The 71,845-nt window shown below is 41.5% G+C and overlaps 3 protein-coding genes and 1 long non-coding RNA gene across 4 annotated transcripts; 3 read left to right on the top strand and 1 right to left on the bottom strand.

The window, feature by feature from the left end:
- The first annotated feature begins 30,282 nt into the window (after positions 1–30,282).
- On the top strand, positions 30,283–32,588 carry ccdc28a (coiled-coil domain containing 28A). The gene is made up of 5 exons (XM_072379289.1): positions 30,283–30,820; positions 30,891–31,084; positions 31,264–31,418; positions 31,703–31,725; positions 31,898–32,588. Exons 1-5 carry the CDS (start codon positions 30,657–30,659, stop codon positions 31,950–31,952), a joined length of 591 nt encoding a protein of 196 aa, XP_072235390.1. The 5' UTR covers positions 30,283–30,656; the 3' UTR covers positions 31,953–32,588.
- A 3,827-nt stretch (positions 32,589–36,415) lies between these two features.
- Positions 36,416–52,916, top strand: LOC140289792 (epithelial cell-transforming sequence 2 oncogene-like). The gene is made up of 21 exons (XM_072379301.1): positions 36,416–36,565; positions 39,904–40,016; positions 40,121–40,283; positions 40,364–40,619; positions 41,330–41,547; positions 42,100–42,252; positions 42,360–42,525; positions 44,186–44,314; positions 44,430–44,522; positions 44,743–44,949; positions 45,074–45,180; positions 45,317–45,472; positions 45,554–45,640; positions 46,495–46,604; positions 47,690–47,837; positions 49,568–49,641; positions 49,773–49,929; positions 50,058–50,123; positions 50,207–50,295; positions 50,622–50,794; positions 51,835–52,916. The coding sequence occupies exons 1-21, from the start codon at positions 36,416–36,418 to the stop codon at positions 51,966–51,968; spliced, it is 2,949 nt and encodes a 982-aa protein (XP_072235402.1). The 3' UTR covers positions 51,969–52,916.
- Positions 52,917–53,705: 789 nt separating this feature from the next.
- Positions 53,706–66,548, bottom strand: LOC140289166 (NLR family CARD domain-containing protein 3-like). Its single transcript, XM_072379248.1, has 7 exons — positions 66,414–66,548; positions 66,044–66,251; positions 64,042–65,896; positions 63,269–63,442; positions 62,753–62,926; positions 54,786–54,832; positions 53,706–54,659 (listed from the first exon to the last, which is right to left on the bottom strand). Exons 1-7 carry the CDS (start codon positions 66,414–66,416, stop codon positions 54,127–54,129), a joined length of 2,994 nt encoding a protein of 997 aa, XP_072235349.1. The 5' UTR covers positions 66,417–66,548; the 3' UTR covers positions 53,706–54,126.
- Positions 66,549–70,166: 3,618 nt separating this feature from the next.
- On the top strand, positions 70,167–70,664 carry LOC140289950 (uncharacterized). The gene is made up of 3 exons (XR_011912311.1): positions 70,167–70,240; positions 70,369–70,434; positions 70,518–70,664. It is a non-coding gene; the product is annotated as an uncharacterized lncRNA (long non-coding RNA).
- The last annotated feature ends 1,181 nt before the right edge of the window (positions 70,665–71,845 follow it).

The following is a 71,845-nucleotide window of genomic DNA, read 5'->3' as shown; positions in this document are numbered from 1 at the left end:
CACACCTCTGTGCTGACATTGCACAAAAAGCCATCGATACACAAAGCATTTTAGCTGCGGAGCTAAAACTAAACCAAAACATTGATTTGAAACCCTGTACAAGCTCCCATCCCTGTCCTTAAATAAGGTCTGTGTTGTTACTTTTAATCAGTGTTTTTGATTGATGCTAAGGTCCCCAGCGAATACAGATATATTGTGCATTATGGATGTGAAATCGGCCCTGTCTTCAGATCATTCGATCGTGGCCACTGTCGATACGTGATACAATCGCCTGAGAGGGCGGGCGCAGTTACGTCAGCTAAAAAAATAGAATGAAAAAATAAAAAAGCCTGGTCTGGTGCTGACCTGGCCGACAGCAATTTAGTGCCAAATAGGAATGCTAAATCGGCCATTTGGGCGTATTTCAGGTTTTACCCGAAGGTCAACGGTGAGCCTAAAGACCAAACGCCACCTATTTGCACAGTATGTGAAAAATGTGTGCCTGGGAAGGATAAACAATTTATTAGGGCACATGAGTTCAACCACCGCTGTGAGATCAGGTGCTGTGGCCGGATTAAGCACAAATGCATCTCGACAACCTACAATATCAGCTTATTATTAACATTTTATGGCATTAAATCAATTCAAGATTGCCTTAAAGATCACCATTTGAAAAAAGATCACGATCCTCCCTTCAATTGCCAATAGATGATCCGATCGAAAATCCCTCCATCCCTATTGTACATTAGTTTGTTTGTATTAGACTTGTATTTAGTTAAATCTGGGCTATTCATAATGGAACAGCAATGGGGTCGCTACCTGAAATGTTTTGTTGAGTTGGAAAGCCATATAGAATGACATTGCATTGATTGAATTCACACACCAATCTATGACAATGCACAGCGTTATCAAAGTAATAAATATGTGGGTCTCATTCACTGTATGGAAAATTAAAACCAAACATATAGTGTCACAGTGGAAAAGAGAGGACCCAGATGCAGATTTTAAATAAAAACTTGATTTATTCAAACAATTTAAACAAAATGCGCGGCAAAACCTAAACTGACTAAACAAAACCCTATGAACAGACAAAAACTCTGACAATGAAAAAAAATAACTTGACTTGAATGATGACAAAACCTGACATGAACAGTGCTGGTAACATCAATAAACCTGATTTAACAACATATGTGACGGGGGAGGATCTGACAATGAGTGAACGACAACCGGGAGACGAAACACCGTGGAGGGTGATTGGTGAGTGAGTGCAGCTGATGATAATGAACACAGTTGAAGGGAGTGGAACTGATGACCAGACCAGAGGGAACCGAGGAAAAAGGTGAGGACGTGGCAGACGTGGAGAAAGGACAGCGCTATTCTTTTTTTCTTGATTCTCTTCTCAAATCAGAGGACCTGCTGGAATAATGTGACCTTTAAAAAAAGAAAAGAAAAAAAGTGTAAAGGAAGTAAAACAACTCCAACATTCAACACAATCATACATTCAATTAGGGCATTGAGATCTGGGTAGAGTGGGTCGTCCAATAACCGGAAGGTGCCAGTTATTCCCAGTCTCGCCACTCAAAAAGACTGGTGAAAACGACAGCTGGAGGGGTGGCAGTTCACCTCCTTCTCACGGCCGAGGTGCCTTTGAGCAAGGCACCGTACCCCTATGCTCCCTGGGCACTGTGAATGGCTGCCCACAGTGTATACGGCATCTGTCTCTATGAGTGTGTGACCCTGTGCATGTGCATGTGTCTGTTCAACAGGTGCTAACCTGGATGGGTTAAAAGCAGAGGACAAATTTCGTGTGTATGCATGACAATAAATCTGATCTTAATCTATAAAAACACTGACAGCAAAAAAAAAAATCAGGGTTACAAAGAAAAGACATGCTTCAAACATCTTACTCTTCTTCTTGACTTTTGCAGGAAATATACATTTTGTATGTGGGGGCAGCTTCTTACAAACCATTAAGTACAGTATAGCGTACTCTATTCACATTTACTTTTTATTGGCCACACAGCTAAGTCTGCATCTCTGAGTCATGCTCATCGGCCATCCTTTGTGACACGAACTTGACATGAACATCGGATGACTTTTGTTTGGTTTGAGCTGAAATCATACATTTGATTTACGTTTCCACTATGCGTGTTTCTTTTGGTGGTGGTCAGATTCAAATTTTCCGGATCTGTTTTGAAGCACTGACCAAAAAAACACAATTGTTTTTAGCTTTTTTCTGAGGGAATGTGGTGAACCGAACAATGGAAGTCAATTGTTGGTACTGTAGTCCCAGTGAGACAAAATATGAAACAGAGGCAAATCAATGGCAAATAATGTCATCTTAGAAGGTCATACCTGGACCTTTTGGCTTTGTCAATACAATCACATGCCAGTGCCCACACACACACTATAATTACAACAAAATAATAAAATGCACGAAAACCATCTGACGCCTTTATAACATTTCTAATGATAAAATGACACGCACACACAAAAACTGCAATAACAAACTTGCACTTTGTCTCACTGTGCCTCCCTAACATGTAAGCTCTGCAGGCTACTAAGCGGTATTAAACCTCCCTGCCTGGACACGCAGTGGTTTCCCTGACGCTAAGTGTCCCTTTCTCCTCCCTGCCCGGGGTGAGCGAAGGAGAAAATAAACAACTAAAGAGACAAACAGCAAGAGCCACTTAGAGCCACTTAAAGCCAAGGCTCCTTCCCACAGCGAAGCACTTCCCTAGGGCTACTGATGTCCTCCTGCCACGGTGGGAGATAGAAGGAGCCAAGAGACCAAGAGAGATACAACAGGAGTCTGAGTGAGAAATCAAAGATGGAGGAAAGAGGAGAAAGGGAGTCAAGAAAAGTTTCAGAGCAAAAGGAGATGAAAATTGGGAATAGAGAACTCAAAGGATAGTGCTCAATCTGGAACCTCTGTACTCTTTAAAAAAAAAAAAACAGCCTCCTGAAAGGCAAAAACTCAACCTTATAAGCAGTGGCAGTTACCTGTGGTGAGGAGACACCCATCTGAATGAAGCCTTAATGATGAGTCAAGACATACAGCTATTCCCGCTGTGTGGTTCAAAAAGACTTGCCAAACCCTCAGCTTTTTAATCAATGTGAATAATGGGATTTTATCGTTAAAGACACCCCTTCGGCTCTTTGCTTTAAGCTACACACGTCTTTCACATTCCAGATAATGTGATTAAGTTTCTGAGTCAAGAAGGTTTTTCTGTTTTCTTTCCATTTACTCTCAAAATGGAACCTTTCGTTAATTATTCTGTGACCGTGGGTGAAAACTTGGACTAATGCTGAGCGTTACGTTTTTATGTTGACAAGTTCAGTTGACTTTGATTAAGAGCTGTGCAAACTGGCAGAACTGGTGAATTTCTCTCATTTTAAGGGTTTCTTCAGAACATGCCAACGTTTTTATTTTTTTTTTAATTCACGAAAATATTTCCAAACTTTTTAATATTTTATTCTAATATTTTACAGTTGTTAATCAGAAAAGAATGAAGGCCGACGGCAGGATAGAGTTGAATTAGAAAATTCTAATTGCTCGGAGAGCCTCAGCTGTAGCAATCTGAGATATATAGAAACCAAGATTACAAATATTTGAAGAAGCTTTCATTCAATTTAGAAAATTGACATGTGTGTTTTTCATTTGCAGTTGCTATTGTACTTTTTGGGTCTCCTTCCTCTCCTCGATCTTTTCTATCTTCCCAGTCAGCTTCTGTTGTCTTCCTCACATTTCACATCTACTTTTCCTTCTTCTACTCTCTGCACTCAGCCTTGTTTTCTCTATTTGGCGTCCCCCTCTCCTTCCCCCTCCCTTCCCTATTTTGTCCCCCTGACTGCGATCCCAAAGGTCGCCTCTCCCCTGAGAGCCCTGTTTACCTGAACTGCTCCCCACTTTTTGACATTCATCTACTTGGAGATGGAGAGAAGAACAAATTGTGCTATTCCTGTCTTGGAGCTCAGTTGCTCTACAAAATGAAATGTCAGTTTTCTGCCAAAAGCTTGAATCATTGCTGCATGACAAGTGCACAGAATCTTAAAATCCCTTTCTGTGTGGCCTAATCTTTCATTCTTCCAGAGTTCAACATATGAACAAGTAGAAATATATTTGGTCTAAGCCTTAGATGAAATAATGTACAAGTAAAAGTCAACCACAGATCCTAACTAAAAATATCAATCATCCAAAGCGAGGAAAACATCTTTGTGCATCAAATATATTCTCAGGCAATACATTCACACCATCATGACTGAAACCCTTTATCATGTTAAAAAGCTTCAGAATTTTAAGAGACATACCATAGAAAAAAAAGAAGCAATTTTATAAAAGCCATGGATAAAGGCCTGCATATCTACCATATCTACCGTAAGATATGCTTTTTAGAAATTGGCTTTTTCAATCCTAATTTCCTTGAACACAGCATATACCTACAAGGTAAATGCTGTGTTGAAAAACACAACAACTAAGTTATCTGAAATGGACATTTTCAGATAACTGCTTAGAAAATAAAATAAAAATTGCTGTTCCTTAATCATCTCAGTAGCTTTTGCAGCCTTCCAGCGTGTGCAATGTGAGCATGCATGACTCCACTGCCACTTTCACGGCTAACAGTGTGTGTTTATGTTGAGTGTTATGCATGCTGATGGTGACCCAGACCCCCACAGGGCCTCCCACCCCTCAGGCCCTCCCCTCCCAGGGTTAGGGCAGCAGGATGGGGTCAAATAGACAAATCTACACCCCTGCTCCACGGAGGCCTGCCCACAGCCATCAGTATCCATTACCCAGAGGTATAGACATGCCATGGCTTGGGGAGCTTGTTTTGACATGTAGAGACATACACACATTGTTAAGCATTACAGCATATTAACAATAAGACAAGCATTATAAATAATCTACACACAGGAAAAATTAACCAGTCAAATATTCATAATCATAAATAATCATGTAGGCAGACACACATTCGCATACAGAATAACACACCTGACAGTGAATCAGGCCTCCAGCAGCTTGCGACAGAGGTCCTTACTTCGAACAGACATTCTCAGGGGGGATGACCTTCTGGGAGTCCATGGGTGTGCATGCCTGTTTATCTTTGAGATGTTTGCATGTGTGTACAAACAAAACTTCTCAAAATTATCGGCACTCTAAACTGTAAGCACAAAATGTAGAACATCGTCAGAAATAAATGCAAGTCACCCAAATTTGCAGAATCAGAGTATTTACCACGCAATGTACTGGCACCACTCAGTAACAGCTGGCTTCAGAAGTTTTAGCAACAATAACAGCTTGTTAATGTTATGATCCATGGGTTTTGTTCCATGTTCCGGTTTTTCTAATTGGTCTTTCAATACTTCCTGTTTTACTTTGTAGAGTTACTTCCTCCCCTGTGTCACACCTGGTTTTCATTACTGATTGTCTCACCTACTGTTTATTTGTGTTTTTTTCTTTCAGAATATTTACTCCCGGGTTTCAGTTGCGTTCGAATCCCAGCTGGGGCCTTTCTGCGTGGAGTTTGCATGTTCTCTCAGTGTATGCATGGATTCTCTCCACATTCTCCGGCTTCATCCCACCGTCCAAAAACATGCATGTTAGGTTGATTGTTGACTCTAAATTGCCCCTAGGAGTGAGGTGCATAGTTGTATGTCTCGTTTGTCTCTATGTGGCCCTGTGATGGACTGGCAACCCATTCAGGATGTACCCCACCTATTGCCCAATGACAGCTGGGGTAGGCTCCAGCCCCCCGTGACCCTAAATTGGATCAAGGTATAGAAAATGGATAGATGATTTCAGTTGTTGGACCATTCCATGTATGTATGTAGTGTTTTTCCCAGTGCCTTCTATCCATTTTCTATTTCTATCAATTTTCTATACTCGCTTAATCCAACACAGAGTTGCGGGGGACTGGAGCCTATACCAGCTATCATTGGGCGAGAATTTGAATTTGATCAATGTGTCTTTGTTGACAGGCTATGAACCACAGAGTTTAAGGTCTTGATCCAGGAGTGCTTGCTACCTATCACCCAATATCCAATCTCACTAAAATCCTTGAGAAACTTGTTGCAGCTCAACTTTGTTATCACTTACACAGAAAAAATAAGTTTCAAGAGTTTCAGTCTGGATTCAGAGCACAAGATAGCACAGAAACATGCTCCTCTCTTGTGGAACCAGCTGCCAGTATATGTCTGGGAAGCAGACGCCCTCTCTAACTTTAAGATTAGGCTTCAAACTTTCCTTTTAGACAAAGATAATAGTTAGGGATGGCTCAGGTGACCCTAAAACATCCCATCCCTTCTGGCAGACTTCCCATGATACACTTCTCCTCACTGTTCTCTTTTTTCTCTATGTACATACAAAATTTTTGCTATCATTGCCATGTGTTTCTCTCTCTCAGCAGGTATCCCTGGCCTGGTGTTACGATGTTTGTTGTCCCCTCTTTCCTGTCCTCTCAAACCCCCGGCTGGTCAAGGCAGATGGCCACCCTGCCTGAGTCTGGTTCTGCCAGAGGTTTCTTCCTCTTAAAAGGGAGTCATTCCTCTCCACAGTCACCTCATGCATGCTCAGGACGGGAGATTGGACTGAAGTGAAGTTTCTGTGCAATCTGTTGGTTTCCTTAGCTAGGTTACTTTCTTTTGATAGGCTATGTATGTATGAATTGAACTCATTTGGAATGTAATGAATTGAATTTGATTGGATTATGATTGTATTACAGTCAATTGAATTCTAATTAGCTTGAATTGGATTGTAACTCTGAGATTACATTTTGTTGTAATTTGGCGCTATATAAATAAAACTGAATTGAATTTGTATCTTTCAATTGGTAGTTTCTGCCACCTTTACTTTGACTCTGTGTTCAAGCTTTAAGTTTTCTGAAATTGCAAATTTAAAGTCTTTCTTGGGATTATCAGTAGGGTTTTGGTCGTGGAACATTGTCAGCCTTTTACTTTTGTGACGATGGGTCCAACACTGGGTTCAAAATGCTTTGGTTATTCTCTAATTTCATAATTACACTGATATATTCAGTACTTCCAGTATCAGATACAGCAACGAAGCCCCACAGTATGGTCGATCTTTCACCGTGTTTCATTTTTGGTATGGTATTGTTTTAATTTTGGGCTTTATTGTGTCTGCATCAAGACCGAAACTCCCACTTCAGATTGCTCCATATGATTTTCCACAGTTCAAACCATCCTTCAAACACTTCTCTCTTTGGGTTTTTTCCTCATGCCACACCTTGGAGCCAGCCTCACGGTTTTATAAATGTGTAACCTTTTCATAACATAGATGCTCTCTTGCTTGCAACATTCGCAGAAAGAGACTAGAAACAATCAGCTTTCATTAGAAGGGGTGCTGATAATGTTCTAGCAGTACATTGTTAATTGCAATATTTTTTTCAGAAAATGAAAACCCTGCTTTGTTTTAATGCTGTAAGTTTGCACACATTATTTATTAAATAGCTCTAATTAAGTGTCTGAAATTCAGGGGTTCCACAATTATGCTTTGATTTGTGTGGGGGAGTGTTGATATTAGAGTGATGAAGGTATAAGTTAGCAGCAGTACAATCAACTCCTTCTAATATGTCACAGTCACACCTTAACAATGTACACACAGCTCGTTACCAAACAGATGCAAGCGAAATGGTTATGGATGGTCTTCTGGACGAGCCAACACAGATTTTTACAGCCGGTAATGTTGTTTTAATAGAAACATCGGGAGCAGCAGGCCGACCCATCTGTCAGAGAGAGACACAGAAGAAATGGAGAAAATGTGAAAGAGGCATGAGAGAGGGATCAAATGCCAGGGAAGAAATATAGATAGAGCCAGAGGAAAAAAAGATTGAGTCATCACTGTATCCTTGGTCACTCTACTCAGTTCTTGGCTTTTTTGCCACGAGTGCATCTGAATGTCAGATGTGGCTGGCTAACAAGCTTCACCCTCAGCAGCTTATTATCTAGAACATGGCAACTGGCCCATACCTGCAAGGTGTGTGTGTGTGTGATTCAGAGCGTGGCAGCTGTGTCATACCTGCAAGCATCTTCGGGACACTCTCTTCATCTGTAATGAAGCAGAAGAGGGATATTGTGGGGCAGATGAAGGAGAAAACTGATATCTTGTGTCTCCCTCATGTCTTTTTTTTTCTCCCCCATTTCCTTCCCACATGCGATGAAGGGCAGCTTGGACATTTTCTGTCGTTTCCTTAGAGGACAGAGAGGAGACAGGATGCCAGAGGCCACACACACACATGAATTTTACACACTTACATGTACAGTCAGACAATACGGGTATGGTTGCATGCAGGCATGAATGAACATATGAACATATGTTCAGTTGGTTTGCGCAATAATGTCAAGGACATCTCTGATCCACCAGCTCTTCATGATGCTCTATTAAAAAAAAAAAGACTAATCAATAACAGGATGACAGGAAAATGATGGAAAAAGTTCAAATTAATAATGTATTTAAAGATCGTTATCAATTATTTATTTTTTCCATCAAATTCTATTAGAGTTTTCATTCTGCATAGTTCGATTAGAGTTGAATAACTAAATTGTTTCCTATTTTTTAATACCCTTTATATGCAATTTTAACTTAAAATATCATTTGAACAATGCACCCATAAAGCTGGTGTGTCTTTGGACCAGGAGAGACAGTTTTAAACCCAATTACCAGCCAAAATTGCTGCATTTTGCTGACTTAGCTAGTAGTAAGCTAGGACTAACATTAGCTAGTCCTCTTTCATCCATCCATCTTTCAACTAAAGTCACTGTTGGCCGAACAAAATTAAGATGGAGAGAGTCAAATTTCACACTAAAGGCTTCATTATAATTGTCCACAAACCAAAGGGTGATGCCATAGTTGCTGCTTCTATCTGTTATATAAAGTTCATGTTGTGAACTCATACTCGTCCATGGGTTTTTTCTACTCGTTTTCTACTCGTTTTTTCTACTGAATGTCTGACTCTGTGGTCACTCAAAATTTGTCCTCTACACCTATAGAAATACTGTTATGAGATATACCAATACGATGTTCCATTCTGTTCTTTATTGTTGTAAGTGTAAATGTGTTTTTTGATTAGCACGTTCTTGATCTTAATAAACTGCAGGCGGATTACTTGTGAACTGCAGACTACCATCAATACATTAAACACAGTTGGAAAGAGCTAATAAATGGTGAATGATTTGGGACTCACTCTCATTAACATCTAAAGTGGTTGGATAAGACACCACTGTGGAGAAAATCAGAGTGGACAGCTTCATCAGCATTTTCTTGTCTTCTTCTCTCTCTCCGTGACCAGAAGAAGTTCTTCTGCACTGGTGCTCATGCATCCATCCTTCCAAGCAGAAAACCTGCACACTCACACAGACGGACACTCTTCCCACCTACCCACACACACCTATCTACTACCCTCCAGTCACATGCATACGCACACACACACACACACCACCAGCGACGCTAGCGGAGGCCTTAGGGCTCTGCCATCTGCTGCCCACTCAGCCCATTTCCCCCCTTCTGCAGTACCCACTTTCCCAACATATGCAGCCCTTGCCCTGGGTAAGGTGGCAGGGGCACTGGCCTTGGTCCTGGCCAAGAGAAGGGTGAAGGAAGACATATGTAGCCCAGACAGTATGTGTGAAAGAGAGAAAGGAGGGGGGAGAAAAAACACTTAGATAAATCAAGGACTAAATAGCTCTCTCCTTCAGTCTCTACATTTATTGGTCGCTCTGTCTCACCCATATGGACTGTTTCTTGTAGGTTCACACCAACTTGGTGGCCACCAAGGTCGCACCCAGCAAAGGGCTAGTGAGGCCTCAAGCTAAGCAGCTGAGAACGGAGCAGAGAGGGAGACATGCAGGGAACGGGGGGGATGAAGGTGGGGGTTGGCATTGTAACTGACGCACCTCCTTTTTTTTGCGCCCCTTTTTTCTATCCTTCATTTCCTATGTCTATCTCTTCTCTCTGTTAAATCTTGCCTTAGGGCATTCTCCACAACAAAAGGCAGAAAAAATTAGTGTTGCACTTTCATCCTCCCATCATCCCTTCCATCTATCTACCCAACCCTCTGTCTTCTCCAAATTGGACGTGTGCTTGTGTGTGTGTGTGCAAGACAAGTGATATGACAGCAGCGGTGGACGTTTTGTTTCAACGCTAACATTAATTACATTGACTATTCCAAAGTCGTCTATATTTCATGAGTGTTCTTTTACATGCACAGGCAGTGCACCACTTTCCTATTCTCTTTAGTCTTCCAGTGTCTCTTTTTACATGTTCCAGGAAACCCAGTGCTCGTGTCAATACCAGGTAGAGTTAGAAATCCAACGGGAACTTTGGCCAAAAATACCTTGGCAAGTTGACAAAATGCAGTTGTGGTAACAGTAGGTAGTGACAGTCAGTTTCTGCAGTTGTCAAAACAAGTTCCGCTGCATATTCTGGCATTTTCAAAAGAGTGTAGAAGTGAACGGAGTTTCAACACAGAGAAGTGTAACATTGACCTTGATTGTAATATTCATAACATGTCAAGCATATGTCCTCTTATATATGCCCTCTTTCATATCCTTTCATATCTGTTGTAATTCCCGCCATTCTTCTCCGTGTCTGCGCAGTGTTGTGGGTGTAGTGACATGCCGATATGAAAGGGAGAGCACCGCGCTGTGCAGCATGGGTCCGTGTAGTTCAAGACAGAAAAAGCACTAGATATAAACTTACAGGATAGCTTTACCGTTTCTCAACTGGTTTCTGAGGTGAAAGGTAGTTGAAGTGAGTAAATGAACCGGTGTTTCAGTTTTCTGCCGACTTTAAAGAGTACTGTTGGAGCTACTTTGCTAGCCTTGTTAGCTCTTTGCGGTTGGTTTCCTGAAAAGCTCATCTCGTTCTACATTTAACTGAAAGGTAATAATTAAAACAATATATATTTACTTTACTCAGTGAAATTTCATATTACTGAGATTAAAGCACAAAAAACATGCCTTGTTACATTATATAGTGGCCTGCGTGTTCTGACCAAGAGCCACCATACTGTTGTCTCCATTGTGTCACATTGAGATCGGTGAGCATATTCTATGCTTTTCAGTTAGGTTTTCAGTCTGTTTTGCATATTGTTGTTGAATAATTGTGTTTAATTGAAGTGTTTAACTGTTAAATCAAAACCTTTACTGAAATAAAAATGTAATGTTTTCATATTGTCTTTGGAAAAATTATTGTTTTGCAATTTACACAAAGTGAATGGATGATACACAAAAATAATGCACTGTTGCATTCGAAAAAATGTTTTATTCTTGCAAATTTGAGTAATTTGATGTTAAATTGATGTCAAATGTGTCTTGAGAAACCTAAATTGTGGATTATAGCTAGAACAGCTTGAAAAAACTTTATTAGTCCTTTGAGCTTGTCTGTTGGCAGGTAAGGTTTTTTTATGCTGGATTGTTCCTGAGGTGGATTCCTCCGGTGAATTAGATGGCGAGCCTTCCCACCTGGACTTAGAGAGACTTGGATTCTGTCCTTTCCAGTTTAAGAGTTCTGCTGCACCCTGTGGTGTGGTAGGCCTGGAATGTCCACACTTTCACAAACAGCCGGCTATGTGCAAGACATTTTCTCATTCCTAATCTTTCACCCAAGGACTTTTCAGACTGTATCATTTGGACATTATTTTCATTTGGGACAGTATGACAAGCTGTTATGTAGGAAATTCTCCCCACGTGAATAGTGGTTGAGTTTGGACTTGAATTGAAACTGAATTTGAGTAATCTGTGTTCTACAATGGTTTAGAAGTCAGGTTATCAGGGTGCACCCAAACCAATTTAAAACTGAGAACTAACACTTAGCCGAGTATTATTGGTATGTCAGGGAGTATATTTTTTTGTCATTTTCTTTTCATAATTGTATAAGTGCTGTACAACTGTGTCCAATTTATAATAATATAATATAATATAATTTAATTCACTAAAGCTGATATGTTCTTTGAGTTCACATTATTACCTCTGTATCTCATTTAAACACACCACAGTGCTCCTATAGTCGAATCTATTGGCCCATTAGTTAATTTATTGAATAATCCTCACTACTGTGTTGCAATAACACTAAACATCATAACCTTTATAAAGGATAAAACTTCTGCAGGACTGTTTTAATCTATCAAGCACAGTTAAATTAGGATCATCATTTGAACAAGGAATCTGGAGAAGAACACAATCTGCAAACACAAACGACACGATAAAACGTTTGTGGAGAACTGTTACAGTAATTATAAAAAGATCAGAAAAATTAAGTTAAATGTTGTAGATTAGCATGTCTAACAAACTGACAGCTGTATACATGCAGAAATAATCATATGAACATGGCTCTTTGTAAATAATTTACAACAAAAAAGAAATGTAATCTCTCATATTTGCTTGATTTAAGCAAATATGTAAGATTACATGTAAGATTACAACATCCACCGCTGCTGTCACGTTAAATAAATTCCTCAGTCCTCAGTCTTATTGACCTCTCAAACAGTACATGCTACTTTCACCCATTCACATAAACATTTATGCATTGCTTTCTCTTTGATCTGGCTAAATCACTGTGGTGACATGAAACCTGTCACAGAAGAAGTTATGTTCTCTCTTTCAGATGAAAGGCACTGTAAAGGTGCTAATATTTCACAGATGCTTTCAAGTGACTCTCAGCTCAGGGAGCACATTAATATTCAATCTTTTCGATCCCTATGTAAAAAATGCCTTTCGCTGTAGCCGAGGAGTTTCATGGAACTTAAATGCATTCAGCTTGTGGTGCAACAATATGGCCGGAGCCTTATCAATCCTCAGCATCAATGTCTATGAATTAGTCTTCCTAAAAATTTGCCCGTAGAGTTGCTGATAAGTTATATTTTTTACTAATTCCTCATATTGTCCCATGACAGTCAAACAAAATCCTACTGAAGTCTTATACATATGAAGGCAAAAATATGTTGAACTCTGATCTAAAAGTAAAAGGACTAATTGCACAGTATAAACTTTTGTGATAGTCGGGTTGTTTCAGCCGACTTGGCCTAACTACTTTTATTTCTCTCCTCTCAGTATTTTTAGGGAAGCCATACATCCCGATCTCTTTCTCAGACCCATCGGTGCGTCCAAATGCTGCACTACCGACCACGGTAACAGACTTTTATTAATTAAAAAAAACCATTTAGGGTTTTGCAAAACAGTTTTCAATTCAATTCAGTTTTATTTAACTGTTTTATTTCTGTTTGGTATAAACTGTATTCATATTACAATTCTGCTGCCATAATGCTGGACAGGACAAGGGGGAAATAAATAAATAAAAATTCTGTTTTATTTATATAGCGCAAAATTACAACAAATGTCATCAAAAGCACTTAAATAATACAGTCCAATTCAAGCCAATTAGAGTTCAGTTCATTGTTATCATAATCCAATGAAATCCAATTAACTCATTTCAAATAATCCAATTTATTCATATAGAGCCAATTCAAAAACAATTTCCTTGCTAAGGAAACCAACAGATTGCACCGAAATGATTCTCTTCGATCCAATCGCCCATCCTGATCGTGGATGAGGCGACTGTGGAGAGAAACAACTCCCTTTTAACAGGAAGAAACCTCTGGCAGAACCAGACTCAGGAAGGGTGGCCATCTGTCTCGACCAGCTGGTTTGAGAAGACAGGAAAGAGGGGACAACAAACACCGTAACACCATTCAAATGATAACTGTTGAGACATGTAAACACAAGTTAACAATAACAATAATGTCACATGTACATAATCATTTAAGAAATTAAACGGGGGGTGGGGGAAGAGAACAAAGTGAGGAAAGGTGTGACATAAGAGGCCCCCCAGGAATCTAGGCCTATCGCAACTTTACTATGGGATGTTTCAGGATTACCTGAGACATCCCTAACTATTTACTTTATCAAAAAGGAAAGTCTTAAACCTAATCTTAAAGGTAGAGAGGGTGCCTGCTTCCCAGACATTTATTGGCAGCTGGTTCCACAAGAGAGGGGCCTGATAACTGAAGGCTCTGCCTCCCATTCTACTTTTAGAAACTCTGGGAACCACAAGTAAACCTGCAGTCTGAGAGCAAAGTGCTCTGTTGGTAAAATATCTAACAGTGAGATCTTTAAGATATGATGGAGCTCGGTCATTAAGAGCTTTATATGTGAGGAGAAGAGTCTTAAATTCAATTCTGAATTTAACAGGGAGCCAATGAAGAGAAGCTAAAACTGGATCAGTAACTATTAGCTGGACAATTTCTCCTTGAAGCGCTCCTGGAGCCAACAGGAGGCATTCATTCAATTATTCGCATAATTAGACTTTAGACTCTCCACTCATCTGACTGTCAATACTGAACGTTCAAAGGGTGAAAAAGAAAAAGTAAAGTTATAATATTTAGTACCTGAACTACACAGAAAGGCCCCAGCTGGGATTAGAACCAGGAAGCCCCTTGCTGTGAGGCAACAGTGCTAACCACCACACCACTGTGCAGTCCCTTTCTTAATTAACATTTTTAGTTTAATATGTTAACTTGTTAACATATTAAACCTAAACCTATTTAACAGGAAGGTACTGGCAGTGACATCTCCTCCCCCAAAAATGTAAGAAACTTTAGCATTACTTGTGACATGGAGTTATTGCTGTCATTTCATGGATAAGCATCTGACTCTGGAGGTGTTTAAGAGTGTGTAGGTGATGAACAAATTTCTGCACACAGTGAAGGCATTTGCTCTTGTGATGATTCCTCCCCGCCCATGAGTGCCATTATGTGTGCTTGTGGTGCAGAAATGCTCTCTCACGATGTTGGTTTTTACTGGCGAGCACCATTTTACGCTCTTGTCTCACGGTTAAATACTTTGGTGCTTACTGTGCGAGCTTGGTTTTCTCTTGGAGTGCAACCAGGGCCGTACGCAGGGCCCAAAAAATACTGAGGTCATGAGTCAGAACTTCTAGCTGGATTCGGGGGCATGCTTCCCCGGAAATTTTTTTAATTTAGTTTTTTTAATCTGGCCATTTTCAGTGTCTTAAGGAACAAAAACAACATCATAATGACTTTTAGGCTTATTTGTTTTGTTTGCTATCAGAGAACATCACCCTCATCCTAAATGATTTGCAAATGAGTTACAATGTAAAACTGGAGAATGAATTTCATCAAGTTGTGGATTAGGAATAAAAAGAATGAACTGTCCTGGGACAGAGGGATAATATATACAAATGTCTCATATTCCCTTCAATATTTAAATCTGACTTTTAAAACGTATACAGTTCTGGCATAGTCTCTTCCATAGTACCTGCTCTCCCTCTATCACTGCTCCTCTTCTTGCTGCTTGGCCCAAAGATGAGCTTGATTTGGCTCAGCCTTTTCCTCCCTATCCTGTTTTCCCTTTAGTGAAGAATATAAACAAAGTCAAATACAAAACTGATAGAAATGAAAACAATACTCCATTTCAACATAATTTTTTCAGATGTGTCAGAAAGCTTAAAAAACCTTGAAGGTGGTGCAAAACTTTTGAAATTTGAGGTAAAAATGGGGCATTCTGCGACTTTTTGAAGGACCATTATGGTGACTCATGAAGTAAGGGCAAGTTACCACAGAAAATTATTTATTATTATTATTTTGAAAATGAACTGGATGTTTTATTTGTTTCTGTGCACGACTTCCTGTCCCGCACGATCTGCTCTGTGCCGTGAGGCTGCGTTGTGCTCCGGCATCCGGCAGAAATATAGAACAGGTTCAAGATAGAACATTGAGAAATCAACACAGAATAAACGTTTAATTTTCAATCGAAGACGTCGCTGACATTTCAATCGCAAAATGAATGTTGACTCAATTGATTCCACCGGTTGAGTGTTTGTCAGCATCCCTAGTTTTCCTGTGTGCAGACTTTGAAACTGATCTAATGCCATAGTCTTACACTAGCAGTAAAAAAATTAGAAAAAGAGAACAAAAAAAATAAAGAAACCACAGTCTTGTCAGTAGGGATCAACCTGTGGGAATCGTGAATGCCCAAAATCAGAAAAACTGTCATTTCTTTATATGAGCTGACTGATTCTCTTTAGCCAAAAGCTGAAGCAGGAGCCGCGGTATTAAACTATAAGCAGCTCAGGACTGTAGATACAATCTATCGTCTCTGATTCCAAATGAGAAGTCATATGGAATCAAAGAAAAAAGCTCTCTTCGCTCTCCACCTTCTGTTCTTTAAGTCTCACAGAAGATTAAGCTATTACACCCATGTGTTGGTTAAAAAAGCACATGCGATTTGCTTGTGTGCATCTGAGAGGGAATTTGAGAGTGTGCTGCTGCTTCTGATGGATCAGTGATTAAATAAATCATGGTAACCTTTCCTGTAACCTTTCCTCCCCTCCCCTGTCCCCATATGACCTTACAAGACCCACCCACATTAAAGACTCCTCTCTTCTCCTTCATCTCCACCCTCTTTCTACTGTAACCCCCTCCTCTTTCCTCACTTTTAACACAACTATTTCTTTGTTCCTTTATTCCTACCGCCGGCTCAATCTTACCAAAAACATGTAATAAAATTGTAAGATAGCAGCATATTCTTATTGCATTGCTTTGTGCAGGACAGCCTTTTATTGACATAAGCTCTTCAAAGCATGAACAATGCATTTTGTGTATGCATTGTTTATTGTAATTTTCTAACTATCTAACCTGGTATTTTGTCATTTCCAAACCTAACTATATGTATTAATCCATTCAATTTCTATACCCGCTTATTCCAATTTATGGTCAGCTGTCATGGGTGAGAGGCACCAGTCCATCACAGGACCACACAGTGACAAATGAGACACACAACCATGCACACTCACACTCACTCCTAAGGACAATTGAGAGGCACCAATTAACCTAAGGTGCATGTTTTTGGACGGTGGGAGGAAGAACCCGGAGAGAACCCAGGCAAACACGAGGGAGAACATGCAAACTCCTCAAAGAAAGAACCTCTATGTCTTCATTCTAATCCTATATCATTTCAACTACCGTATTTTCCGCACTATAAGGCTCACCTGATTAAGGCGCACCCTTAATTATGGGGTCCATTTCTGTACTTAACCTATACATAAGGCACACCTCATTATAAGGCGCATGCTAAAACATATAGTCTACAAAAGAAAAAAGGTCACGGAAGCAAAACAGTGAGTTTATTTGAACTTTATTCTAGTATAACAATACTATAGTAATAGTTTAACAATACTCACATTATTTTTATCATTATTCTGTCACAAATCCATCAAAGTCCTTATCTTCTGTGTCTGAATTGAACAGGTGGGCAATTTCGCCATCATACATGCCAGGTTCCCTCTTATCTTCTCTCTCATCATAGTCGGAGCCAGTCTCGTTGCCAAGTGTCTGTTCAGCAATGATGCCGGCTTTCGCGAAAGCGGGAAATGGTCCGACGGTCGAGGACAACATCGTCGGTCGTTTTTACACTTGGAAACTTAGAAACTGCACATCGGTCTGCATCACCCATCTCAGACTGAAGAACAGGCATTCACTGGGACACGGGCAAAGCATTAATGATGACATGATTCAGTCGCTAAATACACGCTGGATACAATCTTCGCCCCATTCAGAGTGAATGGCTGGGATCCGCCCAACCCTAAATTCACACCGAACGCAAAGCAAGCAACGAAAGTGGCCAGTTGCCATTAATTTCCAATGTACCAGAGCGAAGAGGCGCGGAAAAAGTGAACCTGGTGGTGAGCGGCGCGAAGGGAGAGCAGTGAGTGATGCGGAGGGGGCTTAATGCCTGATGAATGCTCGGCACTCCCCGCGGTAAATTCAAAATGGCGGCATCCGTGACAGATTTTGGAATTATGTGGCGCACGGCCATTTTTTGTGAAAATTTAAGGCTTTTAGGTGCGCCTTATGGTGCGGAAAATACGGTATTAGCAGTGAGGGCGAAGTAAAAAAAACTGTAAAATCAGTGAAAAACATTGTGCTGGATGGAGTCTTAAACTAGGGTCCCCTGCATGAGAGTCAGCAGAGGGTCGAACGTTGACGCCATGCGAGTTGTGTCCTTTTTATTTAGAAAGGGAAAGGAGTCAAGAGAATGCAGTCCATGCGCAGTTTTTGAGCAAATCATAGGAAAGTAAAACTAAATTTTTTACAAAATTACTCATGTAAAGATAGGATGTGAGACTTGTTACGGCAGGTTCTGCCCCACTGAGTGGCAAAAAGGCAGTCGGCTCGATGTTTGATCCACTCGAAAAACACAGAAAACACATCGGAAATGGTGAAGAGCTGTTGTGCAGTCAACTGTACTGAGGATTTTCCCTTTTTTTTAATTCTGTGGATTTCTGCCATTTGCAGATTGAACTGAACATCAGTCGTCAACATCAATTGAATTCAGGCTGGGAAATGTGGCTGTGCAGTGAAAGCTTTGTCTCTGGTAAGTTAGCTTTCCGATTAAAAAAACCCACAATTGCGCAACATTATGACAAAAACCATAAATGTTGCCAGCTATTTAGCATTTTCCATTTGCAGTCTGTTTAACTACAACATTTTTTAATTAGATGGAGGGGATAAACATGTCCAACGATGCCTTTTTATGAATGAGGTCAGCCGGTCACGACAACATGAGATGAGCAGTATCCAGTCTCTTCCGCGAGTAAAATTTGTACAGTTTTTTAATGATGGAGTCAACAAGAATTTAAAATCAATGAAAATGTACAACCGTTAAGAAAGATTTTACAATCTTGTGACAGCCAACGGCTGTTTTGCACACAAATCCAGTTATATTTGCAAGCAAGAAACCAACCGTACCTTCTTATTTAGACTTTCTTTTCATATCATAAGGAAGTATTTCAAAATCATGTTGGATGGGTTGCTTTTTACCCCAAAGGACACCTTCTAAATATGTCACATTTTCGCAGTATTTCAGATAACTTCAGGTTAACTGCTTGGTAATTCTCCCTCATATCAGTCATTTCCTACAGATATCTGTATCCTCCCTTTCTTGTGCCCACGAACAACAACGAAAAAAAGGGTTCAACCGTTCAATCTCCTTTAGCATTAATCCGTATGTGTGTTTGTTGGTGTGTCTTTGTACGTGTGATCTTTAAGATCTGCAGGTTCAAACGACTACTCTCACCACGCCTTGCCACTGAACTCACCGAGAGGTCGCCGAGACACCACCATATGCGCAAATGTCTACGCACAAGTGTGAGCATGTTTGTGTGTGTGTGTGTGTGTGCTGACTCCCTGATCTCCTGCTCTAATACCCTGAGGACCTTTGGTTCCTTAACTATAGGAGGTCCTAAGCAACCAACCCACACGCCCACATATAAATACACGCCACGCACACACACATACACACATCTTCAGAGGATATCAAAGATCAGACATCAATCATTCTCACCTCTTGAAGTCTTGAAGAACGAGCACCTCATTGGAAAGGTCGGCACACACCTGGAGAGCCACAACAAAATCAATATGCAATGACGGTGTTGCAGAGGATGGAGAAGATGATGAGAACAAAGACGGAGGAAATAATGCAGGTAAATGTGAGAATAGAACCGACTATCTTCTTGTAATCTTGCGGACGACTAATATTTACTGTCCGATGCAAACTTTCAGTTTCAGTTTCAGTTCACTGGTATCAAGTAAAAATAACAACACATAGAAGGAACTTCAACGCTATTGGCTGAATTCGCTCACATGCTCTCAATACTCGTTTTAACTGTGGATCCAAAGTAAATATCTAAACACACTATTAGTTAAGATGTAAAGTAAGTTTTTGTTACGTTTTAAAACTTTTTGTCCCCGAGTGAGTAATCCTGGTCACTTAATTACTTGCGCTTGAGTGTTAGGTTTACAGTTGCTGCATTTTTTATGCTAATTGTTTCCCTGCCAACTTTACATTTTTGTGTCATTTCATTCATCTGCAACAGGAGAAACCCCCCCCCCCCCCCAAAAAAAAAAAGAAAAAAGGAAATCCATGTCTCTGCCCAGCAACCAGAGTGGTGGAGCATCTAGATATTACCTTTTACAGTTCTTGCATATTAGAAATATGTCAAATTAGCACGACCGCGGAACAATAAAATTTGCTTCGTCAGCAAAGTTGCAAAGTTACAATTAGGATGGACAGAAGTCAACATCCAGAGATAAGAGATGGTGGTGGCAGAGTGGCACCACATCCAAACTGTAGCTCCATCTCCTTATTACCTAATGTTTTTAGCGTGTTATTACTTTTTTTTCATCACCTCTGGTTAGATTTAAACAAGTGAATTGAACTGTCACAGCACTTTTGTCTGTTTACAATACTGCAGTTGTCTGGCCCTACATGATGGCCTTCAGTCACTGTATGTTGGCTTTTAATCACATAGTCACGATGCACAGCTTTCCCTTTCTTGGACAATGTAGGAAATGATTTGGAGCTAAAAGTCACCAGATGGGCAATTTCTTCAAAACTTTCCACCCGTGAGTGTGCCGCATTTTCAGGCTCATGCAGAATTCCACCACTTGTACCAAGAGGATTCTGCAAGAGGGCTGTTTTCGTCAAGGTCTCAATAACTTTTGATTGCTCTTGTTTGCAGATTTTACCAATCATAGATCAATTTTTTCTGGGTTGTTTGAACAGAAGTTCAGCCGAGTTTTGCTTGGACCGGAGTGCTGAGTAACGAATTGAGATGGGGAACAGGGAGGCTTATCTCTGAATGCTTGGTGTTGGGATACGTATGATGTCAGACCAGTTCTCATAATACTTTCTCAGCTGCATTCACAGATAAGCTTTGGGATCTGGAGAAGGTAAACAGATATGCAGGTTGCAGGAAAGACACAAATGAATTTGGGCCGGCTTCTGTCTGTTTGAGTGTGTGTTGTGTTCTTCGACGCTGAGCCCACTTTAGCTTACCATACTCCCTGAGCAGTGACCGGAGCCGTAAGCCCCACGTCCGAGCACTTGGAAACCAGAATGAGACGAGGAAAATGAGGGGGTGGATTGGAAAGAAAGGGGAGATAGAGGATGAAGCGCAAAGAAAGAGAGGAGAGAAGAGCAAGCAGCAGCAGACAAACAGATAGAGCTGCAGCACATGGACCAACACAAAACGGAAAGAACTGAGGAACGAATGGAACCAAACAAAAGGAGGAAAAGTATTGGATTGAGGGATGAGAGGGAAGGCAAAGCCACCTCTTCTTACTCCCTCTCCTTTCCTCGTGCCTTTTCTTCCCCCCCGTGAGAATGTGTGTGTGTGTTTTCTTCCTCGTCAGATCTGCTGCGCTTTCATTCGCACACAAAGACGGGACGTACCTGGCACAGGGGGCCGTGAAGGAGCTGGCAGAAGCATGTGTGTGTTTCTGTAGGCATGTGTGAGAAAAAGACACAGAGATACTGGCTCACCTGCCTGGCAGAGAACAGCGCCTGTTAGAGGATGGCCTGTCCCACTTAACACTGACACACACACACACACACACACAGTTAACTTACTCAACAGTGGCACTTCTATTATACTTTCTCACATGTTCAAATACTCACTGTATCTACTTGACCGAGCGCGGCTGCTTTATATTTCAACATTTCATGCAAGAATGGCTGCTGGAACTTCACACCAACTTTGACACACTGCGCAGCAGTGATGAACACACTTGGGGATGCCCTGTGGTATCTGGCACCAAAGGGTGGGTCCTTGGGGTCCGGTGGCTCTGTGGATCAGGCTTGCTCCTACATTTACCATTAATGCTCAATTTGGGATATAGAGAGTTTGGGACTAGAGACCAGGTCAACAGTTTTAGCTCCTCTTCGTGTTCTTTAGCCTTCCACTGCGATATTGTGACATAGTGGAAGGTATTCTCTTGCCTCTAGGGAGGCTGCTGCTATCGGGGAGCGCTGTTGCTATGAGGGGATGTCCTTGGTCTGCTGCATTTCACTGCAGAATATTGAATCACCACCAGAATATCACCTGAAAGTGGCTCAAATGTGGCTTAAAGTTTATTGTCATGATAGAAACCCCACCCCCCAGCTTTATGACTGAATGGATTGTAGTGCCAGTCTGTCAGTGAGTTAAATACAATAATACAGAATTAAATATTTCAAGAATATTGGATGGATTATGGTGAAATTTTGACACAGATTTACTGCTGCTCTACAATGGGTTGTAGTGACCAAGGCAGTTCCTTTGCTGGTTAGACCTTATAACTAGGGCTGGGCACATTCACGCATTATTTTTGCGTTAACTAATTAATTCATTATCGCCAACGATTATTTGTTTCTCATTAACGAAGCTTTTGTTATTTTTATTGTAAAAGTCTGTTGCTAACTGGCTTTTATTTTGAAAAAGTCCATCGTGAGCGAGCCTAGCATGTTGCTTTCTGCTGCGGCGCTCACAAGAAACAGTCAGAAAAGAAAAGAATGGCGGATGAAGCAGGCAAAACAAACATGGAGAAGGTTAAAGAACTTTTACATGGCCATTTTCATTTCAAAGTTCTTCCAGACGGCGCAGTCGACAGACCCAAAGTTATTTGTAAGCACTGCAATGTGGAATTGTCTTATCACCGGAGTACTTTGATCATATGACTGTACAGTTCCAATAAAAGTGCGTTATATGCTACTTTTGAAGTCATTATTGGATTTTGAGTACAACAATGCGATTAATCGTGATTAATCTCAAGAAATCATGCGATTAACGCGATTAAATAATTTAATATTTGCCCAACCCTACTTATAACTAACCTAACTGGCATATTTCAGAAGCCAAAACACAAACTGGTGCTACAGAGCATAAATAAAAGATGGCTGTAGCAACTATGATGTCACTCAGTGGTTTAAGAAGCCTTAAGTTCATCATTTTGCAGTCACTATTTCGGTATTCCTGGTGGTGGAAGAAACTACTGTATTTTTCGGGCTATAAAGCGCACTGGGTTGTAAGCCGCAATATCAGTGATTGACTGCTAACGGGTCTATTTTCATACATAAAGCTCACCGGGTTATAAGGCGCATTAAATAAAACAAAACTCAGATAAGTCAAACTTTATTCAACTCACTTGTTGTACTGCGTGACTTATAGTGTTGAGTTTGAAATCCACTTTGTAGGGATCTTAAGGTCTCTTAAGGTCTCTTAACAGGAGCCAGCGGGTATAGAAAATGACTAAATGAATGCACACACCTTAATGTTGAATCACAGATCATATTACTCCACGAGGCTCGTGACTACGGTGGCCGTAATGCTCAAACCATCAAGAAATGCAGCTTCGTAGCTTACCAAGGCCGTGCTAAAACATTTTGACAGATTTTTGAGCGCCATGTACCACATAAAATCGGTTCTAGGTCCGAAAGCACAACCAGAAATAATTCATACATTAGGCGCACCGCATTTTAAGGCGCACTGTTGATTTTTGAGAAAATTAAAGGATTTTAAGTGCGCCTTATAGTCTGAAAAATACGGTATATTTGGACGAGTGGAAGAATCTGGAAAAAAATCAGTTTTCTTTGAATATCGTTAAATATGCTGTTGTTTGAAACAATGTTTATAGGTGCAGACTAGTTCTATCAACACTTTCATTTGCAGATATGAGACAAACAATGTGTTCTGAAGATATAATGGGTCGCTGCAGTGTGGCCCATCTATGGAGATTCACAAATAATATTAGAATGATATAAAATCTCTTGTTGGAAGAGACCAGCTCTGAACTGACATCAGCATCAGCACGTGGGTCACCCTTATCATTGAATGAGCCGTAAAAATGAGCTGTAGAAACGAATGGGCGTTCTTCACAGTGAGTCTCTCTGTGTGGAGCTCTTTTTTTGTTATTTTAACAAGCCTTGCTTTACAGAAAAACAGACCAAAGAACAAACAACTACAGCTATTAGAAGAACAACACATTATAGATTTGTCGTATGTAAGAACTCAGAAAAAAACTCCAGAAAGCTGATATGACAGAAAGTGTGTCTCATGTGTCGATATATTCCAATTTTTTTCAACTCACTGTGTAAAACAAATTTTATGAAAAAAAGAACTGGCAAAAAAAACATCAAATTTGCCGCCCGGCAGCTGCAACAGAATTAATTTTGACACCGGAGTGAAAATGTGTCCATGCTAAAGAAATGTGAGGGGTCTGCAGTGCGACACAAACAAACAATAAACCAGGAAGCAAACAAGCCAATGCACATGCGAACACACATACGCACGGTGCGACCGGCAATGCTGCAATTATCTTGTTTTAAAGGAAACAAATAACAGTAATTTGAACAGAACAGCATCCATAACAATTCACCCCTGGAGGGATCAGCAATTTCAACACACACACACACACACACGTCTATACTGAAGAACAGGATAAATTCACACACAGTTAGACATACACACGTGAAGGTATACAAACACACAGCCGGGTATCTGCACAAAGTCAAATTCAAATACAACCGACTGAGAGATACATATACATGCTTACTCTCTTTCTTTCTCTCTCTCTCTCTTTCTCGCACACACACTCACACACACACACACACACACACTCACCTCCATTAAGTGTACTTGAGAGCAGCAGAGAGGGTCAGCTCAGTGTCTGAGTTATTACGCTACTTTGTTCTGCATCAGTGGGGAGGCTGCACCCCGTATACACACACACACACACACAAAGAATTTACACCACCATCAGCCATCAACACTCAAGGTGCAGATATAAAAGGGTCGCTTTGATAATGGATTGAAAGAGATGAATAAAATAATGGGTAAAAAAAAAAAGAAAAAGGGATGAACAAATGGGGAGAAAAAGTGGCCGCTGTTTCTTTCTCGTGCGCGCAGAAGTTTGCAGCTGCCTGGCGAAAGCTGGACTCCCTCTGTCTGTCTCCCCTCCTCTCTGTCCATCTATCTGTGGCTGCACAACAATGGCATGGAACATCTGCGGCTACCAGGTAATTACTGCTGAGCCGAAACAGTGGGTTGCGCCGCTCCGACGTGCTACGACACCCCGCAATTAGCCCCACATCTCCATCTCCCCTCGCTCTCTCGCTCCCCTGATGACCAGCATATTATCTCTCTTAAGAGAGCTGAGAGGTGGTTCAGAGTGGAGAGAGAAAATAGACAGTTGAGTGGTGGGAGAAGAGGACTGCCACACCGCCAAAACTGTCTGTCAGAATGGGCCTTTGGATAGCTGCAAATGATTTTAGACAAACTTGTGGTTATTTTGCTTATTTATTAAGGTGTTTGAACATTGATTGAACAACTTTGTGTCACATTTAGACACCTGTTCCCATTCCTCAGCAGCCCTCAGGAGCACAGGATATTTACTCATAAAGTGATGACTTTTCACTGAAAATGATCATAGTTTTCTGTCAAATTCCTCCAGCCTGGAGTCGCTTTCCTGTAGTCGTGCTATAGAAACTGACAAAATTCAGTGCTTCGTGGCAAATTTGTTCATTCATTTCAAATGTTCTCTACAATTCCCCCAAAGAATGATGATCTTTTTAAAACACTTACAGGAAAAAGTGTTTGAGAGTCTATATTTGGAACTATAACCAGATCTGCCATAAAAATCTGGTGAGCAAAGCAAAGATTTGTACGTAAAACAATATGTGATGTCTAGCAACCGGTATTTAATGAACATAGAAAAAAAAAAACAGTTGCTTGTTAAGATAAGGTGGAGAAAAGATGTCATCACTGGAGGACCTTCAGTGTTAGTTCAGGTGTCACTATTCTATGTTATGGGAGAAGAAATGGTTTTCCGTTGTCTGAAAAGGCCTCCAAAAGCACTAGAGACGACATTGCTCCGGTTTGTATAAGATGAAGAGCTGCACGAGGGGCAGTTTTGGTTCCGTTTGTCCTGGTTTGAAAAGCCGTCACTCCTGTTTCACATCCAGTAGTTGACGGTCTGAATGCACGGCCAAGGACACCGAACAGTTTGGCTTTCATTTTCATCTTTACACTTAATACTGTCGCTTCTGTCATGTCTGGTTTGGCATGATGACATTTCATTTCAGTCATTTTTATGGTAGGTCTGAATGGATTTTGTTGATCATATCATCCAAATGGGTTCCACTGTCGCTTCCCAATCTGCTATCACAGAGCAAGAAACTGAACATTTTTGAAGCTCACTGGTCGAGCAGTTTAGATGTCCCTTTACAAACTTTTTCTTGGGGTTAGGTTCTCTCGTCCTTTCACATTCACCATCCACCGTGTCTTCATTGCAGGCGTTTAATTGGTAGATTCACGGCTGCTTGTGCACATACATATTAGCATGTTTCACAGTGCGTCCGTGTTGGCTCCCTGAAAGTGTGAGTATGTTTGTGACTCAGGGTCTAGTTTATAACGTGTCCTGTCTTTTTTTCTCTTCCTAGTCCAGGAGTCCCCGTCAGGACCCCTAGGCTTCCCTGTGCCTGCCTGCCAAAAATGTCTGCATCTCCTGGACCCCCTCGAGGCAAGGGACAGCCAAATGTCACTTGGACCCTCTACAGAGAGGTGAGAGGAGGACAGGAAGAGGCCAGTGGGAGAGGGGAGGAAGGGGAAGGGGAGGAGACAGGGAAGTGAATGAGAAAGGGACAAAAGTTAAAGAGGATATGCCAAAAGAGTGACCGTACAGTGTGAGATGCAACCTACATAGAGAGAACGAGAATTATTTACCATAATGAACAACAATCAAGTATTAATGAGTGTGACTGTGATTGATGGTCTGGATCTTGGAGAAACTCTCCTTTCCACATCCTTGCAATTTCTGAATTTAACGTTTATTCCCATATTAATCTGATAATGATTAGCATAGACGTTCACAAATTCCTGTCAGTGCATCTATGTTGCACATTCAGAATGAATGCAGCTTACATGAGATTAATCAGTTTCAGTTCTGAAATAAACTGAAAGCAGTTGCCGGGCAGAAGGCAGAAAGTCGACCGAAAAATTAGCGGCATGCTTTGGAAATGTCCGACACCTAAGACGCAGCACCAGCGCACACTTACAATAAGAGCGGGGTATCACAGCGTCTTGCATAAAGTTTAAGACAATCTACTCCTTGCTTTTCCGATTTTTTTCTTTTCAAGCACTAAAAACTTTGCATCACTACATACAAAATCCCACATTTAAACCACCTTCTGCAATAGGTCTAAGGACGTCAGTTGTTTGAGACAAAAATAACCTCTTGAAAATGTTATAAAGGTGACCCATTTTGCCCCCCCCACACACAAATTACTTTCTTTTATGTTCTTTCTCTTGCAGATCTGGCCCATTCATCTCAGCCTGTCCATCCCTCTATGCACTGTGTATGTGTGAGTGCGTTACTTGTTCCCTGTCCTTGGATGGAGGACAACAAGACGTCCAGCTTCCTCTCATATTTATTCATACACCAAGTGAGATACAAATCTAGAAATTTTTTAATAGAAAACCCTCAGTCCAAGTTTGTGGGTAAAATGAATAAAAACATCTTATTTTGGGTCATAGCTGCTGAGATGAAAACACGCAGATGCACTTGTAACCCTCTAAAGTAGAGACTACTTTAACCCTAATTTCCAATATACACACACACAAAAAAAGTGTCTTTTTTACGAGATTTTTGTAACACCTCTGGATGTGCAGTATTTAACAAGGAGCACACACACGAATAGAGAGAATGAAGCGTCCTTCCTGCTTTTATTTCAAATTGATACAACATTTCTGCACTGATTATAGGTCAAGTCCTCAGGGAGAAAGAGACTTCAATTTGGAAAACAGTGTGAAATAATGAGATTAGGCATTAAAGACCAACATACAAATCAAATCGTGCGTCTCGTGCTCTCATCGCTTCTGATTAAATCAGCTTAACTGATAGTTTTTTTGTTTCATTTGTTGAAATCCCAGATTGTGACGTTTTCTGGATTTGCACGTTGCCTGTTAAAAGACTGGAATAATGCTATGCTGGAGAGGCAGGAAACTTAGAATTAGCAGTAAAAAAAAACAGGGTGTGAAATAAAACAAGCTGTCGCTCATTTACAATCCAAATGTATAATTCAACAAGCTATGCACAGGAGAAAAGAATGAACTGGCTGTGTCCAGAAGCCAGCTCCGCAAACAGCACCTACACTGCAATTACTGATGAGAGATAGGTGTATGTGTGTGTGTGCTTGTACCCACGAAGTTAATGGCTGTACGGAGGCGACGGTCTAAATGTTTTCATCTGTAACATTTTATCCTGGTTCACCTCACTTAGCTACTGTCGCGCAGCAAACACGAGCTCACAAACCAGGAAAAAAGGAAGGTAGGGAAGGACGGAGGAGGGAGCGTAAAGCAAAGTAGAGGGAAGATAATCTGTCGGCCGGCGTTCCACTGTGGGTAGTTTTTCACTCTGGCACATTTTCAAGATTTAGATCAATCTCTGCCCACTTCTTTTGACTGTTTGTTGTCACAACATCGTCCTTAAAATGAAAAAAAAAAGAAAAGAAAATGCCTCTTTTCACAACGCTTCTGAATTATTTCAACAATAAATACAGTTCACTCCACTTAAAAATGAGCCAAGTGAAAGATTGATGGTTGATAGTTTCAGTTGAGGTTGTTTAGTTTAGTTTGAAACAGCAACAATAAAAAAAAGTAGACAGACTTGCTTATCAACAGCCTGGTAACACAAACATTTTAGATGCCTTTTTAGGCAATTGGATTTATTGCCTTTGATTAGCAAAGAAGCTCCCATTAAGATACAACATATCTTCTTCCAAGTTGTTCCTGGCCAAGAAGGTCAGCATCAGACTAAATGTCAACATGAATAGTGTCACATCAAAGACAAATTCACCATTTTACCAAATAAATTCAACACATTTTGCTCCTGGTTAAAAAAAACAAACGACTAAAGCAGCAACAGGTATCCTTCAGTGCAAGTTTTACGAATATCTACAAAAATCCGTGACGTGATCCCTTTTCACTTGACCTCTGTCCGTCGGGATTTAGTGGAAAAGGGGAATGCAATGGGTGAGAATGATGAGAAAGTATTTATTCTGGGTCTTGAAGCACTTGAAGCAAAACTAGGTTACTGATGTGGAAAAAAAAACAAAAAAAAAAACGAGTGAATAAATTCTTCAAATAGCCATCCGACTATTTTTCATGTTAGAATACTATGAAAAAGAGGTTAAATACAGAAATGTGTTTGGATGCACAAAATCTACTACTCATCTTTATTGTCAGTTATGAGGCTGATCACTGGGATTCAGCCAAACTTCTGCTGCACTATTCATCATTTCCAGATCTCTAAATGATCAGACGTGAATGGGTCACATATTACAAACCACTGGAATGTAGTCCCCAAAAGTAGTCATTGTAAAGGACTGTGCTTGAGTTCTGAAATCTGATATCTTAGTAATTAACTCAAATCAACCCTGTAATGTATATTAAAACCACACACATGCACACACACAGAGAGACGTGCACATCTGGGTGTGTTACAATGACTTTCCTTGAATGCCAACACAGGACTGCAGATCATTTGCAAACACACACACACAGAGGAATTGTTTCCCTTCAGTGTCAGTATAATTGAATAAAGGTTGCTGCAATTGATTCGCTATTCAAGAGCATAACTGAAAGAGCATTGCAGACTCAAATCCTATTCCAGTCCAAAATATTTCATGTTGCTCCTGAAATCTTGAATGGTGCTCTGGTATCCAACCAATTTGCATTTTGAATATAGTTTGTGTTTGGGAAAACATGCGCAGTTAATTGAGGTTTTAAAAGTATTACCACTAATGCTTCATTCAGAGACGGGAGAGAAGCACTATTAAATGTTCACTTATCACCCTCTTGTGGTTTCTCTCCACCACTACACCTTGGTCACGGTTCAGTTTAGTCGACTTTGAAGGAAAATCCACCAGTTAAATATCCACAGACAGAGACAGTTGTTTAAAACAAAACTACAAGTACATTAATATGACAAGAAAAGTATGGCGTTATATATTCATAACCAGAATGACGTTTTATATGAATTTGTACCAAAATGTGTTTAAAAAAGCAGAAGAAAAATCTTAAAATGATGTCCACGTCTCAAATCAAATTGGTCCGCGGATCATTTTTAGTTATTGGATTATATTTCCACACATTGTTCTCAAGATTTTTTCAAAGACCCGAAGAAGAGCGATTTAAAAAGCCTCTTTAAACTGTTGGGACCCCGTTCAGTTTCGTGCCGGAGGACTCTATCCAAAGTAAGTGAGAAACCTATTCAAAATTGCTGGAAGCTTTTACTAAATGTGTTGCTCTTCTGATCTCCCAGAACTCAATGATTTGTAATTATATAACTATAATGTATAAGAAAACTGTTTTAAATAAAATGTATGTTGTTGGGTGAAATTGTAAGCTCGAGTGCTGAGCGATTTGGAATTCAGCCACTAACGGGGCTGTCGCGTCTCACCAAAACAGGAAGTTTTCGCACTTATTAGCTGCAGGCTAGTCTGCTAGCCTACGAGTTACGTACGAAAATTGCTACGATTTAGCAAATGTTTTAACCTCAATGACAACCTGTCACTGACACGGGTGTTATATGGCTTGCTGTGCTGCAGTTGCCTGTAAATAAGTTTGTTGGCTCGTGTTTGTGCCACGTTACCCGAATGTTTTGTCTGGAGTTAAACGATTAGCCGACTAGCTAGCTAAGTGTTTAGCTAATGTTAGCGGTGATCGGCTTGGCTTCGGACGGGCTCGCAGTACTTGTTACACCCGGTGTCACCGTGACATCCTGCACCTTACTGGCCCGGTTGCTACCAAGATACCACCGTAACATGAAGTTATGGAGGAGCGAAAGCTAAAAAGAAAGAGTCCGAGGATTTCCACCAACTCGGCTGCTCCGACCGGTGGCTCTGGCCGGAAGAGTAGCGCTGCCTCCGGAGGAAGGCACGTCGGCTACAGCCACAACACGGGAACTCACTCCAGCCAAAAGAGCAAGAATAGGAGGTAGCATCCGCAGCTTGTGTTAGCTTTCTGTGAAACAATCGTGACTGCAAATCTGCACTTTTTTTTCCAGGGGTCTCAGAGATAAACCCAGATGTCAGCAGGGTTCGGTAGGCAAAGCTAACCAGAACCAGGGCCAGAACCAGGGCCAGACGGCACCCATCATCCAACACTCGTTTCTCACTGACGTCTCAGATGTGCAGGAAATGGAGAACGGCCTGCTCAGTCTTCTCAACGACTTCCACTCGGGAAAACTCCAGGCGTTTGGTAACTGAAGCACTTAATAAGAGACACACACTGTTAAACCAACATCTGTTTATGATTAAAAACAAGCACGTGCGTTTATAGACGGCAAGAAAGCAGACAAGAAATTATGAGAGAAGTTGGTTTATAAAGAAAATGGCAGATAGCTTTTTAGGGCAACTCAACTGTTTTCTTTGTGCCAGGCAATGAGTGTTCCATCGGCCAGATGGAGCAAGTGAGAGAGATGCAGGAGAAGCTGGCACGCTTGCACTTTGACCTCTACGGGGAGGTGGATGAAATGCCAGAGGACCAGAAGAAAATGGCCAGCGACACCAACATGGACAAGTTACTGTTTAACGTAAGGCTGTTTGTTTTTTCGATCAGCTTCATTCTCATGTTTGTACCATTCTTTTACATATATATATATAAATTGAACTTGCAGTGCTGTTGCGTGTTCTCCCTGTTATCCGGGTGAGGATTAGTTGCTTACCACCCCCCCTACATGTGCCGAGCTCTTAAAGAGTTCAGTCGGCTTGTTACACGTTGAACAGGATGACGTCTTAAAGGATTTTACAAGTTCGGATGGACACAGACTTCCACAGAATGTGGAATAAAAGCTGAAATGTTTGTTTTTTTCCACAGCTTGAGGAGCTGAGTTCTTCGATGTATCCTTTTGACACTTAAAACTATTCACCTTTACTTGCTTTTAAAACTATTGAAAGTGAAAGTCTTTTGACTATAGGATCTTGGTAACTTAAAAGACTTAAAATGTACTTCTTTTTTTTTTTTTTAAACCTGGAAGTGTGCCTGTTTTTTTTCTTGACCCTCTTCCTCCAGACAGAAATTGAATCTGGCCGACTCTCAAGAAATCCCGAGGACATCCAGCATGTGATTCCTTTCTTTTGTTTTTTTTTTTTTTAAAACCTTTTCTTTCTTCTTTACCTCTTTGATTGTTTTCTGCCACTTGGAGGAGAAGTGACAGATCAGGTGGAGTTGAAGCAAGTTGTCCAGGCACTGCTTCTCCGATGTGTTTTTACCAGAAATGGCTACGAAGCTACTCACCAGCATTCCCTGTCTGTACAGGAGGATGGATGTGTTTTAAGATGGCCTCATACGGATGCACCGGTTGCTGATATCAAGTAGAAAAATAGCTTTAATCTTATCTTACTAAAAAAAATGTTAAAAAGCAAGAAAGGAGTAATTGACTTGAATATCACCTCCACTTGTGATAAGCCAGATGAGCAGTATGTTTTTTTTCTTTTGTAATCCAGGTTTTATGTGGTCAAAGAGAGGTTGAGGCTATGACCTGCAGCACATTTTATTCTACATATGGACTTGCATCCATCCCAGTTTGTTCACTTATTTCCAACCGTCTCGATCTGGAAAACATTGCTAACCAAAGTGATCAGATCGGTGAATGTCTCGCAGACTAAAGCCCCGAATGACTTCTCAGATTCTATATACACAGACGTGCAGCTTTAAAAAGAAAGAAGCGTAGATCCTGTCTGAGGTTAGGAATATTAGTCGATTTTAAAACGATTTAAACCAGCCAAAAAAAGAAAAAAAGCATGTGAATGCACAGTAGATTGTCACCATAGATACTTCACAGTATGTTCCTCCAGTTTAGGAGATTTCTCACAGCACATCTGACACCAACACAGACCGTTCAGCAATCGAATACATTTGCACATATCTGTGAAACATGCGAAACGCGTTGCACATTAGCACCGGCGTCATGGTTTTTGGACGCCGTAAAAGAGCAAACATCTTTTCCAAATGTTGCCACAACCATGCCTTAATTTTTCTTCTTTTTTTTTTTTTTTAAATTCAATCCTCTTTTTTTTTTTCGCCTCATTGGCTTTTAACTTTGAAGTGACATTTTTGTAGTTTGCGACTGATTGTTTTTATTATTTTATTTTAGCGTTTTGATTCGTGAGTTCTGAGATAATCACTTGATGCTGCTTTTATTGTAAATCAGAGTTTATTTTATTTCAACAAGTGTGTCTTTTGGGTTAAGTTATACTGTCAACTTTTTTTTTTTCTTCTTAATTTTTATTGACTCAATAAATATGTCGATAAGTTTGAATTTGCAATTTTGTTAAATCATTCAAAAGGAAATGAGAGAACGGGGAGAGAGTGGAGGAGCAATAAAGTCTAATTTACAATTTAATTCTCTCATCATCATCTGTCCTTTCCTGGGACGATTTATTGACTCCATCCATTCATTTTCTAGACCCGCTTAATCCAACAACCAAGAGGCAGGGTACACCTGTCCATCACAGGGCCACACAGAGATAAACAACCATCCACACTCACTCCTAGGGTAAAGCAAAAATAACCCGGTCTGCATCATTATTAGTCATGATTTTTGGTATAGATTTTAGTATTTGGTGTTCATTTGACGGTACCGGCGACTCATGCTAGCAGTAATCTGCATGTTTGTGCCGGTGCCCGGGGGCTGAGCATCCAGGCAAAGGAAATGGCTACAAGACCAGTGGCCCCTGCGTCATGAAGACTCTGGAGCGACATCTTCAGGTGGGACACGCAATGGACCCTCTTCAGGGAATACCTGGGTGTAGAGCAGGGATGTCAAACTCCAGTCCTCGAGGGCCGCTGTCCTGCAGGTTTTAGATGCTTCCCTGCTTCAACGCAGCTGAATCAGATCAATGCATCATTAGCAGGCTTGTGCAGAACTTAACAACCTTTGGAAGAGCTCAATTTCATCTGAATCAGGTGTGTTGAAGCAGGGAAGCATCTAAAACCTGCAGGACAGCGGCCCTCGAGGACTGGAGTTTGACATCTCTGGTGTAGAGGATGCCTCTAGGCACACCGCACTGCATGTTTTTCATGTTTCCCTGAACCAGCGCACCTGATTCAAATGAATCATCAGCTCTCTAGTGCTTTAAAAAAAAAAAAAAGCCAAAGAACTGACCCACTTATTTCAGTCGGGTGCGTTGGGGAACGACGGTGTGCCTCGAACACCAGGGTTGGGGAAACTGCTACATGCTACATGTAGCTACGTGCTACATCATTCCTGCGTTATTTATGTTTATGTTTATGTATTTAGCAGACGCTTTTATCCAAAGCGACTTACAAATTAAGATATAACAAGCTATATAAAAAGCTAACAAACTACATAGAAGGAACCCACTAGTCCGACTCTGTCAGAGGTGACAGAGTAGAGATAGAGTGCAGGCATAGAAGGAAGTGCAGAAAGATAAAGTAAAAGGTAAGTGCTAGGATAGGAGGTGCTCTCTGAAGAGCTGGGTTTTCAAGAGTTTCTTGAAGATAGACAGGGACGCCCCTGTTCTGGTAGCGCTCAGTAGGTCATTCCACCATCGTGGGACAACACATGAAAAGAGTTTGGATTGTCTTAGGCGTGGTGTAGGAGCTGCTAGACGACAATCCTGGGACGAACAGAGGGACCGAGTTGTGACATAAGCCTTTGCAAGAGCGTTCATGTAGATGGGAGCCGTTCCATTAAGCACTTTGTAGGCAAACATCAGTGACTTGAATTTGATGCGGGCGGCTAAGGGCAGCCAGTGGAGTTCAATGGACAGAGGGGTGACGTGTGTTCTTTTAGGCTGAATTTGGCGTGGATCCCTCGTTACCCGCCGGGTCGTGAACTCACAGACACAAAGAGCAGTTTGTCAGACTGAGGGACTGTGTCTCTGACGCTGTGGTGAGCAGCTGTGGGGAACCGTTCTGGCTCCCTTCCTGTTCACACTGTACACCGAAGACTTGGCGTACAACTCAAAGCGTCGCCGCACCCTGAAGTATTCAGATGACAAGTCAGGAAGATGAGGCCAGGCAGCTGATAAGAAGCCTCAGAGAGTGAGGTGATGAGATCTGTTTGCTCCTGACGGTGGATGCTCAGGGGACTGGCCCCTCTCTTCAGCCTGTGGCTCCTCACTGAGGTAGTGGAGACCTACAGATATGTAGATATGTGGTGCACTGAGACCACCAGCTGGACTGGTCCTGAAGTACTGATACTCTGCACCACTAAGGACAGAGCAGAGTGTATTTCCTCAGGAAATTTACGTCTAGTGAGATGCTCCAGCTATTGGACTGAGGCTGCACACGCTGAGCTCTTTGATGGAGAAGTGTACACAGGAAGGATGAAGAGCATCCTGACTGCTCAGAAAAGATACGGCAGTTCATCTCACTGCGTTGCAGAAGGAAGAGGATTGGGTGATCGATCGTTTGTCACCTCTGCCCTCGGACTGTGTGGGATAAGTTTTAAAAATAAAATAAAGTGTTTTTATGTCTTATTATTACACGACTTGTGCAATTCTCTTCTCAACTTATCCTTTAGGTTTGATTGCATTACTCTTTAGATCTGTATTTAACGAGTTGAACTACTCTTTGTCTATATTTACTGATTGCACTTCCTTTTTATTTACTAACTGCAATACTATTTTTATTTTACTTGTGAGCACAGGTATTAATAAAACATTTTTTGTGTGTTTTTTTTTGTAGACTAACCATCATTACTTTCTTCTTTTTCGTGCTTTATTTTTTCCATTTTTTTTATTTCAAATTTATTTATATAGCACATTTAAAAAACACAGGGGAAGTCAAAGTGCTTTATATTGAGACATAAAATAGGTTTAAGATTCAGACAAACAAGAAAAAAAAAAACAGAATAAAGGCATAAACAAGCTCACTGCAAGTGCTTTTTAGGGAATGACAGACAGAAATGAAGGTAAGTTAAAGGTGAGGGACTAAAAGTGTCTATTTACAAGAGATTTAAAAACAGAAATCGAGGAATCCTGTCTGACATTTAAGGGCAGTTCATTCCAAAGCTTGGGTGCAGCAGCTAATGCTCTGTCACCTCTAAGCTTCAGCCTTGTTTTAGGGACTGTCATCTTAAGGATGGGGATGGACAGTAAAGGCTGGAGCAAATCAGATAAATATGGTGCAGCAAGGTTGCTCAGGCATTTAAAAACGAAAGACAAAAGAAGAGTTCTGCACAAGCTGCAGACCGTTAAGGGAAGCCTGGCTGGTCCCTATGTACAAGGAATTATAGTCGTAATAAAAGCATGGATTCATTTCTCCAAGTCAGGTCTTGATAAAATAGATTTCACTTTTGCTATTTGACGTAGTTGATCAAAGCTTTTTTGTCCTTTAACCCATTTCCTTAGTAAAAGTCCCGATTATGGGATGGTCAGTGTGAAGGAATGCGCTCATCCCTTTGTTGGTGCGTCTCTAAGGTTACCGGCTGCAGAAAGTGGCGCAGTTGCAACCTGATAACTGAGCATTGGCTCAGAAGGAAAACTAAACCTGCCGGGAGTTTCTTTTTTTTTTTTCGCGAGTGTTCCCCTGTTTGAATAGAACTTCAGGGTTATCTAAAACATGGAGGAGAGCCTGGGATCCACTCCACACTCCGTGAAGCGCTGGCAGCTCAACGGGACAGACTATGAACCTCAGCGAGTCCCCAACCTGCGGTCCGAGGCCCTCTTCAGCAGCTGGACGCCCCTCCACAACAAACGGAGCAACCTGCAGGTCAGCTGTGGATAGAGCTCATCCTGATAACCCTTTTTTCTTCTTCTTTGTCATTTTGATTATGCATAAATAAACTTGGACATAAGTCTACCCTTTCTTAAGATCAGTGTTGAGGTATGGGTGGCTAATAGAGACTGAACACACTGAACGCTCATAATGTATTACATCAGTATGCTGGCATGTCAAAGTCAAGGTGAAGACCAATTAACCTGGTTTGGAACAGGTGGGAATAAGTCCTCCCTCCAGTTGACGCGCACAAAAACAAAAAACCAGGAAGGTGACGCTCAGGTAAAATGGTGTTTTGTTTATTTTGGATGAAACCAGCCACGAATATTTGAAAATGTGATGTGGTTTTGGCAGTCGAATTAAACTCCACCAAGGACGGATTATAATCTGACACCTGTCGCTGCTCCTTTATGATTCGTGCATTATTATGAACGGTCTCGCTTGAAATAGCGCTTTTGTTCGTATGCCCTCTTCAAAAAGACCCGACATTCCTCAAACTGAAGGCTAACGCTTAATTTTGGAGGACACGTGCCTTTTTCTTAGTCGTCTTTGAAAAAAAAAATAAAAATAAAAATCTCTCAGAAAAACAAACATTTCCACTTTTCTTTGTATTTGGTATTTGAAAGGTATGAGAGTCAAGGGCCAATATTTTTCCTTTCTAGATGAGAGGGATATTCATTGAAAAAGTTTTGTCTATCTATCTCCATACATTTTCTGGTTTACCTGTAATCTATATCAGTGCTGTGAGGGGTAGACCAAATATGGTTGTGTCATGGGGAGAATTAACGCCACCAATTCTACCAATCAGGGATGAGATAGCTGTCAGATGATCATTTCAGTGTTTGACCACCCCCTGCTTTATCACACCTGGTGGTTGTCAAGCCTGGAAATGGATGCGTGCATATTTTATTGAGTAAAAACAGATTTTGAGGTAAGAAAGTAATATTTTTGGCCAACACCAAACTCTGTTTAGACCTTATACAACTGCAAATAAAATCATATAATTTACAGTAATTTAAACTGTAGTTGGTTAGGCAGAATGTGATGCATTTTCCCCCTGGTAATTTCATACCACTATGCAAATACAGCGAGCTAAACGTTGGCGGACAGTGTTGGGGTGGGTTGTAACAACCATACCCTTTCAGAAAACTAATATTTCTTGATTTGATTCATTTTTAAGCAGGCCTTGGCAGTGGAAAAGAAAGACTGAGAGAGGTGTGCTTGCTGATGTTTAACAAAAAAAAAAGCATTTGATGAGGTTTCAAAGAAGGACAATTCCGTCAGATCAGTGGCGAAAGAACGTGGCGTCTGCCATGTTACACTGAGCAGATACTGCAAATCACTGCAGAATTTGAGAGACCAGGGATCAGGTGATGTCCCCAATGTAGGTTACAGGAGCATCTTTAAACACTCATATTGTTACCAAAGTTTGTTCTTATAAACTGTTTATACACACACAAACACTCCTGGGAAAACCATAGTGTGTTTGAGTTCTGGTCAGTTACAGAGACATACATTTTTCTATATAGTTCTTTTATTCTAATACATCTATTTTTCAAGCATATTCTATGGGGTGGCCTCTGTTTTTGCTTCATTTCTCTAAGTGTTACAACTCTCCCCAGCATGTGTTACAAAAGGAACACCATGTATTTGACATTAAAACACGAGGTCTGTGATATTCGTGCAGGGTTTTAAATAGATACCATTTGTTTTAAACAAATGTGGGTATTTTAGATAAAAGTTTGAGAATCATAGTTAAAAAATTCGGTGAGTTACAGGTGCTGAAGCAAAAAAGTGTTAAAACCATACCAGGCCCTGTATTAAATTTGATCTTTTCACCAAAGTCAATATGCAGGTGCAAGCATTCTAAAGGCATCAATGTCAAACAGACAATATAAATAAACACCTAAATGTGCATGTGTGTGTAGTCATTAATTGTAGATTACAAACATGTTCGAGCATTAGGTTCACGAATGTACTTTAGGCCAAAGGGTAGATAGGGTGACTTAGGAACGTCTGGCGGAAGTCCCCGGCCGGGATATCTTCATCTCTCATCCGGAAGAGTTTCTCTCGCCTACCAGGTGAGGTTGGGGATATTGAATCCGAATGGACCATGTTCAAGACCTCCATCCTGGATGTAATTCCAGAAGCTGTTGCCAGGAGATCATCGGTGGCTGTTGTCGCGGTAATCAGAGGACCCGCTGGTGGATGCCCCGCTGGTGGATGCCCCGCTGGTGGATGCCAGTAGTGAGGGAAGCCTAGCTGAAGAAGAATGCTTAAAGGGCATGGTTGTCCTATGGGTCACCTGAAGTAGCTGATTGGTACAGAGTGGCTGCGGTGTTGGTGGAAGCAAAATTGTGGACATGGGACACAGAGAAGAACTCTGGGATGCACACACTCACTCCTGAGGACAATTTTAGAGACACCAATTAACCTAACATGCATGTTTTTGGATGGTGGGAGGAAGCCAGAGTACCCAGAGAGAACCCACACATACATGGGGAGAACATGCAAACTCCACACAGAAAGGCCCCAGCTGGGAGTTGAACCTGCCCCCTAGCGGCATGGTGGTGAATTGCAGATCAACGTTCCCTCGATGCAGAACTTCAAATGCTGATGCAGAAGCATAAACTAGGCTTAATGGGGGTTTTGCTTAAGGACCCCTACTGGAGGTAATACTTTTCATTCAGGAAATTTGAACCCAGGTCACCCACATGAAAGATGGCAATCTTACTGCTACAACTAAAGTTAACGCGTACTGTCTGTATGACTGCTATGTATAATATATAACATTTTTAAAGATACCATACAGTGTATTTACAAATACCTGCTTAAATCATTAAAGATGTGCATTTCACAAACTCTATGAAATCAAGTCCTTCTTTGCTGAGTCAACAACTTCACCTTATTTTGTACTAGGATCAAGATAAACTAAGTATTAGTACTTTGTGGCAGAAATGAATAAAAAGTATACTAAAGTTCAAGCATAAGCTTTCAGTATATTAGTATAAGTGTAAGCCTTAGTATTGTCTTAGACTTTTCTTTATACTTTTCAGTATAAGTCAAGTACACTTCATTATACTATTCTTAAGTATATAAAAAGTAAACTCCAAGTATACTGCCTCAGTTTTAGTATAAAATAAGTATACTCGTAGTAAACTTGATTAAACTACTTTTTGCTAAGGGCTGACTCAATAAATGTGTCAATATGTTATCTTTATGGCTGTATATTTTTTGTATAATTCAAAAGGATGTTTAACCATTCCATATCATATGTATGCGGGAGCAAAAAGGACACAGTTTGCTTACGTCTCTTTCTTATTTCCTGCCAGTTATTTGAGGAGCGGGTGAGCCTTGTGCTCCACTGGTTTTCCCTTTGGAATGACACCCAGCGGAAACACCTGCTGCACTCACTGCTGACACGCTCCACCAAATCGCAACTAAAGTAAAACTGTTTATGCAAACTTTTCTCTGCATATTTCTGTGATTAAAAAAAGAAATTCAGTCTGAAGTTTGTTTTTAATTGAATACATCTGACAATTTGAGCAGGTACTGCAGGGATTTGCTGATTGAGACGGTTCCGGTAACTCGAGTGGACTTCACTGCGGTGCTACCTCGGTTTCTATCCCTTTATGTGATGTCCTTTCTGTCCCCTCTGGACCTCTGTAGGGCTGCTCAAGTCAGCTGGCACTGGAGGGTTCTCGCAGAGCAGGTAAGAGGTCTGCATGCTGTGTGTAAAATTTTAGTTTTTGGGGTTATTTCTAAAAGATGAAAGCCTCTTCTTCTCTCCAGGACTGTCTTTGGGCAGGCCGGTGCATCAGAAGAGGCTGGTTTCTTCCCTACGCCGCTGGAGAAAGGCAGTTTGGAGCGTGGAAGAACCACTACGTCACCTGCGTCTCCACGTTGGACTTGCTCACTCCACGGGAGGCCACTGCAATCTATGGGACCCTCAACCAACAAAGCATGTGTTTGACGGAGGAGGAAGAAGAGAGGAGGATGGAGAAAAGCATCAGGAAAAAAGTCAGAGACAGGCTCCAGGAGCAGAAGAGTGAGTCAAAATAAATTTTTTGTGGATTTTCTACCGTCATTCTTGGTGTTTTTATCAGATACCTTATAAACCAAAACAAAAATAGCTGAAAAAAATGTAACTGCTTGAGTGGTGCAATTGGGTGTTTATGCAGGCATAATCGGTCATTTTGTCTGCTCCTCTGGTACCAGTGTTGGCTGCTAAGTCCTTATCTGGTGTAAAATCAGCGCATCCCACCATTGTCATGATTATCTTCTGGATTTTATTCTGGAATAATAAAGTAAAGTCCAATAAAGTACAAAAACTTTCAATTTTCTCTGGAATCAATCCTCCTCTAAATTTTAGACACAAAATTTAACACAAGGTAGGATACATGGGTTCTTTGACACATCTTCAGAAAACGTGTGACACTTCTAGCTTTGAAATTTACAAAAAGGACTGTATGGTTCCCTTAGCATTGTTGTCCTTTCGCACATATATACATCCCTTTCACAGCAAAGCATGGAAAATTAAACATTTTCAGTGACAAAACTATGTTTTTGTAGCAATTGTTTTAATTCTAGCTCACAAAACTTGCTGTTTTTATCAGTTTATTTGTTATAAATAGGATTCCTACCTTACTGCTGTGTCAGACGTGTCAAATCTTATTACATGTAACTTTTGAAGTGCAGGAGATGCAAAAAAAACCACCAAAGGTTTGATTGTATCGCTTGTATTTATGACATTTTCAGGACTATCCTTGAGAAGCAGGGGAGCGTGGGGCAGTAACGCAAAGTTAAATGCAACCAAAAGTGGAAGTAGCCATGCAGGAAGGCCTGGCTCGGGGATAACATTTAGCTCTTGGCCGTCCCTCTCCTGGCCTCCAAGGATGATTGGGTCTCCCAGTCTCTCTCTCAGCCTGGACAGGGGACAACCAACGAGTGCAGCCCAGAACCCAGAGAGAGTCCATATGAGCGTATATGAGTCCCCCAGCGTTGGCAGGTGATTTTTATTTTTTTCCTCTTTGAACTGGGAGTGTAAACCAGTAAGTTTTGTAATGAATACTGTTGTTGTAATATCGATATTATTTTATATAAAACTATAGATTGTGGTGTTGCTCTCGGTGAGATGGCAGTTTAATTCTGGTAGTTTTTACTTATTAGTAAACCTTCTGTTGATATTCAGCACACAGAGAGTGCAGACTATTAGAAATACACGGGTCAGAAATTAGGGCAAACTGGACTTACTCTGAAGCTGTCAGACAACCAAACTAACCACCACTGGAAAGGAAATCATTCTACAACTTATGCAGATATAAATATTCAATTTAACTCGTGTTTTAGGCTAAGCTAAGACAGTCAACTGCTAGCTGTAGCTTCAAACTTTAGACTTAAGGTATGTTTTGTTTTGTTTTTTTCCATTAAACTCTATGCAAAAAAAACCAACAACACATATCTCATGCATTTGAACTGTTGATGCTCTTTGTATTATGTGCTCACACTGCATTGCATGCTTAACAAACATGATATTTCCCTCCAGTGAAAGACTGCCCAAAGCGAGAGGATCGCTGTCCTCCTTCACCTGTCGATCTTCACTGCCACACACAGTCTCCCCCTGTCATTTTACATCTCCTAGCCTTTTAATTCTCGTCTCCAAAAAAATTCCTGCCTATGAGGTAACATTAAAAGGATGATTAAAGAAAATGCTGTTTAAGATGAAACAACGCAAAGGGTAAATTAACAAAACCTTTCGCCCTTTCCAATCTTCTTATGTTTAATCTAGCTGGTGCTGAGTGGTTTGAAAGCCAGCGTAATCGTGGTCTTGTTTGACTACAGAGGGACTCTCTCAGCTTTGCTAACCCAGGTGGAAAGGGCTACTTCAAGGCAGCCCGTTCAGAGAGTTGGCCTGCTAGCTCCAGGAGGAACAGAGGAAATCCATCTGTTTCATGGTGAAAGTGATAATTTTTTGTTCAATAATGTGTGGATACACTGCCACCTGGAACCTTCCCCCGATAGCAGTTAGCTGTGAGACTGTTTGACACTCCAGCTCTATAACTCCAGGCTTTGATTAGGTCTTAATAACATGTATCGTTTTTTTTTTTAACATGATGTACACCTTTAGTGGAGCAATAACATAATCGTGCATTCGGTGATACAAGCATGAAAACTGGCATTAGCAGTCTGCATGAGTCATTTGACAAGAAAATTGTCCCAGCCACTTGCAATTTCAAGTTGTCGGCCATTTTTCAAGATGGCCGCCATCTTGATGGCCGCCTTGGTCGAATAATTAAGTGATGTTATTATTTAGTTGGTGATATAGGCATGAAAATTGGCACGGGCAGTCTCCATGAATCACTTCACAAGAAAATTGTCCCAGCCACTTGCATTTTCAAGTTGGGGCCATTTTTCAAGATGGCCGCCAACTTGGTCGAACAATTACAAATGACTTATATATTAGAATAAACTCTAATATATTATTTTAATCAGTCAGTAACCATGCCAGTTAGATTTAGGAAACCTGATTCTGCAGTAGCTCAAGACTGAGATGGCTTTTTTCATAAATAATAGTTTTCTATGATTTATTCATGTGACGGTGTTGTGCCATTAAGTTTGACGACCACGATTTCACCAGAAAAATGACTAAAATAAAGTAAAAGAAGGGAGCCACTTGCCTGTCTTTGGTGTCCTGTTGTCCAAAAGACTTCAGTGATGTCCCTTCCTGATGTTTTTTTTCTTTAATCCTTTTAATCAAATTTTTTATCATATTTTTGCTCTATACAATTTTAAATATATATTTTAACTCCTTGTTTTAGTTGAAAGCATTTGATCTATTTTGTTCATTTTATACCGTTTGCTCTTATTTTACTGCTTTAGTCTTTCAGTTTTTAGCTCCAGTGTTTCCTACCACACTGGGAGCTGCTTTTGGTCCACTGACGGAGGTGCTGTCCTGTGGACTGCTCTGGCCTGGGTGGCTGGAGGGCTCTGCACCTTGGTGTGGGGCCTCTTGTCTGCCCGGGTCGGGGCTGTCCCCGGCGATGCTCCCTGTAGTCGTGGGCCGGTAGCCCTCTCCGTGTGGTCAACCCCCAAGGGTGGCTTTTTCCTTGCCTTAGCTCTTGGTGCCCGGCCATGTCTCTGAGTATTAGGTGCAGTGGGTTTCCATGGGGGTGGGAGGCTTGGTATGTTTTATCATTGTTCAATCACTTTGTGTTGCTTTTTTAAGTATGAAAGGTGCCATATAAATAAAATTTGATTTAATTTGATTTGAGAGAGGGACTCAAAATGCACCATTTTCATGGAATAACTCTACTACTAAATTCTGGTCTCTAAAGGCAGTCCTCACACTTATTGATGGCATCACAGTTGCTACCTAAACCACTTATCTACGGTCAATGTTCTTGACTTAACACATGAGATAGGAATTTTCTGTGACACAACCTAAATATCAAAACCTCCTTTTCAACCTTGATTGTTTTCAAAGTTGAAAACCAAACGTCTGTACCTCCCTTGTTCGATCTCTGAAAATATGTTGAAGTGATGCACTTTTGTGTCCTTTTTTTCGTCTGTCCACATCTGCTCATTTAATCCTGTGTTTATCCTCTGAACCTTCAGGTAGCAGTTTATCAGAGAGGACTGTGCTGAGCCCCGATCACAGAGAATTCTGGGAAAAACTGTGTGGCTGGGTGGCACCGTTAGAAGAAGGAGGTGGAATTGACATCTTCTGCCCGCTGGCTGCGTCTGGTAGCACATGTGTTAAAACACACACACACTCTCCTGTTTATAACTTACATTTCCTCATTTATATAAACTCCCTGCCCTGTTTGTCTCTCCCTGCCTCTTCGTCACCTCCTCGCAGCATCAGGAGTGGCTCTCATCCGCACTCTCTCTACTCTCACTGGTCTGGAGGTCCGGGCACCAGTGGGTCTTGCCACAGGAAGTTTCCAGAATAGTGAGTAACACATTCATTAGATTTGGAAAACCCCTCTTATTTAACAATATGTCATCATTTTATTTCATATCGGTGCGTCTGTTGACTGTTTAGCTCATTAAACTTACTGTAGTTGAGGTTGTCTGACCTACAAACTACAGCGTTACTGTGGAAACCACTTCAGTAGATGGAAATACCCAGCAACATGTTTGCTTTCCTCCTCTTTTTGAACCCAATTTAGTTCTTGGTGAGTGGTCGGATGGTGATGTGTGCAACAGACTCTTTGAACAGCAGCTGGCAGCTCCGGCGCTGCAGTATGTGTGTGACAGTGTGCTGCAGAGCTGGTGCAGACAGGCTCAGTGGATGGAGGAAGCTCTGGGGGAGCTGAGGAGCTCCCTGGAGCCACAGCTCCAGCTGGCCAGCCTGCAGGCCAGAGGCCGAGCTCTGGGTGAGTTTCACGTATTTTCCGAGTTAAAAGTAGGCAAACAGAGCTGGACCGATACTAAGTTTAAACACATGGATGTAATCTGTGCCTTGTAAACTCTCGAAGGAATGTGGTTGTATTTTTATAGGTTATTTTCTGTGGGAGAAAACCTGCCTTGACGAGCTTTGTGTCTCCAAAGAACTCAGTGAGGCACTGACAGAAGGACTCACTGCCCTTACGAGACAGGAAGATGAGGTGGGAGCTATTGAAAGAGCTTTTTCAAATACGGTAGAAGTGAAATGTAGAAGTGAAACATAAGCAATGGTGAAAAAAATGGGTCTCTCATGTCAAACATTAAAAGCATCTATCATCCACGCTCACACACTTTCAGAACAGACCTCTGGAGTTTCTGTCTGCCTTCCTGACAAGATGGAGTAAGAACCAGGAGAGACAAGAAAGTAATGAAGAGGATACATGGAGAAACGCAGCAGATGACGATTCATCTTCAGCACAACAAATATCCAGCCCAATGTCTGAGCTACCGCAGGTTTGCGCTCTTAGAACATTTCCATTCAGAGAAGACTGAACGCGAACGCTTGACGAATGCTTTCTTTCTTTCTGCATTTAGACGGCGTTAGACTGGAGAGGTCACGTTGCAAGAGAGTTGTACCAGAGCGAGTGTCTCTATCTGGGGAGGCTCAGCGCTGTGATGAAGGTAGAACGCAGATTTTTTGTTTTTTAATTTGATAGCTGGAAAAACTAAACACTGAGGTAAAAAAAAAAAAAAAATCACAAATAAAAATGTTGAATTTATCATCTGTTACTGTCTGGACAATTTGATGAAAACTTATTGAGAAGGGGACCCTTAGGCTATAGTCACACTGCAGTTGCAAGTGACCTGAATCCAATTTTTTTCGCTCATGTGACACATATCCGATTTGCTTTTGACAGTGTGAACAGCACAAGTCACATTGAATCTGACATTTTTGAATCGGAATCAGAACACTTTTAAATGTAGTACTGAATCAGATAGGTATCTGATTTTTTTTAATGCGATCTCAATCCCAGCACACTCCCCACCTCTGCCTGAAGCCTCGCAGCACCTCCTGGAGATCGTCTCCCTGGGGTAGTTTAATATAGTCAAGCATGAGGACCTGGTGCACGGCTTTGCAGAAGTCATGCACAATAGCGCAAACGGAGGACTTTGCAATGCTAAACATGTTGGCCAAGGTGCGGTAATCCGCCCCGTTGCTATCCAATATAGCCCCACTCCCACTCGCTTTCTCCCCCGAAATGCACAAAACCAAAATGACAAAAATAGCAAATATATCGCTCTTGTTGATGTTTTTGTGAAAAATCTTTTTTTAAATATCTATTTTGCTGTTTATTTTATGAAATATTCTTGTTTTGTTTTTCTAAAACCCATTGTTTTGTAGCATGTTGCTGTCTAAATGGCTTCATTTTTTTTTGCCTTTCAAAAAAAAGTTTAATGGTGTTGCCATCAGCGGATTGCCATAATCAGGAAAACAAACATATATTCACTGAAATGTGTCTCTCTCTGTGTCGAAGGTGTACCACGAGCCTCTAACAGCAGCTCTCAACTCCAACAGAGCTATCCTCAGCTATGCTGACATCCAGATCGTCTTCAGCCCTGTTACCCAAATTCTGCAGCTAAACAGGTAAATGCCCACATTTTGAAAAAAAAAATGAATGAAAAGGTAAATGGTATTAAAGACAGCTGCACGAACATGTAAATCGTCAACAGATCAGTAACATGACTTGGCATAAAAAAGCACCTCAGAGAGGCAGAGTGAGAAGGTATCTTCACAGCTTTCATTGCTGTTGCTGTTCATTTGCCTGCTGTTTGTTGTGCTGGTATAATCGGAAGCAAACAAGATATGATGATAATAAAAATTTAAAGAAAACATGATCGATACTTCTGATCGGGCTTTTTGATGACCACTTGTCAAATTTTTCCAATAATATGACCCTTAAGTCATGGAATTCCCTGCATGGGCTCAGGTGGACTTCCAGAAATCATTTGTCTGTGAACACATGCAATGCAATTTAGAGCTTTATCATGTAAAGAAGAAGATATATGTGAGCACGATCGCTGCCATCTTCTGTGGGTCAATCTTTTTATAAAATGAAATCAGAATCTTTTTGGAAATTGTGGATACTGCATCATCTGAACAAAAGAGTTAAAGGGCCTTCCTGCTTGTTATAATCAGTTCTAAAGGCATGTGCGTTAGTTCCTATGGAACTTGCACATCTGGAGAAGCACCCTTATGCTGATATATATATATATATATATATACACAGCTTTTTAGAGTAACATAAGCTCCAATCCAGATCATGTCCTTTTCTAGGGAAGGCCTTGTGAAGTATTGCATATTTCAGCAAGACAATGCCAAACTGCATCTACTGCAACAGCATGGCTTCATATCAGAAGAGTTTGGATGCTGTACTGACTTACCCACAGTCCAGACCTTTCACCACCTAACAAAACATTTGGGGAAGTATGAGAAACAAAATACTAGAAGGAAGACCCATGACTGTTGATCAGCCAGAATCATATATTACACAGAAATGGGACAGTGTTCTTCTCCCAAAGGTCCAGCAACTGGTCTCTTTAGTTCCTAGACACAGTAAAGAAGACCACGTTCCAATTTTTGGGGAATTGGGATTTTACATATTTTTGTGGTGCTGTTTTATTGTCCAATTGGCAAGATGTGGCAGATGTGCGTTTGCTCGTATGTTGCAGGATGTTTCAGGCAGACTTACTGAGCAGGCTGCAGCAATGGGGTGCAGAGCAGTGTGTCGGAGATGTGTTTGCAAAGCTTTGCTTAAAACTGAGAGTCTATACCAACTACCTAAACAACTACACCACTGCCCTCCGGACCATTGATAAGGTAAAGTCTGTGAGTTTGTGTCCTCCTTCAACACTTAAGGGGTGAGCAGTGACGACACAGCCAAGCTCTTGTTGTCAGATGGCTCCACAAAACTCCAAACCAGTGTCGGAGATTAAGGTTATTTTGAACAATTTCTTCACTAACACAGCATTTCTACTTCTACACAAAATCGGTTACAGTTGATTAATCCACTATAGGTTGAAGCCTCATCAGAAATTGTCTCCACGAAAGGATGACTGCCAAGAAGTCATTCTTAAGGATGGGAAATAGGGAGAAAAGGCTAAATGATGCCAAGCGATCCAAGAGCTGGGCTGAAAAATCAGTGGCAACAGGTCTTACGGAGTGAAAAATCCTTCCTAAAACCCAGACTTCAGCAATATTGGAGCAGTTTAGGAACATCCTGTCTGAGCACAGAACAAAAATGCAGCCAACATTCAAAGAAGAGCTTTGGAATGTCCTTCAAGAAGCCTCAAACCAGTTCTGTAGTTTTCTTCAACTTAGTACAATTAAACACAATACTCAATCAATATAACTAATCTGTGTTCTTTATATCAGTGCAAATCAGACCAAACATAAAAAAGTTTGCCCATTTTCTGCCTTATTGACTGAAGACATTTGGGTTCTGTATTGTTTGTTATAAGGTAAGTAGATTTAATTGTAAGTAGAATTAATATGCTTAAACAGGTTTGCATATAGAGCAAATTGTCAGACCTGGACTTCAAAAGATGACTCAGAGAGATGACCGTTAAAGCAGAGTTTATTTTAATATCTCCAACACTGCGTGATAAAATAACAAGCTATGAAAATAGATTCTATGAGGACTATAAAACTTAATAAAGAAAAAGAATCAGGAAGAATTAATCTAATAAACAAAAAACGTTCAAAAGAAAGGAGGGAATAACCATGTAAGAAAAGAGAAAAAAAATAACAGAAACTCCTCTAAGAGGAGGACGAATAGCTTAGAACTCAAAATGAAACTTTGACACTAAACTATGAAATTTACAAAAACAAACAAACAACAACAACAAAAAAAAAAACACTCGCAAGGAGGCAGTAGGATCCAGGTTTACGTAACTTGGAAAGACAACATGGACAGAACAACACACTCAGGCACAGGACAAAGGGAGACACAGACTATAAGGCACATGAGGGCAGTGGGAAACAGGTGGACACACTCAGGAATCAGGGAAGAAAACATGAGGAATGGCAAGTCACCTGAAATGAGAGGAGAGTTACCCTTTCAAAATAAAACAGGAAATGACAAGACAAGACATGGAGACGGGACAAAAAACCCACCTTGACCTTTTGCCACAGAGTTGTGGCAAAGTGCTAATTTTTGAAAAATGAAATTTATGGCCAAGCACCCATTAAGCAGATGTTAAAAGATATCATTGATGTAATTTTATTGTGATAAAATTTGAAAGTTTAAAAGCTTATATTTAATCAGCATTGTCCTAATAAATTCCATACTAAATGATATGTGTGCATTTTTAGAAAACGACTGAGTATCAATAAAGATCAACTGTTAAAAATACAAAACGTATTCAATGTCAATCGAAGAAAAAACAGTCTCGGGGAGCAACATAGATGCAATACCTGATGAGATTTGCTATTTATATCTGATTTTGCTGTCTGCAGGAAAAGAGACGGTATGAAAGGGTAGCGCATTTTACACCATATTTAAGGACCGTAATGTTATCATTCCATGGGGTTGTGTCTTTGTGTGTCAGTGCAGAGAGACAAAACCAGCATTTCGGGCTTTCCTGAAGATTGCAGACAGAACTCTTGCGACACACATGCTGAGGTAACCGCTCAAATGTAGACATAACTCCTCTTTCCTTTTTTTGCATCCCCAGTACATCCTCAACATCTTCATCTAGAATTAATGTGCCAGAGTCTGTGTGTGTGTGTGTGTAATTGTGTGTGTTTGTGAAGCCTCCAGGAGCTGCTGCTGTGCCCAGTATGGAGAATACAGGAGTATGTGACTCTCCTTCAAGTTATGTCATTACACACACAGCCTGATCACCCGGATCATACACACCTCTGCTGTGCCCTCAACACAATGCTACAATTCAGACAGTTCATACAAAAGGTAGAACGCATGCACACATTCAGAGCCATATGCCATGCAGATACCTTTGCCAATTGTGGAAAACATTGCCTCTTAACAGCGGTATGGATTAAATGCACAAAACGTTTCGTTGTGTGACCATTTCTCAGCTGAAGCACTGCTCAGAGCCAGACAGGCTGATAGAGAAAACGCAGCGAAAGATTCAGGGCTGTCCGGTAAGGAAAAACACACTTGTTTCTTGTTCTTTAGATTCAACCAAATGCACGTGCAACATTGGTTGTGTTTTGTGTGCGCGTAGAGCCTAAGAGAAGGAAACAGGCAGCTAATAACAACTCAGGATGCCGTGCTGCTCAGGAGCCCTGATGAACAGATTCCAGACTCACTAAAGTAACGACTCAGCTTGTTTTTGTATTTCTGTGTATGTCTCTTGATCATTAATTTGTCTTTGCCTGGCAATGTGCTTGTAGTCGCACGCCAAGCTATTTTGAGGTTCACTCTTTCTTTTCAGATCGTTATACAAACTACAGCAGCAAAACAACAGAACTTTAATCTCAGTTCTGTATTTTATTATTGTCCTGCTTATTGTGGTAAATGGTGAAACCCAACATTTACTGTATTATTTTTTTTTTATAAATGCAACATTGCAGTATATTAAATAATGATGTCATACTTTTTTTTCGATCTTGTGTCCCCTTGTGTTTATGCATGGGTAGGACCTATGAGCAGGTGTGCGACGTGGGCCTGTTCCTGTTTAATGATGCTTTGGTGTTGACGCGGAAAAATGTGCAGCATACACCTTTCATGCCGTCTCACCGAAGCACATACACATTCCTGGCCTCTGTGGCTCTTACCAGCCTGACTGTCAGAGAGATTATGCACACCCAGTGTAAGTTTTTACCACATAAATGATACTACAGTGGCCCTGAGGGTCAAAACACAACATTTCAGAAAACACGACGACATTTCAGAAAACACGACATTTCAGAAAACACGACGACATTTAAGAAAACACGACGACATTTAAGAAAAAATGACAACATTTCAGAAAACACGAGGACATTTCAGAAAACAGAACATTTCAGAAAACATGAGGACATTTCAGACAACAGAACATTTCAGAAAACATGACGACATTTCAGAAAACGAGGACATTTCAGAAAACATGACGACATTTCAGAAAACAGAACAACATTTCAGAAAACGCGATGACATTTCAGAAAACACAACAACATTTAAGAAAACACAACATTTAAGAAAACACGACATTTCAGAAAACACAACGACATTTAAGAAAATACGACGATATTTAAGAAAACACGACAACATTTCAGAAAACATGACAACATTTCAGATTACGGAAAGGGTAGGGACCTTGGGGACAACGCTTCTTGTTTGTGATTGGACGAACCCAAGTCTGGCGACATGTCATTTCCTGTTACTCTCAGCAGTGTCCTTGTGGGAATTTTAAACCCAGTTTGAATTGAGTATTTTAACAAAGGACGTACATATGATGTAATTCGCGATATGCTCTTGACCCATTATGACATTAAAATGTCCCATGGGACTCTGAAGGCACGACTAAAAGATTTAGGACTGAGGAGACGGGCGGCTACTCGTCGCCAACTGAAGTCAGACGGGCCATTGTATCAGAGCTAAGCAGACAGCTGTTTGGGTACAGAACAATGTGGCTGACCTTAAAACAGAAACATGGCCTGTGTGCCAAACGGGAGACAGTAATGCGGATGTTTCGCAAACTCAATCCATGCGGAACTTAAATGTTGTTGTGTTTTGACCCTCAGGGCCACCGTATGAGACAGTATATTGTATACTGTAGCTTTGAGTCTTAATAGCTAAACGTGAAATGCTGTGGCTGACCTCCAGTATATGTCTTCTCTCCTGAATTTAAATTAATAATTGTTTTCACAGATGTGCGCCATGCATTTGTCCTGGAGGGTCCTTGCCGTTCTTGGGTTTGTTCCACAGAACGAGGAGAGGAGATAGCAGGCTTCCTTTCTGTGCTGCGTGAAGCCATGAACTCTGCTCTCAAAGGACATAGGTGACTGTTCACCAGCACGACAAGAGGAAGTTTGGACAGTGTAACAGACAGGGATGGAAATCGAGAACCGGTTCTTGAAGAGATGGCATCAAGGCAGAAGCGCTCCAAAGTTCGATTATATTTTAAAAAAGGACAATACTACGGCCAGTTGCAACACGTGCAGAGCTTTGACCACATCAAAGGGTGGAAATACCTCCAATATTCTGAAACATTTGACCACACAGCATGCAATTACTTTGCACGAATGTAAAGGGGCAGAGATGTCACTCTTGCCTGCATTCAAAACTTCAGAGCCCTGTTGTAATGATGTTAGCGACTCACTGTATGAATAATTTCCATCTGATATTAACATTTAGTTGACGAGGACTGCAAGGTGAGGCAGAGTTAGATATACAGAGTTATATATCGTACTATATTTGTACGATATATAACTGAATGAGAATCGATAAGAAACCGAATCGATAAGCTATATCGATAATGAAACCGGAATTGCTAAATTCTTAACAATTCCCATCCCTAGTAACAGAACAGATGACTGAAGGCAGCTGTTCAAAATCTTAGCACAATATGTTGTGAAGTCCTCACCATCTCACCGTGGCATGACTCTGCATAGCAACAGTACCGAGGTTTATACAAACAAGCCTCACAACTGCCAATTTAGACCAAACCTATTTGAGATTACTTTACAGGTAATTAAGGATAATTCCTTGGCTGGAGTTCACAAAGTCGTTACCTTTCAGATAAATATTTTCTATCTAAGAGACAAGGGTCTATACAACAAAGCAGAGCTTATGGCTTTGAGAGGTAACATTGCAATTCCTCCCCTCCATCTCACAGGATAACATTCCCTTTTTTAAAGAAGTAGTGGTCATGTGGACCCTTAGGTGTGGCATTGGGGGCCATTGGAATGCGTACATGACCACTTCTACCTTTGTAAAATGAAGAAAAAGGGCAGAGGGGAAGAGTTGGAATTGGGGCTTTCTATATATTACTGCTCCAGAGCAGCAGAGAACAGATGTAAAGACGAAACATTAAAGAATTAAGTAAAAGTGTGTAGTGTGAGCAGTGAGAATATCTTCTTCATCACATTCAGCCTTTTTAACATTTTACCCTCAGGGTGTCATAGAAAAATATTTACAGTTTTGAATTATGTTTCAGTGTTTGAGCACTGTGCATGTACATTATTGCCACTGTTTAAAAACTTTTTTTTTCCTGTGTCCCTCCCAAGAAGTGGATAAATGGTTGCTTCATTATCTGTATCTCACTACATATTGCTGTCATAACAGATGAACACAGATACTCAAATTTACATACATTTTATTCAACAACACGGCCATGTAATACTTTGCTTTTAGCATTCTATTGATTCTGTTTAATTTATGTTGGTTAAAGTGTCATCTTCACACACATCTGTCACAGCAGATCATTGGATCTCAATGGATTATTCAATGAATCTATATTTGAACTACTTTCTAAAATGTTTTCATACAGTGTGGACACTGAGCAAGATACTGACACAGAAAAACAGCTACAGTTTGCTGTCTTGGGAGCACCACAGATAAAGATTTGATGAAAGTGGAACAGGTAGTGTTCATGTCAAACACAGAGAAAACTCTTCCATTAGAATGCAAGACGTTCTGTTTCAATATTTGAATCAGTGTTAAGGATGTTTTTGTTCAAATGCCTGAGGTCTGTTATTGCACGTCATCAGGATGAACCCTGGTTGCTCACCAAACTCCTGCTCATTGGAGCAGAATCAGTGAAGATCTGTCTGCAGGTTGGAAATTCATCTTGGCTGATTGCAGCTCAGTGATTCCTCTCTGATATCACAGTTTGTCACATGTGCAGCAAACTAACTGCAGCTGACATGAACTGAATGGTCTCAGTTGAAGTGAGCTGTAGAGAAACACAACATACTGATATTCAGTGTGAAGCTTTGACTGGAAACACACAGAAAAACAACATCCTGGAAGAATGGCAGCTTCCATCTTTAAAGGACTGCAAGAGGAAGAAGTTTCCAAGGAATCATTTAGAAGAGTTTCAAACAGATACTGACTGAATCCATGAATCTGAAAAGGTGATTCTGAGTGAAAGAGACAGACATGTACAGACTGAACTATCTGTTCAATAGTGATTCTCTGACAGGAGGAAACTCTTTATACTCAACACAGAGACACTGAGGAACCAAGTGGCCAGAACCAGAACCCAAATCCAGGATGCAGAGGTTCTTCAGTGAATGTGGTGTTGAAGGTGTGGAGGTGGATCAGTGTGTCAGAGGAGACTCTGTAGAAGGACAGAGTGCCAGCAGGACGGTCCACATACACTGCTGCTCTGTTAGAGACAGAGGAGGAGGATATGGGTGTTCTTCTCTCATTGTGACAGACAGAGTAACCTCCATCAGAGCAACTCAGACTCCAGGACTGATCATTCCATCCAAACACACAGTCACTGCCTCCTCTCCTGCTGATTCCTCTGTAACTCACTGATATTTCAACTTTTCCTCTCCACTCGACCTCCCAGTAACAGCGACCAGTCAGAACATTTCTACACAGCAGCTGATGATACCACTCATCAAATCTGTCTGGATGATCAGGATATGACTGAACCTCCTTCACACATGTCACCTTCCTGTTGTTGTCAGACAGTTTCAGGCTTTTGTTCACTGTGTTTGTGTCGATTGTGAGTTGACAGGAATCTGATGGAGAGAACAAACACAATCCAGCTGCAGTTATTGATCTATCATCTGTTCACTTTGATCAATGAGTGATGTGACAGTGTGAAGATGGTTGGATGTCATGAATCAGATGAAGAACACACTTACACTTCCTCAGACCTGGTGTCAACCATCGTTCTCCAGCAGGCTCCACCCTGAAAAGAGGAGGGGGGTCAGAGCAGCACAGTCTCTTTCAGCATGCAAACATGGACATTACATGGCTCTCACACACACATTGTTCTACACTGAGAAAGATGCTGACTGCTCATGAGTACTTCACACAGCCCCACTTCAAAAACACAGAAATATCCCTTTAACTGGATGAATAAAGTCTCTGAATCTGCTGAATATGTTTCCTTACAGGCTGTGCATTAACCAGCAGATGATTGCTGGGATGTATGTTTTCTTTGTGGCCCATTTATCTCAGAAATGACACGATAAACCCCCATCATTCTGACAGATGCACGCTGTTTTAAGGGCTAATGCTGGCAGACATTTCCTTCTCCTCCTTACAGAGGTTTGCTTCTCCCTCGCTGGTCATCATCACTTCTATCCAGCTCATGAGCCGGTGAAAGGAAAAGGAGCGGACTGTGTCTGAAGTCATGGAAATAAGTTATCAAAGTTTCTTCTCCACTTCGAATCAGACCTAAATTACACTGAAAACATTTGTACGCACGGTCTGAAGAATGTGTGAGGAGTGCAGATTCTCTTTATTTAATGTAGAAAAACATTTCTATGAGTGGTTTGTGTAATGGTGGACCTGCCTCTCACCCTGTGGCTGCTGGGATAGGCTCCAGTCCCTGCAACCATGAATGAATTTAGTAGGTATAGAAAATGGATGAATGGATTTATGCATCTGGTCCCTGGACTTTGAGATAATTTTGGATGGATCTAACTGAATTATTGGGACACTGTAGCAGGGAACTTGTTTGGTGTTTACTAAAGGCAACATTTGAGCAGAAGAACTTTGAACCAACAGTGAAGCCTGATGCTGTTAATGTAATGGTTTTGGTCTGAGGCAGGGCCTGGTCAACTCTCCATCATAGAATCCAACATGAAATCTTCACCATTTCAGAGGCTGTTTGAGGAAAATGTGAGACCATCTGTCCAAAAACTGCAGCTGAAGCAGAGATGGACCAAGCAACATGACAATGACCAAAAGTTTTCCAGTAAATCCACCAAGAAACTTCTCAAATGGAAAAAGAAACACAGGGTTCTGGAACAGCTCAGTCAAAGCCCAGCTCTTAATCTTGTTGAGAAGCTGTGAGGGGATTTAAAACAGGCTCAAACATCAGACGAGGAAATCTTTCTGCCAGTTGGAGAAAATACTGGCTGTTGAGCAAAACGTGTCAAACCTTTTTCTTCGGAGGAATTTAGATCGTTGTTAATTTCTGCTGTTAAATAAGTAGATATGTTTTTGATTTTTGAATAAATGGTGCAGTTACTTCACCCTCATACACTGAGATGAACTGAAGAAAAGATTAAATATTCATATTTTGTTCGTTCTTCACCTGTGACTCCTCATACTCAAAAGAAATATACAGCAGCTACACTTCAAGCACCTTACCTGGCACAGAGTAATAAATACTCACCTTCAACTCTGCAGACCCCTGATTTAGCCCAGTATCTTATGAGAAAAGAGATGATGAGCTCTGGACTCCTTGCCTTTGATGATTGCCCAGAAAATTACTGGGCATGGAACGCATCTTTCCTAGCAGCCACAAGAGAGCTAAACCTCTCTAAATCTGATCAGGAAGAGCTCAACCTTCTGGTCAAATGACTGGGGCCCGAGTCATCAGCTCAAGCCAAGAGGATAAGGTCAGTACATGTAAATAATCCTAGAGCAGGTGTTTTCATGGTATGGGAGCATTTGGAGGAAACATGCAGAAGCCCAGAGGTGATTGAAATTGCTCTAATGAAAAAATTAGATAATTTCCCAGTCATTTCTAAGTCGTAGTTTATGCTTCAACGTCATTTTGACGACGTAGCTACAACTTCGACGTGGACCCCTCTGCCGTAGCCTGACGTGTACCTCCAAAAAATTCTAACTACACGTCGCGTAGACACGGGCCATAAGGGCTGTTATTGGTACGCTCAGAACGTAATTTCTAGCAGTTGCTTTTTCCTTAATGGCTGTACACGGCGAAGAAGCTCGTTGACATTCAAAATTATCTATAGTTCATCCAAGTTGTAAATTCACACCAGTGAATTCACAACCAGTGTTGTAAATTCACCCATTCCTAGCCTCGGCCGGTCGTATAGACCACCCCCGTGAACGTCTTCTCTGTCGTCGGCACTTCAACATTTGCAATTTAAGTTCTTCAATATTGATGAGCTCGAGCTGCAAATACAGCTACCCCACCTCGGTTGCCATTGTTTACTGTTGTTAACTCTGACCGGAAGAAAAAGCATGGATTCGGCTATAACCTCTGAAACCACACAAACATACAGCCACACTTCCCTACCAGCATGGTGAATTGCAGAGCAACGTGTTCCCTCGACACAGAACTTCGAATTCTCAATGAAGACGTCACGTTCTGGAAGAGTATAAATCTAGCTTAACAAGGATACACACAAGCTCAAGGAATTAGGAGACTTGTTAAAAGAGCTAGAAGCTGCAAAGGCTGAGGGGTTCTTGTCTGGACTCATGTATTTAGACACAGCAAGAGGCATGAACCCAGTAATCGAAAAGCTTCCTTTCTCTCTGCGGAAACGCTGGATCACACAGGGATAAAGTACCAAAATACTTTAGGTAAACTGAAGTCACTGCCGCAATCATTGCACTTCAGGCTAACACAGCCACCAAGAGAGAAGATCCGGACAAGCAATGTCCTATACATGATAAACCTCACCCGCTGTCGAAATGCCATGGGTTCCGAGGAAAACATCTTGATGAGAGGAAAACATACTTAAAGGAGAATTCAATCTGTTTTCGATGTTGTACCAGTACCAAGCATATGGCTAAAGATTGCACAGCCATACTTAAGTGCAAGGAGTGTGAAAGTGACAGGCATACCTCAGCAATGCATCCCGGTCCAGCTCCTTGGTCGCTTGGTGAGCGCCTGAGTACACACCAGAGGACAAGCAAAGCGGGGAGTGTGAAGAACCTATACCCCCTATCGTCACTTCCAAGTGTACAGAAATATGTGGTGGTGCCCCCAAGCCTAGATCCTGTTCAAAAATCTGTTTGGTCAAGGTTTACCACGCAGACAGTCCAAGCATGTCTTACAGGGTGTAAAATCACAATTCTTTGATCTATTAGACATTGACAGCAGTGCATCCTCCTACACTCTGAAAATATGCTCCGGCACAATGGAGACCGCAGGGAGGAAAGCGAGTAACGTCATAGTGGAGTCACTTGACGGGAAAACCAAGGTGAGACTTCCCACCTTGTTGGAATGTAACCACCTGCCTGACGACAAATCAGAGACCCCAACCCCTGAGTGTACCCAATATTCTCCTCACCTCAGACCTGTGGCTGGCAAGATCCCTCCGTTTGACACCAGTGCCCCTATTCTTCTTCTGTTAGGCAGGGACATTTTGGGCTTGCATAAGGTACGTGAACAGCGTAATGGGCCTCACAACTCACCGTACGCCCAGCGCCTTGACCTTGGTTGGATCATGGAGAGTTGTGCTTAGGTGGTGCACACAAGACGGAGGAAGTCAACGCCTACAAGACACATATCCTTCAAAATGGACGCTCCTCTTTCCTTCAGCCATGTACCAACAACATCCATATAAAGGAGAGGCTTAAAGGTCCGAGCCAGCGTAGTCTTCAAATGCTGTCACACAGCGAGGAGAGACGTGTCGGGATGGTCTAGGGGCAAGTGTGTTTCAGAAAACACCTTACGATGACAAACTAGCCATGTCAGTGGAGGATAACATTTTTCTCAGAATTATGGAAAATGAAGTATACATGGATGATGAAAACCACTGGGTGGCACCGCTACCTAATAACTCCTAATAACAGAGAACAGGCCTCCCAGAGACTCCTCTCTCTCCAGCGCTCATTCAGAAGAAGACCTGACATGAGGGAGCACTTCTTTGACTTTATGGAGAAAGTCCTTTACAACCACCAGGCAGAACCAGCTCCTTAGCTACAGCAAGGACAGGAATGCTGGTATTTACCTACATTTGGTGTATACCACCCCCCAGAAACCTGGGAAAATAAGAGTGTTTTTGGATTCCAGTGTGGAGTACAAAGGAACATCACTGAACGACACACTTCTCAGTGGACCCAACCTCAACAACACTTTAGTTGGTGTCCTACTAAGGTTCAGGAGAGAATAAATAGCTGTCACAGCCTATGTAGAACAGATGTTCTTTGGGTTCAAGGTCAGAGAGGACCACTGCAATTTACTTCGGAAATGGTACAGATGCAACACATTTCGTCTTCAGAAATTTTCAAGTTGAGAATGGACTCACCTCAGTGGCCAAGGAGGTTGAAGCTATCAATCTTCTGCAGCAAACCAATGCCCTGCTAGCTGAGTCCAACTTAAGACTTCACAAGATAGCTTCAAATAGCCCAAGGGTAATGGAGGATTTTCCTATAGAAGAACGAGCAAGTGACTTTAAGGATGTAGATTTGGGAGCAGACCTCTTGTCCCTCCAGAGGAGTTTGGGTTTGAGCTGGGAACTCCAGACTGACAGTTTCACCTTTAGAGTGTCAAAAGATGTAAAACCATTCACTCGTAGAGGCATGCTGTCCACAGTAAATAGTCTTTATGATTCCCTTGGATTTGCTTCCCCCATCACAGTGCAAGGCAAAGCATTGGTGAGAGATGTTTCCTCTGAACAGTACGAGTGGGACACACCTCTCCAACTGGAGAAAGAGACACAGTGGAAAGCATGGACCAACTCCTTAACTGTGCTGGAGCAGGTTTGCATTCAGAGAGCATACATTCCAGTCTGTTCATTCATGTTGTAAATGTACAGAACTATGTGTTTTTGCAGATGCTTCGACAATGGTTATAGCTGCTGTAGCCTTCCTGCGTGCCTTGGATTCGGATGAAAAATGGCATGTAGAGTTTGTAATGGGAACATCAAAGCTAACTCCTTACTCTACACACACCGTACCGCACCTGTAGCTGTGCGCAGCAGTCTTGGCGGTGGTGCTGGCAGAATTGATACAGTCAGAATTTGATGTGGAGTTGCAAACAGTCAGGTTTTTCACAGACAGTCGCATTGTGCTGGGCTACATCCACAACAGTTCACGGAGGTTCTATACCTATGTAGCTAACCGAGTAGCTCGCATTCGGAGCTCCACTGAACCAAAACAGTGGCAGTACGTGTTGACTGATGTAAACCCTGCAGACCATGGAACCAGGCCAATTCCAGCAGCTCACCTGACCTCATCCAGTTGGTTGCTTGGCCCTCCCTTTCTCAGTCAGCTGAGCCCAATTCAGGATGTTGAAGCAGAATCATTCGAGCTTGTGCAACCAGATGCAGATAAGGACGTTCGGCCTCAAGTCGCCTATCTTGTAACTAAGGTCACAGAGCAGTCTCTTGGAGCAACAAGATTTGAACGCTTCTCTATTTGGAAGAATCTAGTAAGAGGTATGGCAAGTCTATTTCATGTAGTCATTCTGCAGAGAGAATAAGTCTGATAGATGTATGGTATGCCATCAATGCAGCCAGCCGCTCACCACAGAACACTCTCAAGCGAAAGTGCATATCTTTAAGGCAGTGCAGGAGGATGTGTATTAGGGACGTCAAAGTTCACTGCCAAAGTCCTCTTGTAAAGTTAGATCCCTTCACTGACAAGAGTGAATTGATCAGAGTGGGAGGTCGGATACACAGGGCACATCTGGAAGACCAAGAAAAACACCCACTAATCCTACCAGCTGGTCATCATATAGCCACTCTCCTAGTCCGGCACTATCATGGTAAAATAGCCCACTAGGGTCGCCACTTTACAGAGGGTGCACTGCGTACCACTGGTGTCTGGATAGTAGGAGGGAAGAGGCTCATCTCCAGCATCATATTCAAATGTGTCATCTGTAAGAAGTTGAGGGTCAAGGTTCAGTTTTAAAAAATGTCTGACCTTCTCACTGACTGACTACAGACCCGCCTTTCACTCATGTGGGTCTGGTCCATGGAGTGTCACAACTCGGCGGATGTGAGGTGGAGCTGCTGAAAGCAAAAGGTGGGCTGTCATTTTCATTTGCCTAAGTACAAGAGCCATCCACCTGGAAGTTATTGAGTCCATGTCAACCTCGAGCTTCATCAACGCTTTGAGGCGCTTTTAATCCACACGTGGCCCTATCAAACACCTACGGTCGAATAGAGGCACAAATTTCATTGGTGCATGCAGAGAGCTTCAGGTTAAAACAGACAACCCTGAGATCAAGAACTACCTGCAAGAGCAAGGCTGCACATGGACCTTTAATGCACCCCATTCCTCACACATGAGAGGAGCTTGGGAGAGGTTGATAGGGTGACTAGACGGATCCTGGATGCACTGCTGGTGAAGGATGGCCCTACCAGACTGACCCACGAAGTTCTAACAACATTGATGGCTGAGGTAATGGCCATCATGAACTCCAGAACGCTGGTCCCAATCTCATGTGATGCAGAGATACCTGAAATGCTCTCACCTGCCACTCTCTTAACCCAGAAGGCGAGTGCTAATCCTGCACCTCCAGAAAACTTTGAGTTGGATCACCTTTGTAAGGTACAATGGCGCCAGGTTCAGAGCTCGGCAGACACCTTCTGGAAAAGGTGGAGACTGGAGTACCTGGCAACTCTTCAGCCGTGGAGGATGTGGACCTCGGAGAAACCTGACCTTCAGGAGGGTGACATTGTTTTGATAAAAGAGATTCAAGCAAAATGTAATGATTAGCCTCTTGGTCGGATAGTTAAGCCCGTTCCTAGCTCGAACCCCAAGGTCCGTAAGGTTATGGTGAAGACTCTTAGCCAAGGAGTTCTTAAAGAGTATCTCAGGGCCATTAGTGACATTGTTTTACTCATACCAAAGGTGAAAGAGTAAATAGTGATATAACATATTTATACCAAGCGGGGAGTGTTCTGACTCCTGTCAGTGTCTTAATAATGTTTAGTGCCCCTAGTGGTATGTCAGGGTTTTGTGCCTGAAAAGATCTGACTTGAGAAGTGACCTAACACGCATAACACATGCAGATTGTGCTTCACCATAGAGTGGTTGTTCTTTAGGCCTTGGAGTAGATCCATCAGTAAGTATGGCTGCTGTTAGCTAATTTAAGTTGTTAAAACTGCATTACAGTTAAAAACCTTTTATTTTAGTTGGTGAAATAGTGCTTACAGTGCTAATGCTAACAGGTTCGTAGCTAGTAGCATAGGCGGATTCAATTCAGGCCTCATTCATGTTACATGTTATGTTTATGTGTGACATATTATCGCCGTTTACTGTGTTTACGCTGTTACTTACCTGTAAGAGCATACTGTAAAAGATGAGGGTATGCCTCATGTAATATTGTGTTGTACTTACCTGGTTTATGACCTGAAACGAAATAGGAAAGTGTGACCAGAGTTGTTGCATATATTTAATTTCAGTTGTAACATTTTGTGTATTTTCATTGTGTTGCAGTTTTACAAAAAAGTGTCAGAGGATGTCAGTAAATCGCTCTCAACCTGGAATCATACCTACTAGGTCTTTCTTGTTAGTCTACAGCTCACATATTATCTAGGGCAGAATAGTGAGTGAGAACTAACTAACAAAGTGAACAGACTGTGGACAACATATCAGATTGGTCTTGAACTGTGACATGGGAGTCAGCTGACTGACGTTTAACATGAACATCATCACATAGTGAGATGTAAGCTGTATCTCTGTAAGAGGAAAAAGTCATTATAGTTTTTCAACCTTTATGTTGAAACTGTAATGTTTTTGTGCTGCAGACCAACATAAAGCTGTTAAATGTTCTGTGTAATGCTCTGCTTGAGAGAACAAAAGAAAAAGGCTCCTACATGTAGGTTCATATAAAACTCAGAACCAGCATGAAGGAAAAAGTCAGAGCTGAGGGAAGCACAGAGAACATGTTTCCAGCTCTTCCTCCTCCATCAGACATTGTGTGATGCTGCAGCAGACTTCTCCATACCTGAGAGTTTCCAGCCTCCACTGTGGATCCTCCAGTCCAGCTGATAACTGCTTCACTCCCGAGTCTCCTGGATGGTTGTAGCTCAGATCCAGCTCTCTCAGATGGGAGGGGTTGGAGGTCAGAGCTGAGATCAGAGAAGCACAGCCTTCCTCTGTGATCAGACAGCCTGACAGGCTGCAGAAAACAACACAAATGGCAGTTACTGAGAGAACTGCTCTGAAACTGAAGCTGTATGTGATCAAATGTGACCTGTTACATCAAACACAGTATTTGAAGCACCTTCTCTGAACACTCTGAACACTTCTGCTTGTTTAGAGCTGTTTGAATTACAAGTAGTTGAAATAAATCTGAAATATAATTTAGAGCAAAAAAGGATATTTGAGAATTTAATGAAAAATCCTAATTTAAACACCATCAATGTGTTTAAAAAAAAAAGACACCAACAGTCAGACACCATCCTGAACAGGTCAGCTGAATTAAAATGATCACCAGTTGAACAGTTGAATGAATCCTGACCTGAGAGCTTCCAGGTTACAGTTTGGATTCTTCAGTCCAGCAGAAAGCTGCTTCACTCCTGAATTCTGCAGGTTGTTGTTACTCAGGTCCAGTTCTGTCAGACTGGAGGACTGGGAGCTGAGAGCTGAGGACAGAGCTGCACATCCTTCATCTGAGAGGTTACAGCCACTCACTCTGAGGAGGAAATAACAGGAAAAAATTAAGTTATCCATCCATCCATCTTCTATACCTGCTCAATCCAACTCAGGGTCGTGGTGGTGGAGCCTATCCCAGCTGTCACTGAGTCAGAGGCAGGGTACACGCTGCACAGGTCGCCACTCCATCACAGGGCCACACAGATACAAACGAGACAGACAACCATCCACATTCACACTAACTCACTCCTCGGGACAATTTAGAGTAACCAGTTAACCTGACATGTATGTTTCTGGGTGGTGGGAGGAAGCCGGAGTACCCTGAGAGAACCCATGCATACACGGGGAGAACATGTGATCTCACAATGAAGTTATGTAATTATTAATCAATCACATGAAAGATTTTTTAATGAATAAACATTGATTTAATTTATTCTAATAATATGCATGATCATTCATAACGTGTTGCCATATTCTTGCACAGTTTCTTTCCGCTTTAGATAAACTGATCTGATGTAACTGTTTGCTGTGAATCTGTGTTATCCACAAACTGAAATTATCTGAGAAATAACTTAGTTATTTTCTCTCCTTTTAGCAAGTAAACAGAGTATTTTAAAACATATTTATCTCTGTACTTACAGAGCTTTGCTGGAGGCTTTGACCACTGGCAGCAGCCTCAGAAGAGCCTCCTCTGAAGCAGAGTATTTCTTCAGGTCAAACACATCCAGATCTTTTCCTGATGACAGTAAGATGAAGACCAGAGCTGACCACTGAGCAGGAGACAGTTTATCTGTGGAGAGACTTCCTGAACTCAGGGACTGTTGGATCTCCTCCACTAGAGAACGATCATTCAGTTCATTCAGACAGTGGAACAGATTGATGCTTCTCTCTGCAGACAGACTCTTACTGATCTTCTTCTTGATGTAATCAACTGTTTTCTGATTGGTCTGTGAGCTACTTCCTGTCTGTGTCAGCAGGCCTCGTAGGAGACTCTGATTGGTCTGTGAGCTACTTCCTGTCTGTGTCAGCAGGCCTCGTAGGAGACTCTGATTGGTCTGCAGTGAAAGACCCAGGAGGAAGCGGAGGAACAGGTCCAGGTGTCCATTTGGACTCTGTAAGGCCTTGTTCACAAAAATCTGATGAAGATATTTTAGATTTGGTTTGGTAATCATTTTTGACCACACAGAGGTTGTTTGTTGTTCTCCCATCAGATTGACTCCAGAGTTGACAAAGGTCAGATGGACATGAAGAGCAGCCAGAAACTCCTGAACACTCAGATGGATGAAGCAGAACACCTTCTCCTGGTACAGCCCTCTCTCCTCTTTAAAGATCTGTGTGAACACTCCTGAGTACACTGAGGCTGCTGAGATATCGATGCCACACTCTGTCAGGTCTGATTCATAGAAGATCAGGTTTCCTTTCTGCAGCTGCTCAAAAGCCAGTTTTCCCAGAGACTCAATCATCTTCCTGCTCTCTGGACTCCAGTGTGGATCTGTCTCAGCTCCTCCATCATACTTGACCTTCTTCACTTTGGCCTGAACCACCAGGAAGTGGATGTACATCTCAGTCAGTGTCTTGGGCAGCTCTCCTCTCTCTTTGGTTTTCAACACATCCTCCAGAACTGTAGCAGTGATCCAGCAGAAGACTGGGATGTGGCACATGATGTGGAGGCTTCGTGATGTCTTGATGTGGGAGATGATCCTGCTGGCCTGCTTCTTATCTCTGAATCTCTTCCTGAAGTACTTCTCCTTCTGTGGGTCAGTGAACCCTCTGACCTCAGTCACCATGCCAACACAGTCAGGAGGGATCTGATTGGCTGCTGCAGGTCGTGTGGTTATCCAGAGGCGAGCAGAGGGAAGCAGTTTCCCTGTGATGAGGTTTGTCAGCAGCACATCCACTGAGGTGGACTCTGTAACATCAGTCAGGAGTTCCTTGTTGTGGAAGTCCAGAGGAAGTCGACACTCATCCAGACCGTCAAAGATGAACACAACCTGGAACTCTTCAAAGCTGCAGATTCCTGCTTCTTTGGTTTCAGTAAAGAAGTGATGAACAAGTTCCACCAAGGTGAACTTTTTCTCTTTCAGCATATTCAGCTCTCTGAAAGTGAATGGAAACATGAACTGGATGTCCTGGTTGGCTTTGCCTTCAGCCCAGTCCAGAGTGAACTTCTGTGTTAAGACTGTTTTCCCAATGCCAGCCACTCCCTTTGTCATCACTGTTCTGATTGGTTCATCTCTTCCAGGTGGGAGTTTAAAGATCTCTTCTTGTCTGATTGTTGTTTCTGCTCTGTCTGCTTTCCTGGATGCTGTTTCAATCTGTCTGACCTCATGTTCATCATTGACCTCTCCAGTCCCTCCCTCTGTGATGTAGAGCTCTGTGTAGATCTGATTCAGAGGGGTTGGGTTTCCTGCTTTAGAAATTCCCTCAAACACACACTGGAACTTCTTCTTCAGAGCAGATTTAAGTTTATGTCCACAAACTAGAGGAAAAAGTTCTGAATGAAGACAACAAAAAACATCAGTAAATAAACATTTCAACCCTGTAAAGAATGAGTATTTGAACATGTGTTGTTCTGTGTGTTGAGACATCAGTAAATGTGTATTTTATCCAGCAGGTTAAATCTTTAGAGAAATCCTCTTACTGCTCTGCAGACGGTCAGCCAGCTCCTCCTGCTTCATTCTCCTCAGGAAGTGAACTGTGATCTTCACTAAAGCCTCTCTGCTGCTGCTCTGCTCTTCATCCTCATCCTCCCTCTGTCTCTCTAAGCATTCTGGGTAATCTGGACTCAGAACCTTCTGCATCTTCTTCAGCTCCTCCTTCACAAAAGTGACCATGTTGTCCTCCAGCAGCTGGAACAGAATACTATATGAATGAGCCAATCAGACTGAAGTCATGGAGCCAAACATCAGATCCATGTTGGACACACTGACAATCCACTGGTCTACAAAGTGCAGCATGGAGATGACTGTGAACAGAATAGATGGAAAAGTAGTTGTTGTACATGTACAGACCATAAATATGGAGTCCAGCTGTGTTTGATGCTGCTGGGCAGACTGACCACTGGGAACCTCTGAGCTCTGCTGGTCCACTCTGTGGAGGAATCATGAAGAATGAGCTCACATTCTGTCTGTCCACACAGAGACAAACACAAGGTAAAGCTCCATGAAGCAGTATGAGGAGGAAGGGATACAGAACTGTGTGAACAGAGAAAAGATTTGTTTGTTTGTGAGGAGTCGAGCTGACGTGTTGGTTGGATTGTAGCTGTAGTTTATAAAATCTCCAGTTTTAACATCCATTTTTTTCCACTTTGACCGCTTCACATATGAACATAGAAATAGATGTGAAACAGAAATGAGCTCACAATAAACACATGTTGGAAAAGCTAACTATGTTACCTTTCACATATTTTTTTGCACTCTGAAACGATGACCGTTAAGATGATTTAAAGTGAATCAGAAAATGCTTTGAATCGTCGCTCTTCGTGGACACACAGCTGGGTTCAGGTATAGGTTCAGTCTCTGATGGATCCCAGTAGCAAAATGAACACTTTAAGACATTTGTTTTCTTTGCTTCTGGAAATCACGACAACACTCTTTCAGTCATTGTATTTAATATCATGCTCAACTCCATTTGCAGAACAAGTAGAACGAAGCTGCTGAAGGCCGGCGCTACTCGGACTGAAAACCACAAGATCATCTATATACATAATATGATTCAACTGTAGATTAACAACCATGCTCCCACTTTAACAAGCTCTCATTGTTCAGGACAGATTGTCTATCTAAATGTTAAAAAGAACCAGGGAACTCCTTGTCTGACACCATTGCTAACGTCAAATGGGGCAGATTGCCTCTCCAAATTTGCATCGTCTGATTGGCATTCCAGTTGTCCAAGAGTCTTATGATATATTTACGTACCCCTGTTTGACTGAACTTTACTCATGACTTTCTATTATTAACACAATCAAATGCATAGAAGCGTCAATAGAACATAAAAAACTGTCGAGCTCTCGTCTCTATAGTTATTTGCAATTACTTTAAGGGCATATGTGCACAAATCAGTGCCATGCTGAGCTTTAGAACCAAACTGGTTACCAGTAGAAGTAATAAACACATCTAATCTATCCAGAAGACAACATCAACACAACAAAAAGACACACACTCACTCAGAGGGCCCCAGGGGCCACACAGCAGCCATCCTGATAGACTGGTCAGCAGAAAGACTAAACTAAACATCACATTACACACACATGATGCAGCTAATTAGTCTAATCAGAGACATCAAGAATGATCCAATTCCCAAGAAATTCTGCTGAAAACTGAAACATGATGCAGCCTCCACTGAATACTGACAGATACTCACTGTTGGGCTGATGAAACATCATGTTTGAAATGAATAAAGCGATCATTTGACCAGTCGCTCTTAAAGGACACACAGCTGGGTCCAGCTCCAGATTCAAATGCAGATCCAGGCTGCTTCCTGTGAATAAAGGTGGTTTGGTGATGTGAATGCTGAGCTCTGACATGACATCAAGAATGATCCAATTCCTAAGAAATTCTGCTGAAAACTGAGACATGATGCAGCCTCCACTGAATACTGACAGTTACTTACTGTTTTCCTGATGAAACATCATGTTGGAAATGAATAAACCGATCATTTGACTTGTCGCTCTTAAAGGACACACAGCTGGGTTCAGGTTCAGGTTCAGGTTGGTTCCTGTGAATAAAGGTGGTTTAGTGATGTGAGTGCTGAGCTCTGACATGGAGAAGAGTCATGGATAGTTAGAGATGGTCATCTCACCTCTGAGCTTTGCTCTGGCTCTCATGTTCCCCACACAGAGTGGTTGTAGTGTCCTCACACTGATCCATGCTGCTGAATTCACATCAGCTCACACACACTTTCTACCTTCATCTGCAGAGGAAACACAAATCAGTCATCTGCACATCAACTTAAATCCTCTTTTCCATCAGTTGTGCTGTAAAAATGATCAGCTGCTGCTCCTCTGATTGTCTCTGATTCTCTGTTTCATGTAAGTTTGAACTTACAGATTGTTCAGAGCTGAAGAAGAAGAAGACTCTCCGCTCGACAGATTGAGACACAGGTGAGCTGCTTCCTGGAACCAGTCAGAGCAGAGTCCACCTGTGATGGAGGCGGGACTGATAGACACCTCTCTGACCAGTGGAGTTCATGTTAAAACACACCTCCAAGTTCCTGAACAACAAACTCTGAACTTTGTACTCCAGTTTTCTCTGAGATTCAGCCTCTAAATGTCACCCTTTTCTCTCCTGAACATGTCTCTGCTTACTGTAGGGCTGTCTTTGCATTAGAACATGTGTGTTCATTTGTGCTCTGATGTTCATCCGCTCAGCATCAACAGTGAAATAAACTCTGTCAGGGAGGAGAGGATGGGCTAAACTGGATCCAGTGTTGGCTTTGTGTCAGTCTTTAATCACAGTCTGATTGACGCTGCTGCCTCAAACAGCCCAAATGTGTGGACAGAATTTATGCTCTCATGTTGCTGACTGTAAAAAAAGACTTTACTGCTCTTTTTTTATTCTGAAATGTTCCCTTCAAAGACTCAGAAGTGTCTCCACAGTGATGGCTGCAGGATGAGCTGAAAAAGTCTGAAGCTGTCGATGCGGCTTCATGTTCATTGTGATGAGTCATGTGGGGAAGGTGTTTAAAAATGATTCACAAAAGCCGTTTTCCACAGCTAATGGAAACAAAACTTTATTGCAATTTTCTGTTTGGTGGTTCAGATGGTGGATAAAGAGCAGAAATAATGAAAATCTGGGCCCTCTGAGGGCAGAAGCTTAGACAGTAAACACAGAAACAAGTGATGGCCTTTATCCAATAAAAGCTGCTGAACTGTTTCACTTGTATTTTGTTTTAATTTATTTTTAAAGGATGGAAATAACAAACAAATACAAATATTACAAGTACAAAAGCACAGCTGCTTGCCTCTGGAGGCAGATATACTTGACAGGCCATAATGAGCAAAGAAAACGTCACACAGCAGCCTGAGGTGTCAATAATTAATCTATTCTGAATAAAACTGACCCCATCATGGAGACTTCCAGCAATGGGTGTGACTAAATCTCACAGTCAGAAAAACTGATACACTGTCAGGGTTCATAAGTCGCCTTTATTTCTGTGTTATCTTTAGAGGAAGCAGAATTTCATTTATTACATGTAATACTTGCCTGTTGTGGGAGGACAATGCGTCTGTAACATGGCTCAGATATGTTACAGTGAATGATGAATAATTAGCCATAATAATAAAAGGTGGCTTCAAAAGTCCTTCATTTGAGGAGGGGAAGGGGTGAATAGCTCTGTATACACAAGTTTTTTTTCTTGTTGGTTTCACAATAAGAAATATATTCACATCTTCAAGGTTTTTTCAGCATGTTGCGTAAATTAATGTGATCTGAATACTGTCTTGTGCCAAAGTGCCAATACAGGAGTATGTGACTCTTCTTCAAGTTATGTCATTACACACACATCCCGGCCAATTCAATCAGTTGCAATTCAGTTTTATCTATATAGCGCCAAATTACAACAATTGTCATCTCAAGGCACTTAAATAATATAGTCCAATTCAAGACAATTGGAATTCAATTCATTGTAATCATAATCCAATGAAATCCAATTAATTCGTTTCAAAATAATCCAATTCATTCATATAAAGCCAATTCAAAAAACAATATCCTAGCTAAGGAAACCAACAGATTGCAACCAAACTTGTCTTCAGTCCAATCTCCCGTCCGACCACCCGGACCATACACACCTCTGCTGTGCCCTCAACACAATGCTACAATTCAGACAGTTCATACAAAAGGTAGAACGCACGCACACATTCAGAGCCGTATGCCATGCAGATACTTTTGCCAATTGTGGAAAACATTGCCTCTTAACAGCGGTTTGGATTAAATGCACAAAACGTTTCGTTGTGTGACCATTTCTCAGCTGAAGCACTGCTCAGAGACAGACAGGCTGATAGAGGAAACGCAGCGAAAGATTCAGGGCTGTCCGGTAAGGAAAAACACACTTGTTTCTTGTTCTTTAGATTCAACCAAATGCACGTGCAACATCGGTTATGTTTTGTGTGTGTGTAGAGCCTAAGAGAAGGAAACAGGCAGCTAATAACAACTCAGGATGCCGTGCTGCTCAGGAGCCCTGATGAACAGATTCCAGACTCACTAAAGTAACGACTCAGCTTGTTTTTGTATTTCTGTGTATGTCTCTTGATCATTCATTTGTTTTTGCCTGCTTGTAGTCGCACGCCAAGCTATTTTGTGGTTTTGCTCCTTCTTTTCAGATCATTATACAAACTACAGCAGCAAAACAACAGAAGTTTAAGCTCAGTTATGGATTTTATTATTGCCCTGCTTATTGTGGTAAATGGTGAAACCCGACATTTACTGTGTAGCGTGAAGCCATGAACTCTGCTCTCAAACGACTTAAGTGACTGTTCACCAGCACGACAAGAGGAAGTTTGGACAGTGTAACGTATAGGGATGGGAATCGAGAACCGGTTCTTGAGGAGATGGCGTCGAGGCAGAAGCGCTCCAAAGTTTGGTTATATTTCACCAAAAAGGACAATACTACGGCCAGTTGCAACACGTGCAGAGCTTTGACCACATCAAAGGGGGGAAATACCTCCATGCTGAAACATTTGACCACACAGCATGCAATTACTTTGCACGAATGTAAAGAGGAAGAGATGTCACTCTTGCCTACGTTCATTTCCATCTGATATTAACATTTAGTTGAGGAGGACTGCAAGAGTAAGGCAGTTAGATATATAGAGTTATATATTGTACTATATATAACTGGATGAGAATCAATAAGAGAATCGATAAGGAAACAAATCGATAAGCGATATCGATAATGGAACCGGAATTGCTAAATTCTTAACAATTCCCATCCCTATATGAAGTCCTCACCATCTCACTGTGGCATGACTCTGCATGGCAACAGTACCGAGGTTTAAGCTTAGAGTATGGTTGCCACGATGACATCACAGTGTCGTGCCGGCCATATCTAGTGGCGCCAGTAGTTGTAATCTTCTCCGTCACAGAGGTGTCGCTGCTATGTGAAGGTTACCGCTAACTACTCTACAACAATGAAAGTGGATAAGAAGAAGTTGCAGAAGTTGAAATTTCAATAGGTGTGTTATCACCATTATACTCTGATATAGTACTTAGTTATTGTTATAGGACTTTTAAGTGTGTTGTGTTACCTTTTCTTTGTTTGTTTGTTATGAAATAGTGTGCTTCAATGGACACACTTGGGAATTATCGTTGCCTTTCAGGCTTTCACGTATCTCTCCCATAGCTTCCTCCACGTACTCTTACAGAACTCTCTCTCTTTCCCCAAAGTTTTGCCAATCTCCGTCCACGAGTTATGGGAGTTGACGCGGTCACTATGTTTCCGTGCAGTG

This window comes from Leuresthes tenuis, unplaced genomic scaffold, assembly GCF_036924035.1.
Source record: "Leuresthes tenuis unplaced genomic scaffold, fLeuTen1.0.hap1 SCAF_1, whole genome shotgun sequence".
In the NCBI taxonomy this organism is placed as follows: domain Eukaryota; kingdom Metazoa; phylum Chordata; class Actinopteri; order Atheriniformes; family Atherinopsidae; genus Leuresthes; species Leuresthes tenuis.
The sequence above is the reverse complement of the archived record's forward strand: the minus strand, read 5'-3'. Positions and strand labels throughout refer to the sequence as shown.

Bases quoted from the DNA above. Each gene is read 5' to 3' on its own strand.
- LOC140289792 (XM_072379301.1), top strand. From the start codon at position 36,416: ATGGAGGAGAGCCTGGGATCCACTCCACACTCCGTGAAGCGCTGGCAG. The intron at 40,620-41,329 runs GTGAGTCAAAAT...TGACATTTTCAG, and splicing joins CAGGCTCCAGGAGCAGAAGA to GACTATCCTTGAGAAGCAGG. The intron at 45,473-45,553 runs GTTTGCGCTCTT...TTCTGCATTTAG, and splicing joins CAATGTCTGAGCTACCGCAG to ACGGCGTTAGACTGGAGAGG.
- ccdc28a (XM_072379289.1), top strand. From the start codon at position 30,657: ATGGAGGAGCGAAAGCTAAAAAGAAAGAGTCCGAGGATTTCCACCAAC. The intron at 30,821-30,890 runs GTAGCATCCGCA...TTTTTTTTCCAG, and splicing joins CAAAAGAGCAAGAATAGGAG to GGGTCTCAGAGATAAACCCA. The intron at 31,085-31,263 runs GTAACTGAAGCA...TCTTTGTGCCAG, and splicing joins GGGAAAACTCCAGGCGTTTG to GCAATGAGTGTTCCATCGGC.
- LOC140289166 (XM_072379248.1), bottom strand. The intron at 63,443-64,041 runs GTAAGTACAGAG...TTTCCTCCTCAG, and splicing joins AAAGCCTCCAGCAAAGCTCT to AGTGAGTGGCTGTAACCTCT. The intron at 54,660-54,785 runs GTAAGTGTGTTC...TCTCTCCATCAG, and splicing joins GACACCAGGTCTGAGGAAGT to ATTCCTGTCAACTCACAATC.